At 44.3% G+C, this 55,926-nt stretch overlaps 1 protein-coding gene across 1 annotated transcript; it reads right to left on the reverse strand.

Annotated features, from left to right (window-relative positions):
• Nucleotides 1-18,881: 18,881 nt before the first annotated feature.
• CAPN8 (calpain 8) lies at nucleotides 18,882-49,496 on the reverse strand. Its single transcript, XM_009581421.1, has 21 exons — nucleotides 49,260-49,496; nucleotides 46,442-46,511; nucleotides 38,466-38,584; nucleotides 37,115-37,248; nucleotides 36,638-36,806; nucleotides 35,671-35,754; nucleotides 34,773-34,858; nucleotides 33,222-33,296; nucleotides 32,068-32,228; nucleotides 31,188-31,363; nucleotides 29,189-29,200; nucleotides 27,256-27,467; nucleotides 26,647-26,683; nucleotides 25,885-25,950; nucleotides 24,887-24,944; nucleotides 24,245-24,309; nucleotides 22,928-22,996; nucleotides 21,522-21,600; nucleotides 20,491-20,607; nucleotides 19,808-19,866; nucleotides 18,882-18,905 (listed from the first exon to the last, which is right to left on the reverse strand). The coding sequence occupies exons 1-21, from the start codon at nucleotides 49,494-49,496 to the stop codon at nucleotides 18,882-18,884; spliced, it is 2,109 nt and encodes a 702-aa protein (XP_009579716.1).
• Nucleotides 49,497-55,926: the final 6,430 nt, after the last annotated feature.

A 55,926-nucleotide genomic window follows, 5' to 3' on the forward strand; every position in this document is an offset into this window, starting at 1 on the left:
ACAGCAGAGGGGAAGGACCACCTCCCTCCTCCTCCTGGCAATGCCCCTTGCCTTGGGCTTCACCGCTGGGTCCTGGCCTCCAGCTAGACCCGGTGCCACTGGTCACCACCCTCTGGGCACGGCCGTGCCGCCAGTTTTCCTCCCACTGCACTGCTCATCAGCCCAGGTGGGGGTAATCCATCTCCTTGTCTGCTCAACCAGCCCTTGCTTCTTCAGCTTCTCCATGAGGCTATTCTGACAGACAGTGCAGAAAGCCTTTTTGAAGTCTAGGTGGACTCATCTCCCCTCAAGACGGTCATTTCACCATAGAAGGTTATCAGGTTGGGCAAGCAGGGTTTCCCTTGCTGAATCCGTGCTGACTCCTAGTTTGAATCACCTTTGTGTCCTTCATGTTTCCAGGATATGCTGTGGCATTCCCAACACCTCCATGAACATAGGATCCGCTTTTCTTATCAAATATAATAATAAGTTCAGAGTACCTGGTCATACCTAAAACTGTTATGGAAATGCTTGTGTGCTTGGCCTTAATTTTGGGTTGGGTTTTTTTCATGCCTGTCCAAGAATGTGAACAGTACAGCAAACATTTAACAAGATGTGCGGGCTCTGTCCTCATTAGTCTAAACAAGAGAGGAGAAGCAGCAGATGCATGCAGAGCAGGCATTGCTGAACGACATGAAGTTAATTTGAGCTTGGATGAAGGGAGCCTTTGACTGGCAGCCAGCCCTACATACTAAAGGGCGCTGATGTGAACCAGCACATGCGAGCCCCCAGACACATTGCATTGCATATTGCTGCAGTGCCCTTCATTGGAATCTGATTTTGAAACACCCCAAAAAGCCAAAGGCAACTGGAACAGTAATTTTAGATCAGCCTGTCGTTGTAGCCATTTTAAACCTGAATTCACCTTGTGTTTGAGAGCATATTCCCTTAAACTATGTTCACAGCGCTCACTATGATAATGTTCATCCAGGGCATTTTTTCCTTGCCGGCTTGCTGTACTTTCACCCACATTTTATAGAAAGGGAATAGAGATACAGGAGGAGAGTTGCTAAAGGTCAGAATAGGCTGGCGTGGTGGAAATGGCAAAAGCACAGAAACAATGTGGAAAAGGTGGGTCTGGTCTAAACAGAAGGGACTTGAATGACAGTGATATTGCAAGTATTTACGCCAAGTCTGAATAGAAAACACATTTACATTATCTCTTATTTTTATTCTTAATACTGGCAATGATGTGGCTTGAAAATAGAATTACTCTGACCTTAAACATTGCACCGTACTTCAGATACACTATAGTTGATATTTTCCTTAGGGATTTTTAACTTCTGATTATTATTCCTAACAGTTTTTCATCTCCTCTTTCTCCTTCTCAATTTAACTGCCATGTATTTATGACACTACCCACCTCTGAGCAGCCAGGATGTCTCCTCTGAGCAATACTCCCAAAGTAAATTTCACTGAGGTTTAGGAGCATGCCTCTTCCTTAATCTAGCCGCAGCTGCCCCTCTTTATTACAAGAAGATCCAAATACAGTCACTTTTTTCAGACAAGCTCATGAACCCTCAGAGGTTGCATGCAGCATTTTGTACAATACCATTAAAATAGACAGCCTCCTCCACCTGCTTGTTGTTTAGCTTGAGAGTAGGTTGAAGTCAGTCCCGTACATAAGGCTCTGTGACATGCCGCAGTTCTCTCCAGCATAACAGGACTTCCCAAGGAGTACCTGGGGCTAGCTAGCGCTGTTGCATATAACAGTCTGGTACACAGTGGAGAAAGAATACCCATTTTGCTGAAAAGAACCAAAAATACGGGCATCAATTGTGATGCCCTGCAAGGCGCTACATCATGCCACTGGCGACAGTCCGGAGCCAACAGTGGCGCACGTCTTACCCTCAGACCCTTTGTAAGACCACAGAGATTTGAATACAGGCTCCAGATCCAAGCTGCAAGACTGAAACTGTCTCTGCTTGCTTGGGTAGATCTGTCTCAGCTGAGGATGATATGGCAAAAATCCCATATGAAAAAAGATAAAAGTGAAAACTATGTGGCCCAGGGAGGAGAAGAATGAGAAACACCCTCCGTAATGCTACAGACGAGACCACTGTGCCTGTATGGAACGGCTGAGAAAAATCATATATTTTAAAGTAGTCCTTTGGCAAATGTATGGGTCTTGTTCTGTCCTACTGCACAGGACACAACGCATCAGCCTGGATCCTGTAGTTCCTCAACGCACTCTGTAAAAGAGCCATTTGGTGAATGTCCCAAACGTATGTTAACAGCTAGAGAGAAGTCAGAGCTGAGCTTCCAGCATCTCTCTGTTTCAGTTCTTTTCCCGATGCAGAAAGCCTGTGGGATTACATGAGCTAGAACACAAGTTAGAGCAGCTCCTAGCACCGTTTCAGTTTCCAATTTGGACTGTTCAGGCCTCCTGTGAACTCAAAAATCAATGTGTTATAAGTGTTGAGAGTTTGTTGATTTGCGTAACTTCAGGGGCTTTGGTAAAAGCATGTTATCTTGAAAATCTTTCCCCAACCTTGAAGTAAAAGTAGTCTTTATTACAGCGTAGGCTTAGGGAACCGTGCAATGCCTCTGTGGATATGTCTCTTAACTAAGGCAATACACAGGGGTGAAATAAGTGACCTTGCTTAGAGAAAGTCAGTCTTACTAAAAAGAAACCTGAAAGCAAAGACTTCCTTTTGCCAATACTTCCTTGTCATGGGACAACATGTGTCTCTCTATTATGTCTGTGTAAGACACAGAGTGTTCATACTTGGTCTAGGAAATAAGGATAGCAATTTAATTCTGATGGTAAATAACCATTTTCCCTCCTGTAAGCAGTCTTTGCTCTCATCAACTGTTATACTGCCCTGTTCACATTAATCATAACCAAATTCCTTCTGGGGAGACGCTGAAACCTATTTCCTTTGACTAGAGACTCAAGTCTATAATTCAGTCCTGTTACTATCAACCTTGAATTCAGATCAAACTTTTTGAGAACATCTAATAGCAGTTGCCAATTAAATCATTAGGCTCGGTTATCTTAAATAGATGCAAATTTTATTGGGAAACCTATAAAGTAAACAGCTGTTGAGAGAGGAGATCTCTTATATTAGAAGTGATAGAATATTGCTAATCGGGCAATGTTTCATTTTCCTAGGGTGAAAATACAACTGCTGGGAGGACACAAACCCTGAGGAACTTGGGTGTGATTCCTGCAGCTCCTTCTGAACTACTGTATCTCTTGAGCTTTGCCACTCTCTCTCTCTCTTCATAGAAAAATATCTGCAAAAGGGGCCAATGTTAGTTATCCTTGTGTTTCTCTTGGAGCCCATCAGCAAGCATGATTAATGGTCTGAAGGGAGAAAATCCTTCTTAGCATGGGCCCTGAAGGATTGCTGTAATATAGTGTCTCATACAGAGTTTGTGATGGCATCTACTTGACCCCATTTGTACTTACAGGTATAGTTTCAACACCAGCTTAAGACCAGCCATTTTTTTTCATAATAGCATAGTTCAGCACCTCACAGAGCATTTAGGAATTGTCTTTTCTTCTTGACTGCATGCAGGACACACTGCCTTAGAGAACACCGTATACTGAGGGAGAAAATCCTGTGTACTATGTCCGGTGGTGAGTGGCTCTCTATAATTCCCCCAGAGAAGGCAAGTGCTTGTCTAACTCAGGAGGCTTAGCCGTGGCAGCCCGGTTAGATCACTTGTGGGAGTATGACGTGCTGTTATGCATGTTCCTCAGCTCCCACCTAATGGCTGTGGACTCTCAGCCCAGCTTTTTGCTTTCTTGTGCTTGACTTCATGGATTTGTCTTTTTCCTTTGCAGGAACCCAGCTTCTCATTTACCTACTTTTCATTTTCCCAAATACAGGCTGACTAAAAATGTAGAGTGAAATTTGCAGCACACTTACTAATCCCAGATTCACCCTCTAAGTATCACTCTCCCCAGGTCTTACTAAACTACTCCTTCACAAGTGGTGTCCCGATCCGTTATGTAAGTCCCTGAACACGTTTTCTTTGAAGTATTGGCTAATGGTTTCAACAAAAGCAGAACTTGGTCTCATTGCTATTCTCCCCTTTAGCAAATCCTACTATTTAGGAGCGACCATTTGTTATCACTCACTGATGCACCATGACATTAAAAAGAACATTGCATAGATGTACTGGGAATGCAGTAACACTCTGTACCTCTGTTCCCTCTTCCTTTCCCTCACCCTGGACATCTGGATTGTAGTGCTTCATCCTAGAAAACAGAGATGAACAAGGCTAGAGGAGGTCACGTGCCTTTGGCTCAGAAGTCTCTGAAGGCTTGACCTTTCATGGACCAGGAGGATCTCTAAGGTGAATATTCAACTAGACTATTGAAACTAGTTCCAAAATTGAAATTTGTGCCTAGTTTGTAGCATGGCAGGCCATAATCAGTGGGGAATTTTTTGCTGCCCCAAGAGAATTACCATTACTTTGAATATCCCTGCTTCTTCTTTATTCTAAATCAAGGTTTAAAAGCCAAAACCATGGGAGATTTTTTCTTGAAGAAGATATTACAATCATGTCAATGTTTTGATTTCAAACATTTTTCCTGTAAATTAAAATTTTGAGGAAAAAAAATTGAATCAATTCATTGATATTCCCATCCTGCTTCAGCTCTACTTTGAGACTGAAAATGCAGTAGACCTGATTTGTTTCAACACAAAGGCACTTTCTGACAAAAAGAGCATTTTGAAGAAATGTTTCTCAAGCAGCTCTTACAGAGGCAGGCTGAGAGCTTTCCAAGATCTCCTTCTGCCTGCTCTGCTATCTGCCCATTACTCCATCCCTCCTCTCCGCAGCTTGTCAGTGCCATTCATATCATTGGGATATCAAAATAAAGGGGCTACTTTATTAACCGGCAGACTCTGGGCTTATCAAAATGGTCGAGGGACCTGCTTTGGAGCATAGTCACATGTAGGAGAGCGGAGTCACAAGCTCCAGGCTTGCATTTGGATTGCGGTCCTTTACACCTTGAGATAAACTGGCATAGCTGAGGTGACTGTAACAACAACCTCAATAGGAGGTGTGCGCAGCGGCAGGATGGCATCATGCAGTGCTGAATGAGAAGGGAAAAATTCTCTGGCTTTCCCTGCCCAGTGAGTCTTGTTCATCGGGATTTCAGGAGGTCAGAGGTGGGCAGATAGTAGGTGACACAGAGAGACACTCAGCATCAGCTGGTGTGCAAGCACACACAGCTTTATCTGTAAAATTAATATATTCAGTAATCGAAGATAAGCGAGGAGTCAACCACAGCTGGTCTTATTAGGATGCAATATAATTAATTTAAAATTACTTCTTTAGTGAAATCGTGATGTTCAGTGTTGTGTTATCTCTCCAGATGACAGGGTTATTAGCTTCAGGCTGCCTGAGGGTATGAAGTAGGAATGAACTGTAGTTAAATAGTAGGCATGTACATGCCACACGTAACACCGTAACACCCGCTCCCTGTTTTCTCCCCATCATGCCCCCTGGCCATACCTCCTTGTTCATTTACTTGTTTGACCTCTGGCATGGATTAAAAACCTACTGACAACCAAAGGTCAGTACAGTCACTTACCACTGGTTGTGAACAATATTAATCAGAATTTAATTTCAGCTGCTGCAACACAGTGTGAAATACAAGCACTTTCTTCAAACACCTCCTGATTTTCTCTCCCAGCCTCCCAGATTTCATTAAAATTACCCAATTGAACTTCATCTTGCGGTGTTCAGGTCACATACACAAAATGTTTATCAAATAAGCAAAAAAAAAGCCCCAAACCAACCCAAAATAAAAAGAGACTAAGAAATGAATATAATAAGGACATGAAATGTCAGCCTTGGGGTACTGCAAAGGCATAGAGAGGGATTCAAATCAGCAATAAAAAAGATTCTATTTATTCTTCAAAATGTAAACATTTTTCATAGTGACATTCAGTGCTTATAAAAACCAATACCACAATCCTAAGAGTTAGCCTAACGATACTCCTTGGTACTCCCTCACCCTGCATTTCTGGATTTCCAGTGGCCCGTCCGTCTCCATGGCCCATGGTACCTTGCCCCATAGGATGACAGGTCCTTCCAAGAAGGACCTTGTCTGACATGTCTCTCAGACTCTGGCTCCCTGCCCCGGGGTGCAGAGCTGGAGGACCCAGCCGGGGGACCCGCGTTGCCCGCACTGCAGGTGAGAGGACGCGCACGCTCAGTCCTTGCTTCCTAACCCCCAGCCACGCTCACCACAGCCTGTGCCTGGGCACAGGTTTGCATCAAAGCAGTTGATGCAAGTTGGGACTGAGCTCAAGCTTGGCATCGGTCCCTTGTTGACAGTTTGATTCTGCCTTGAAACGTCTCTGTAAGACAGTTCCACCGGGCAGGCACGGGTGCAAGTCACTGGCAGCGCAGCTGTATTAAATACAAAGTTAGGGGCACCCCTTTCTACCTATACAGCCACCTGGAAAGCAGGGGCAACGCTTTATTCTAATTGACTTTTTAGGTATCATTGATCCCCCTGTCATTTTACATTTTTTTTCCTAAAGAGAAAAAGATATGCATCTCTGTAACATTCAAATTTGGTTATCATACATTTTATGTCATTATTTTAAATGGTACCTACCAATTTTAGTATGTTTCAATGGAGTTCTTTTTTAAAACAAATTCACAACATTCTTTACATGTGCTCAGAAATTAGCTCTAATTTAAAGTTCAGTGTCAACAAAATCAATACCTAGTAGCTTTTGCAATCTGTCCATGTCTCCTTAGAGACAGAAAATACTGCGTTCAGGATAGAAATGGACATAATAAATTCCACATGTAAAAAAGAAATGGAGATAATTAGAATTTCAACAACCACCATGAGACCATTTCAGCAAGGATAGATCAGACTAAGTCACTCAGAAGTCTCGCTGGGAGAGGAGATACTTGCAACACCTCTCCGTCATTCATACATCTTTGGCTCATTCTGGCCATGTTTCTTAAACAGGTTTCTCAGCAGAGGATCTTTAAAAATGGGGTGGACATTCCTGTAAGGGTCTTTCATCTTGATTCTCCTCTGATACAGTTTGTTCTGAACTCCAAGGCAGCCCGTACCTCTCCAGTGCCACCATGCACCAGCCAGCCAAGAGCACCCAGCAGCATGTTACGGCAGAGCCAGAGGGGAGCTGAAGTTTTCCTCTGCTTGTGAGCAACTGAGCTGGAAAGAAACCTTCCAGAAAAGCTCTGCTTAAAAATGTCCAGGCCCTGACAAAAGGACCTGGCACATTATCATTTCAATAGACCTGCCATGCTGGATCTCTGCAGTTAAACAGTTACAGCCTTGAAATTGCTTTTGAAAACAAGTGATACTAACTCCTTCATCTGAGTATGAACTGGTGATATACCCTTGACTCTTCCCCACGTAGTGAGTCATGATCCTCGAAGTTCAACTCATGTCCAAAACAGAAATGAATCACGCTTATTATTTTTAGAGCTAGCCACGGGCACTGGCATATGTGAGTATATTCAACAAGGATGTTTTGAGGATTAAAGCACCCTCCTACTCTGAACTGGAAAGAATGAACTGTTTTATTAGCTGATCTGACCTTTGCTTGTATTAGAGTCAAACTTGTGACTTCAGTGATAACTCATGTTTTATTGCCTTTTATTCCTGTTACTCCTATAAACCCTCGTAAGTGTGGTCCAGATTTTATTTCCTTTCTATATTCACCAGCAGAATCGTGTACTGAGTTCCCAAACATCTATACTTTGCAAATTCACTTAAAGCAAAGATGCCACTCAGGGTCCAGGCTGAAAAAAATATCAGGGCCTATTTTGTTTGGTGGAACCCGTATTCATCATGATGGTCTGGGACGTCTGCCCAGGTTGATGGGTGTCACTGAGAAAGTTAACAACTCTTTTGCTCGGAAACTGAGCATATACTCTTGTATGGATATCATGGGTGACAGAAGACATAGGGCTCTGCCAGCCTGCATGCAGAGGAACTTTTCATTTTTAAAAGAGGACTTGCACAGTTGGCATGGTGTTGCATTTCCAGTATAGCAGACTGTCACACATAGAGAGAGATCCCAACGTGATGATTGAATCACGGTGCTAGTGCAGAAATGCAGGCTGAGCAGTAGTTTATGTCTAGTTCATGTAGATGGGAGAGCTAACATGTTGAAGAAAGGACAGCAAATATGGGAAATGGAGACCCCAAGAGAGACGAAATGGCTTTTTCAAAATCACGCAAGTCATTTGCGACACAATTGAGAGTCCAACCCAAATCTCCCAAGTCCCAGTCTAATAGCAATCACATAACCATCCTTTGCTTTCACAACCCGCCGTCCTCCATTTGTGCTCTTAAAAAGCACGATGGTGGGAAAGCCACCTGCAGCGCAGTCTGCAGTGCGTTGCAGAGGGCAAGCGGTAAGACTGATCCTGAGGCTCAGTCAGCCCTCGCTACTGTTTTGTACTGGTTCTAATCAGGCTGTGCTGAAAGGCAATTTTTGGATTTCATTGTTTGTGCAGTGCTCATGGATGCGGCACCTGGTATACGTCTTATCCAATTTGAAAGCAGATCTGTCTCCCAGATCTTGGTCACTGGAATGGATGACAGGGAAAAATTCAGGCTGAAGCCATGTGTTGCTGTGATTGTGTTAAAAGGGCTAGATGAAAAGAAAGCATTACAGCTTGTATATCGTCATCACTAAGAAGCATGTTTGCAGACAGAATGTACCCAGAAGGTACCCAGATGTTTCCCCTTTGGGGGCTGATCTCTATCAGGACCGCTATTTAAAATTCTAGTGGGTTTTTATTCAATCTCACAAGTAATTTTCTACTGTTAGAAAACAGGAATTATAAGGGATGTTTTCAGGTGATCTGGGGGCTATAGTCACCATTATCATCATATCTGGAAATCAGAGCCATGGGTTGTCCCCATGCTGTGCTTCCTGAGGGAGCCCTAGGGACCCAGAGAGGTTTTTCACAATTGGCAGAGGCCATGACTATGTGAAGTATTTTTAATACATGTCTTAGTGCCCTCAAGCCCACGCATCGTAAGTTATTTTTATAGAAAAAGACAATTACACTTTTATATGTTATCCTCTGCTTTAGACTAATTGTTACTGGTCAAACATATTTCAGCCAATTCAATAATTGGCCAGAACTGTGCTTTGCAAATACCTTTCACTGTCTGCATTGCCTTTTAAGTCCATAAGTAAAGAATAAACATATAACTTACCACTCAGCTGCATTTATGTAGGATGCAGTAAAAGCAGCAAAGGAAGGAGGAGGAAAAGTGAAATCTTTCTGAGAGGGCCCAAGTTCCTTCTCCTCTGTGACATGTCAACTCCTCTCTGCTCAGCAAAGCAGAAGCTGACATTAGGCTCCCGGCCACGCAGAGGGGTGAAGTACAAAGTGCCGGTGGTAACTGCACAGCAAAGGAGTACAAGTCTATTTGATATAACGTGAAGCAAACACTGGTCTCCTGGAAGTGATCTGTGGTCCATACAGTGGACCATCCTGTCTCAAAGTGCCCAAGATTGAGTGTTTCAGAGTAGCCACACAGATGGAGGGATATTTTAAACTTCACAGCAGGTTTGCTCTCAATCTCTAATATTAGAGGTCAGCTCAAAGCCTGAAATCATGAGGTCTCATAATTTTCCAAAAGATGTTTTAGCAATAATTATTAAAACATTGATCACCCTTTTTATCCATACAGATGTCTGATCCCTTTTCTCATCTTGCCAAACACTGTAGACCAACAACATCCATAAGCTCTGCATTTTAGTTAACATTTTGTAAAATATATTTCCTTTGATCAGGTTTAAATGTATTACTTCAATATTATGTTGAACATCTCCTCCTCCTGGAGTGAAGCAGTTGTTTTTTGGGAGAGCTCCTGATAAACCCGTTGGCTAAGAAGTCAGGTTTTACGCAATTTGAAAACAAAGGAGGAAAAGAGATACAAAATCCACCAAGCATTATTATGAAATTTTTGCTTAGTTTCAGCAAAATATGGGGATAGGGCAAAAAGGATCCAGACTCCAGCTACTTCCCAGTAGTGGTGGAAAACCAGAGGCACCAACGTGTTAAAGCGCACTGGTGCCATTCAAAAATGTGGAATACACTTCAGGTATTTAACCTCAGTCACATGCATAGCCGAGTGAAACAAAAAGTGCACTACTGCCTGGCAGGTGTATTTGGCAGCACTGGGATGTGCGTTCCTTCAAAATCAGACTCCTCACACCAGAATTTTGGTTTGCCTGTCTTTTTACTGCTTGATTGTAATTACTCTGGCATGGTTTTATTACATACCTATCTATACCGTTGCGTATGCCAGTTACAATGATGGGATAAATGGAGGTATCTGGGGTATGGGTTCCTCATTTCTGTCAGCGTCATGTGAAAATGGCTAATTTGGGGGCTGATTGTGCTCCCTCTTTCAGGAGCGTGCCATCTGTTGGTAAGGACTCCCAGATTAGATGGCACTCAAGAACATGTAGTCTAGCTCCTGGGTATTGTAGGACCAATAAAACTGTGGATGTGCACTGCAAATGGCTTCCTCTGGCTGTTGTTTATAGGAGCTCTTAACAAAACCCTTACATCAAGCAGTAAGTGTTTCCACAGTAATCCCACTGATTTCAATGGCACTACTCAAGTAGTAACTCAGTGTGAATAAGGGTATCCATCTGGTCCTTGGAGATGTAGTTGCATCAGTTGAAGGATCTGTCAAGCATTCCCCAAGCAGTCTGTGCTCGTAGACATACGGGCTAGCACAAAATTAGGCCGGGGAGTATGCTGATAAAGCGACAGCCGGAAGAATATGAGCAATAGATAAAGACCCTGTTACAACCCAAGAGTGGTTCCCCAGTGTAATTAGGAAGTGCACTGTTATGCAATTAAGAAAATTAATTAGAAGTAAACGTTTAGGGAGTGCAGGTTGAAGACGTGTTGCAGCACAGTCTTGTCTAGCTCTGTGGTACTTTTAAGATCTGCTGGTGGTATCATTGGTTTTACAGTGTCTCTGAATGAGCTGTATTCCCATATTTCTCTATTGACCGTTCCAGTGGCATGGAGCATAATTTACTACATACATCAGAATACTTCAACCTACCAAAAGCAATATCAAAACATGCTGTTCACTTTTTGCTCAATGCAGTGAACCTCTTTGGTCCAGCCAGGTTCATTCATCTTCTAGCTAAGTTCTGATTTAACTGTCTCCATCTATCCATGCAATGATCTTGAATTTAGCGATGGAAACATTTCCTTACCAAGTATCCTCAAGCCAAGTATCACTATGTTGCCAGCTACTTTTAAATGCGATAAAAGAGACCTGGCCAACAGTATTTTACTTACCTTTTTTTCCAGGAATCCCAAACCAGAAGTGTTCATTCAGAATAAAACAAAGTTGAAACAAAAAAAAATCATACTCCTGGTTTTTGAGGAAACTTCATTTGTTCTATGTGTAGGAATTCAGAGAAGCAATATCCTGATTTGACAAATACCGTGATTTTTCAAGACATGCTCACGTGTATGCTGTTCCCAAAATGCACCTTGTCTTAAAAAAACCGAACATCCCTATTGACAATAGAACATCACCATTACATAGCTCCATTACATCACAGAATGGTGATAAGACATCAAGTACTGAAGAGAGATATCCTTTAAACTAGAATAATATTGGCAGTCCTATGGGTGGAGCTGCTCAAGGATTCCTATGAGGACAGGCAAAATTAAGTCTGTCGGTGCCAGGGTCACTGGGACCCCCTGGGATGCAGGAGTCATAGACCTTTGCCAATGAGTCATCTGTGCTGAGCTCCCAGCCATGAGCAGCACTTCTTCTGGGGGTTAGACCCCAGGCTACGCTGCTCCATGGAGGAGATCTACCCCTCAGAGTGCTCAGTCTCACCCAGGCTTTCTGTATTCCTGGCATATAAATATTTGAATTTACTTTGTATAGCGGCATAACTTCCAGAGGAAGAATGGAGAGGCACCTCCCCTCCGATATCACCCCTGGTCCAGCTGGTAGAGCCTCTCCTGGGGACAGGAGATGCTGACTTGCATCATCTAAAGAGAAGGGGGGCTTGAAGCAAAGCTTCTCACATCCATCCTAGTTAAGTCCGTAGAGCCTCTCCTGGGGACAGGAGATGCTGACTTGCATCATCTAAAGAGAAGAAGCTTCTCACATCCATCCTAGTTAAGTCCTTAAACCACTACACCACCATGTATGGGAGGAGAGTGAAAGTGGCAAGGAAACAACGCCTCCATAGACGTATTTCAGATGAAAGCAGTGCTATCACTGTGTTTCCAAAAGAACTGGATCCTCCTGAGATGCTTTAGGCATCCTCAGAGATGACCCTTGGTCTGAGTCTTTCAGAGGACTCTTTCCTAGAGAAACATCTAGTACTTGGAACCTGGTTAGCCTTGAGTCTGAGCTAGATGCTAAAACCTGAAAACTGTCAAAACTTAAATATTTCTGCACATTTAGAGAAACACAGCTTTCATGGACCTCAGCAGCTCCAGTACAAAATCTGCAGCACCTCTGAGTGGAGGTATCTTCACAGGCAGGCAGCAACCGAACACAGGCAAGTCTGAGCAATGCAGCTTTGGTGTTGGGGTCTAAATGCAGGTGGGGAGCACTTTAAGTGGATGCCCCAAGGATACCCTGGAAGTCACTAGCGAAGAGAACTTAACCTCCTACTCCTGCACTTAACCTTTCTACTAACTTGACAGAACACACAGGAAATCCCTGGTGTGACCCACATAATTTTTAAAGTCATGATTTTTTTTTGTTACTCATGTTACTGGTATCATCATACAATGCAAGGCATGAACTGTGAAATTCATTTTCTTTTCTCTCTCCATAAAGCTTGTTCATTGTTTGTGCTCTAGTCAGCTTGGACACTAAAATTTGGTTAGATAATTTCTCGTTCAAGCTTTCGTGCACCAGACCAGCATGTCTGAAATTCAAACATTATCAGCATGTGTAAAAGCGCACATACAAAAAATCCCAACCCAAAACTGAGACGAGTTCAAATTAAATTAACGTGTAGAAGGCTGGCACTCTCTGCTAGAATCAACTTCGTTATTATTAAGTTCACAACTGCTGCTTCAGATAGCTCCTTCTCTCAGGATTTTGACTAAAGTTGCTTTGCAAATCAGAGGTCAGGTTGGTACTTCATAATTTTCTCATTTTTCCTTTAATCTCCTTTCTTCTGTTTAATTAATTCCATGCTGATTCCTTTTGAAACTGAAAATATTTCCCTAGTTTTCTGTATTCACGGTTACCATCTCCCAGGTGAGGCTTCCCTAACAGAAGATGCCACCCAAGGCAGAGGGGAGCATCCTCCGTGTGACACAACCTGCACGCCAGAACAGCCCCCGGGGATGCCGCTGCCCTCCAGCACAGAGACCCGGTGGGATTCCCCGCTGCCTGCCGCAACGCCGGCCGCCACCAGTAATCAATCCCGTGTTTGACGAGCACCACATTTCCTGAGCTCCAACTCCCTGCAAATTAATGAGCAAATATGATGAGCTTTTAAAACACAGCAAAACACAATTTGCCATAAACTGTGTCGGTCACAAAGCCCCTTTAAACTCTCAAGAGATCATACCTGCTTTGGCATGTGTGCTGGGTAAATTTACACAGCAGTCTAAGTGTATGATTACAGCTTGGGAAAATGTACAGTTTTACAAATACATACAGTTTTAAGCTAGCTAGCTTAGTGACTGTGCCAGATATCTTACTGATATCAATTACCAAATAAATCTCTTTAAATAAAAGGAAAGATTTTCTTTTCCAGTCAGGCCTACATGGATGACATTAAAGATGGATGACATTAAAGTCCAAGTATCCAGAAAGCTGTACCCATGAACCGGCCTAGGAGTGCTGGCTAATTAGGCAGTTAAGGTGTGCAGACAAAATAAGGCACAGAAATTTAAAATCTCTGGAAATCCCAAATCCTGTGCTATCTGTAGCTAAGCTGTGGCAAAAGGATTCAATTTGTTATTAAAGAGAGCACTGATGATTTTATAATTAAAGCAATGTCACACTGGTCTGCTCTCTTTTTCCTTTAAAAGCTTCAGCAGACAAAGAAGTAGCCTGACTTCTTTCAGAGGTGTGAAAGGCAATGAGAGCTATGGATACCTAGTAATAAATCAGTTTCTTTGCTTTTGTGTCGAAATACAGGCCCTCAATGGCGCGGAGGATGGTTGCTTATTTTCTTTTCATAGTCTGTGATGCCACTGCCAGGGCAGCGACATTCATGCTGGGAAGTTCAGTAGTGTCCCCATGGAGCTACAGGGTTGTAAAGAGTAAAGGTACAGAGAAAACACCCACTTACATTGAAATGTGTTTAATGTATTCACGTGTTTACGAATTAATGAAGACACATCTTCGGAAAGATTTGTGGTGCTTTCTATATGGATAACCTAGCAGTTTTCTTGGGGACCCTGTGCCCCACGTACCCGTGTTACGTGAGCTGCTTCAAAGTGGTATGTGGCCTCAGCAGAGCACCTGGGTGATGTTCCCCTTGCCAGTGATTGTAGCTATTCCTGATGCTCCACCTCAGCAACTGATGGTGATGTACCAGGTCTGGAGCACCTGTATAGACCCTGTTATCTGGGTATGGCTTGTGTCTTGGCTGGCAGCGAGTGAACAACTGAAGAGGATAATGGAAATTCCCCTTGAAAACCAGCTTCAGTGTTTTTTTACATATAACATAGGAACGCTGAAGTGTTTTACCATATCAGCTGACAAGAAGCATACAGCAGAGAGAAAAATGTGACCGTCCGTGCAGTTAGGAAAGTAAGAGGGAGAATATCAAAAAGATGTGGGAATTTAGGGAAGCCTGAACTGCTTTAAGACATTGGAAGAAATCCCTCACTGTTATCTTCTGTATAGGAGCTAGATCAAACTAGTCCATTTAAACTAGCCTAGGCAAACCTAATTTTGTGAGGGATCATACTGAGGAGCAGACCAGCTAGCTTGAACTTAAAGAAAGCATCACTGGTTTGGGTTGGTTTTTTTAATGAATAAGAGGTGGCTTAGAAGAAATACATTAATCACCCCTTGAGCCAACAATGTAGTTTTTACACATTTAGAGGTTAGCGAATAGACAAAACCAGCAATGTTTTACAGGGTTTTCCAAATATGAGGAGAGCATTTGTTTTTCTGTCAGCCCTGTGTATTATGAAGAGAGTGCATGTGCCTTTTTCCCTGAAAGCAGCAAGATTCAAAGAAGAAACCTTTTTCTCCAGTTCCTGACATTGTTCAGCTCCTGCATGGATGAAAAGCTGATTCATTCAGCTTCTTCCTGGCTGCTGTCCCAGCATTTGTTCAGGTGCTTCTTTAGTCCATCTCCCAGGTCCGTTTCTACTGATCATTTTCTGCCTCACGCTCTTTCTCTTCCAACACAACCCTCCCCAAGAACCCCAAGCCCTCCCACCCACACAGGCAGGTGATGCTGTGCTGATGGGGGTCTGCACTTCAGGTGAGAGCTGCATCAGAGATTTCAAAGATGGAGGAAGGGGTTAATGAGCGGCCAACAGTAACAAGTGAAGTAATTTGCTCTATTAAAGAAAGAGAGGATTTTATGCTGTACGTGCCAGTTATACAGAGAGAGACAGACACCATGGCAACAAGCTTGTCAGGCAGTAGCAGGGCACTCCTTTAAGATTAACTATCGCTGGGGACATCATTAGTGGTGGAGAAACTTCAGAAGCCTTGGAATTTGGGTTCCTTTCGCACCCAGAATCTCACTTGCTTTTATGGACTTTATTTGAATCTCCAGCCTATAAGCTTAGGTTGGGATAACAACAATAGCAGGCTGGGATTTCAGATGCATCCCGAATAAGACAGAAAGGAAAAATGTGCTTACAGTATCTCAGCACTTCCAGGCCTGCCAGGTTGTCTGAACTGTATGGAAATGAAGAACTAAAACATACCATTGAGTCAGGTCCAGCCGGATTGTCTGAAGTAAAGAATGAAAAGGATTTTGAAAAGGACTGCTCCTTCTGTGCTTACTCGTAAGCCACAGATCTGATCATTAGCCTGCAGTGATGCAAAAGGAGACATCTCTCTGTAAATCTCCCATTCTGGGAGGATGAGCAGGTGACAGATAACTGCATGTACGAGGTTGATTCTTTTTATCCTCCTAGCTCGTAGGCAGAATCCCAAATCCCCGTGATTGTCTTGTACCTCATGCAGACACTTACTCTGGTGCAAAGCTGGTGTCAGATGCTGATGTGGTCAGACTCATACCCACGGGATGTTCCTCTATAGGCAACCACAAGACAATTAGTGCACAAGGAGGTTGGAACTCTGAACATGGTCTAATGTGAATCACGTTTTACAAGAACAATGTACAGAGTTCAAATTTTCAGTTCATGAGGCTGCAGTGCAAATGAAAACATTTCTCTGGGAAAGTGGAGAGAGAAAGGAAAGATCTGAAGAGCCATTGCAGAGTCTCCATGGGGGGGTCTCTTTTGCTCCAACTTATTTATAAAGGGCTAAGAATGCCATGCAGCATAGTTTTCATAGTGACAGGGAACGTATCACAAATTCATGAACCTTTGTGACTTACCTGCTTTATAATTCCCCGTGACTGAGCTACTCAAATCTAACAGGAGCCAGCAGTGCTTCACAGCTCCGAAAATGAAGCACGGCTAGCGTGCAGGGTATGAGAGTGCAGGGAGTCCAGATGACCAAGCCCTGGCTCAGCCCACCATACCCCACTGCTTCCACAGGAGCTGCTGCAGGCATTTTAGTCAACAGGCATTTTAGCCTCATCAGGACTAACTGGGAGAACTGATGAGTGCAGACATTTGTTCAGCTTGCAGCACAAGGAAGGAAAATAAGGTGGACATTAATCATCTTTTTGCATGTGCGTCAAGTAAAAAGGAGAGGTGCATTCAATCCCATGAAAAGGCTTATTTTTGAGCAGTTGTTCTCTGAGACCTGATAGCCAAGTGCTGTGCTCAAAGAACAAATGAAAGAGGAGGTGGCTCCTCCGGAGCTGCCTGCTTCCCAAAGATAAAGGAAGATGGAGTGCAGCACTCTGCCCATCCCGTACGGGAGGGTGAGAGTCACCGAGATAACTGTGAGAATTATTGTGGTGGGGGCATCTTCCTTGATGTAAAGGGAGAAGAACTGGGAGCATGCAATGGATTTCTGTGTATGTTTGAGTTTTCCCAGTCCTGTTGAGAGAGGCCTCTCTGTGATCATAATTGGAATGAACTCATGAATAGCGCATGTGAGCAGAAAGCAAATCCGAAGCTGTAAGCAGTTAGCTAACCCTGCTGCATGGTTAGTAAGGAGACGTGTTGCATACTCAAGATATACAGCAGGGAATGATATGTTCATCTTACTGAACAGGCAAAGCATTCAACTAGAAAATTTTCAAAGTTTTGGAGACCTCAGCTTGCCTCGGGTCGCTCTGTCTTCCAGGCAGGTGGAGGTACGTAGACATCTATTGTTGGTGAGCAGGCACGTATCTACTGTGAGAAACTGGTGGCAAGCTAAGACAGCTGCGTGCACGTCATGACCAGTGATAGGCGCCCAGGGACAGCAGGGGAAAGCCTACAGTTCCTCCGCTGGCTGTTTTTATTCTGCAACCTGAACTGAAAAGCATTTACTTCTCTTTTACTAAAAGCAACTTTAAGTTACTAAAGTACTTTAAGTTTACTAAAAGTCTCTTTAACTAAAAGTATTTCTTTCTCTTTTACTGGGACCTCTAAATGAGAGCAGCGAATACCATCTATCAGAAAGACAGAGCCACGCACTGATACAGGTCATACATCCCTTTCAGTCAGACAGCGGTAGCCAGCACTAAGAAGAAATGCTGGGAAATGTCAGGCGGAGGCTTGGGGCTGTCACGAGGCATTCTGTGTTTTGGAGGCAGGAACCGAACAACAGCTTTCTTTCTGCTTAAAGAAGGAGCTTAGGAACAAGCAGGCGTAGAGAAAGGTCCCTCTCAAACACAGCACTGAAGAGAGAGGGGGATGGAGCCTTGGCCCCACGTCTGCCTTGGGGACACAGATCTCCTGCACTCCTTCCACTCCTGGGGTGAGGTGTCAAAGACATATCATCTCATCAGATCTTTACTGCAAGTTACAGAAATATTTTATGATTGCTAAAAAAGACTGCTAGATTATCTTGCCTGCATTGCTGTGCTATTATTCTTTATAATACTGTGAAATTAAATGCAGGGAGATTTATTTTAAAGGGCAAAGGTTTTACAAGATCTTGGGAAAGCATAGCACTGTCAGCTAGTTACTATTAGCTTCAGTTTCTTCTTTAAATCATGATCCACATGAGCACATCCCTCACACGCTCAAGCTCCTGCACCCCCTACACGTGCATTTTGTGTTCCTCCTCTCATCCTTGCCTTCATGAGCTTCTGGGCTCCGATCACTCACGTCCTAAAACTCCAAACTCCACCTCCAGAGCAGCAACACAAATTTTGCCCAGGCTCTGAGCATGGGTTTCTCTCTGTGAAACATATGCTGGACGTCGCAGGCAATGGAGGTCCCTTCCAGGATTTTGAACACTGCTGAACTTTGATGCACAGTCAGAAGTCAAACCAAAGCCACTTGGGCCCATCTGTGGTAAGTCAAAATTTGTGACATTTCAGTGTAACACACAGAAATACTCCGTGGGCAGGAAAAGTAAAGGAGGTTAGGTTTGGGTTTGTTTGTTTTATTTGTTTGTTTATCTTTTTTGGTTCAAGAGTGTATTTATTTTCTAACTGACAAGAAATCACTTTCTTTTTAGCGGGCTTAAAATAACTTGCCAGTAATAAAAACAAGTTTCCATAACAAGGAGAAGCCGTACGAATGGTTCCGTGTTCAGAAGAGCCTCAGAGGTCTCTGCTGAATTCGTCGACCGCAATTCAAACCAGTGTGCAGCACAGCCACTGAGGGAGAAACAGAACGAGGAGTCAGACCATCTGGAAGGCCCACAGGATGCCACCAGGGCACTCTACCACAGCTCTGGGAGAACAAACTGGGAAAGGCTGGAGCTGCGTTTTAATCTGTTGTACGTGTAGGATCCATCTGCTCTGGAACTTTGGGGAAATTTATTGCCAGGATCAGCCTCAGATGTTGCAAGTGGGGTCTCTTCTGAAGGAAGACCGGTTCTCCAGGGCAAGCTGTGTGACCTTTGAAAAATTCTAGGGTCGGAGTATGCAATGTACAATTTCAGCTAGATTTAACTAACTGTGACTGAGGGTCACAGGGCTTCCTAGCCATCCTCCTCCCTTTGAGCCAGTCTTCAGCTGAGAGGACTAATTGGATGGACCTCTTGGGGCCCCTTCCAGCTGTTTCCTGAGATATATTTGTATTCTGAAAAGGGAAGACTCAAGCTGATTGCTTTTATTACAGCTTCAACAGGAGACATTTGCATTAAAAACAATGCGGGGGGGGGGGAAAAGACCTGGCATCTTAAAAGGTCTCCTCTAATTCTGGCAGGTTGATCAGTACATTCTCTGCCAGACAAGAACAGTTGCCTGCTGTGTGTTTTCTAATGAATTGACCACTGCCCTCTGAAAGTAGGCAGTGAAACACACTGTGTAAGCATCTTCTCAAGCAGCCTGAGGGGTTTTGAACATATCTTTACTTTTTTGCTCACATAAGGTAAATGTTCATTCTACTAATTTGGACAAGCTTTCCAAACTGAAGAACTTTTTCACATAAATAAACTTTCCCTCTGAATCACTATTGAGTTTACCACTTACAATAATGATTTTAAATAAATGTATTTTAGTGCCGTCCATTGCTGTAGCTTAACCAGATGTTATTTCAATCTGACCAGCCTCACCTCAGCCAGAGAGAGCTGGATGACTCCACTCTTGTCTTTGTCCAGGAGATTAAACACTTCTGAAAAGTGGAAGAGGGGAAAAAAAATATTGGATATAAACCACAGGGTTTGGCATGTAGAGAATCAGTCTGACAAAATGTAGAAGTCTGGCTTTTTGCCATGATCTACTGGAAATCTAGGCTGGTTCTGTAAGAGAAAATTACAGCTGTTCTTCTTTCCTCTTACAAGTCATTTCTAAGCCACTTCATGGGGCGGAATAGTCAGATCTACAGCAGCAAACTGAGAGTTGGCAGCAGGACAACTATAAAATCTGATGGAGTAGCATCTGGTATGATCCAGGGACAAACCTGTAAATCACGTCTGAGTAAGGACTGTAAATCATAAATGGTACCATTTATAGGAGACGGGACAACTTGGGGGCCAGGGCACTGACCTTAAAGTGTAGATGACTGTAAAGCAGAAGAGCATGGTAGGTTATGAAAACATGTCCCCCACGCTCCACGGTCATTCAGACAGAAAGGCTTTTGCTATTTCTCTGCTGCTTTCTCCAACAAGACACAATTTTGCTGGCACCCTCACATTTCCATGCAATTTGCTACATTCACAGTTAAAAGACACCAAATACTTAACGAAACCCCACAGTTTTCCGGAACTCCCCTTGGCTGATGGACAGGGGCACTTACTGAACAGGGTCTCCAAGCGGACCATACAGGCCACAAAGCCATCAAAATCAATGGTCAGCTTGCTGCAGGCGTAGCGGATGACAATGCTGTGCTGCATCTGATTGTTGAGCGTGAAACCTGAAGAGATGGGAAGCACACGAATCACTGACACAGCAGGTTAATATGCTGTCTTTGATGTGACTTACCCATGGACTGCCGCAGCTGCTGGCAGACCTGGGTGAAGAATTGAGGACTCTTCCTCCCAGAAGGTCTGTTGGACTCCATCACCCACCTCCTCTGTTGTGGGTCCTTTCCAAAGCCCATTGTGCTCGGTGAAGAGAGGCATAAAGTTCTCTCAGCATTCTGTCAGACTGCATATTTCACATTGTTTCACAGCATAACCAGTCCTATGTTCCCCAGATAAACCCCTAATTAGCGAGTCTTGGTGCTGCAGCTGAATAGCAGTGATTGCAGTAGAGCCAATTGCTCACATAACACATTGGGCCCTATTCAGGCCCATATTAGTGCTATTTCTGTCTCTGGATCATTCACATAGACTCCACCGAGCACAAGACAGATCAAAAAAACAGTGCTCCTCTAGATGCCTTTAAGCTGGCAAGCACTGCTCCAAAAGCAAATAGCACACATCAGAGAGGATATCGTTGGGCATGCCTTACCTTCTCTGGTGTAGAGAAAGGTGGTGGGAGGAAATGAAAGAAAAAGAGAATTTGGACATAGCTCTGAAAGAGGACAGTTAGATTAGGAAATAATGAGGCCAAAAATAGAGCAAGTCATAATCAGATGGATAAGCAATGGTCACAGCATGGACAAAAATATCAGTGGTTCACAATGCAGAACAGAGGATGGGTTTTCGTGTATATAACAGCAAAAGGACATAGCAGTATGTGACTGTCAGGAAGGGAGAATGGCACTGGCAATGCTGTGATCTAGGAGACTGGAGAGAAGCAAAGCCATTAAAGGCTCCACTGTTCTTCCGATGTTTGGTGGGGGGACTGCAGTGACCCGACGGTGTCCCCGAGCAGCATACTCACCTGCCTCTCTGAGGGCATTTCGCATCTCATGGGAGTCGATGGTACCGGAGTAGTCACTGTCCGCTTTCTTATAGATCTCCTGCAGCAGAGGAATGAGGGAATGCAGAAATGGCTTTTCAATGTGTCCCCGTGCAGCAACGTGATGGTGCAAGCACGGGCAGGCAGGCTTTGGCTTTCATGGCTGGGTAACAACAGTAGCGAAGACCTGGTAACACGAGGCTCGCCGGGAGGTAGTAGCCAGAATGAAATAACCAGGGATCCTCTAGGGTTTAACCTTGGTTTGCTAGTCCACTCTGCAGCCCGTGCCCTGCCATCCTCCCTGCTCCTGTAGCCTGATTAAAGCCAGGACATTCGTGCCTACCTCCGCTGCGCCCACACCATCACTCTGCTGTGCAGACACAGCCTCGGGTTTCTGGTGGCTGGGACAGGGGCTGCCCCTACCAGCCCAAGCTCCTGCTCTTTGAAATGTTAATGAGCAAGGGAAATGCTTCAAGTAGCTACTGGCAAGCAAGGCAGACTGGGAAACACATTCCCATGGGCTGGCAGCCTGCCTGCCTGCATGTTACTTGGTGATAGACGGGTCATTGAGGAAAATATCCTATCATTTGGCAAACACTGCAATAGACCAAGTCCATTTTGCTTAATATTTCAGATGAGATGACAGATGCTTCCTACTGCCAGCAGGTTTATTATGCAGAATTAGAAGCCACCCAGACCTATAGTTGAGACTGGAATTGGCTCTCAGGGCTTGCTCTGCCAACACCAGCCTCAGGACAGAGCCGGTGCCTCCGGCTGAAGGAGAGCTGAACGTGTCCTCATGAACCTCCAGGACAGATGCTCTGTGCTGACCAGCATCAAGCATGGTAGCAGCAGACTTGCCCGAAAGGGATACGGTCAAACAAAGCAGGTCCAAATTTGACCTTCCTTTAGACTGCTTGATTCTGGGTGCACTTCTCGGGATATTAAATCCTCTGCCAGAAAAATAATTCAGCATTTCTACAAGATTTAAAAAATACAAAGCCAGGTTTTTCTAGATCCTAAAAAGATGTGTTTCTTGTGTTTGCTGATGCTCAGCTGGCAATGTAACATATCACATCAGCAGAGACATGTTCATATGAGCTTTAATACAGCAGGCAGCAGAGAGCTGTCTTTGCCAGCAATGAAAGAGGGTTAATCTGGCTTTCCATAAGGTGTTGGAAATTATGGAGCATGGTAGGGCCAAGGTGAAAGAGGATCTGCTTGTGTCCTTTTAAATCAGAGGTGTTTCCGAGCCCTGGAACAAACTCCAGCCATGAGAAGGAAGGCTTCCAAGTATATCTGCCTATGGTGGCTTAACTCTATCTCAGTTCTGGATCTGTACTTCAGAGCTGAGAGGGAAGGGGAGACAGTCAGAAGTATTATGTTACCAAATACTTTTGAATCTTCATCCAAAGTGTCTTGAATTCTACAAGTCCCAAGGTGCCGGTCCCGTTGGTCTGGGGATGTTAAGGCATGGTTCAAAAATCAGGATTCCTCTATCCTTAGCAAAACTGGAGAGCAACCAGTTCTGATAAAAACAAATCACTCATCATAGTGTCATCTTAATGCCGTATTCATTCTCGCTTGTAATACATCTCCATCTCACACAGACGTGCCCACAGCTTTACATTTGCTTAGCCAAAGGCACGCCAAGAATTTCTAGGCTATCTGCACTCTCAAGGAATGATATATGGGATTGCTAAATATATAAGCACAATTAGATCCACTCGCATTTTGTACAGTTAACAGTATACTAAAGCCCTTAGGGAAACAAAGGACTGGCCTCGCAGCGGACAAATGTTAGAAAGCAGAGATGGGAATGGCGAGTGAACAGAGAGTCAATAGTAGGCTACACACTCTTCCCCCGCGTCCTTCAGGGCGTTGAACATCCCGTCCCATGGAAAATTATGCAGAAACAAGGAATTGGCCCCCATGATGCTGTACTTATTGAGTTACCCTGTTGGATTTGGGAGGCTGTGGCATGTAGGGCAAAGGCATCACTTCTCCTAACAGCCGGTGATCCACAAGATCCACAGATAATCCCTGCTGACCTCAACATGACCACGTCATGAGACCAACATTAGTGTAATCCTGGCAGCATGGCTCTTGACCATCCCAGCGCACTGGCTACCTTCCCAGCACGTCAAAGGAGTACTGGGCAGATGCGCTGACCTCTCCTTTTCCCTTGGCTATGCAAAGCTTATTAGGTCCCTCGTGTCCTACAAGCTATGCAGAAGGATATGCTATATCTCTATAGCATATATACTATGTACAGCATGTACTCATAGCCTTTCCCCTCTGAACAGACTCTCCAGCCTGTCTCTGCTGCTTTGTGCTCTGTGGTCTGTAAGCAGTACCTAACTTAGAGATGGAAGTTGAGGTTGTGCTTAAAACATGCCTTCTGCCAAGCACGCTGTGTATGCATCCGAAACTGCACAGCTGCATCCAGGCAGAAGGTCCCTGCTTCTCCTCCCTGCTATTTTTAGGGAAAAGTTTAAGCAATGAGAGATGCAGAGCAGGTAAGAGAAGAGCCGATGACTAAATAGTTCAGGTTTCTCCCACCCTGATAGAGCTGCTTTGCTGAATATTATGCCTCCAGCCATGTGCCTGGACAATGGAAGCGTAAACTTAGCCTATCTTGTCAGGAATTTTTGCAAAGGAGATCCAGAAACTTTAAAGGTGATGAAATGATGTTCAAAGGATACATCTAAAAGGCTGATCATCTCCCTGCAAGTATTAATGTTGAATCCATCACTTTTAATATCCTTTCCTGTAAAAAAAGGAAGTAAAAATCCAAGTCAGAAATACTTTTAGACAGATATTTTTCTGCAGACAACCTTGGAGCTGTCAGCCACCTTAAAATCTTGTTAGGAAAGTAAATGCTCTGCCATTTCTTCCACTATTTCCCTTCAGCTGATTAACATGGGGTTTTTGGCACTGGGGCAGCGGATGCTGGTGGTCTTGGGGGTGGTAAGCCTCTATCTGTCCACAGAAGTTATGCAGCAGCAGAATAATATCTTCCCGTGGTCCTCCCAAGAAGGTACAGGGAATATAATGCCTCTGTGGGACATCGGCTGGCAGCCCTTGGAAGGGGAGCAGCAGGTGGTACTTTTCCCCCCCATATTAGAGGTTCAACAAGCCAGGAGAAACTAAGCTAGGGGTGGAAAAAACCTCAGTTTTTCATCACCCTTAGCTGGTGGAGCTGGGTTTTGCTGGCACGGATCCCATCTGTGTGCTGCTGGACCCAAGCACAGATATTCACTCTGACCAAAGAGCAACTTCATGTCTCACAATTTCAGCACGTGCCCCTCAGCTCCATTCAATGGGAACCACGTAACGCTACTTACTCTTTGCCAAAACCCGGTTTAGGATAGTTTGGAGTTCAATGGCAGTCACTTCACAGTCCTGGACAGAAAACATATTTTAGGTGGTGACACAAAAACTATTTGAAACAAACTATATTCATTTGCTGTCAGACATCCGCGGACTATTTTCCTTCCAACCCTTATCTAAGGCATGTAAACCTTTAATTTTTTTCTAACACTTTACATTACTATCAGACATCACATGGAGGAGATCCTCAGAAACCATTAATATATCCTAGCCTTTCAAATGGGAAGTAAGAAGTTTGTTAGGTGCCATGATGACATGTGACAGTAAACGATAACTTTTTAACAGGTTTGACTGATTGGGTGTCTGCCTTCTTTCTCAGCTGAAGAGGTTCAGGACAGCATTTGAGATTTTCCAGGCTTATGGAAACTACAACCAAACAATACTAAAATTGTCTTCTCAAAACTCAGAAAGGTCTTTCTAACTAACATGGTGTTTTCCCCCTTCAGTGCCAGTGGCCACCTACCTGTTCATTAAGAGGAAATCTGATGTGACAGCCACAGGCTAGCGCAGCAGGGCTTAGTAGATACTGAGGTTTGTCAAATACAATAAATAGAAAGTTCAGGCAACAGTTTTTCCAATTCCCAGGGCTTCTAAACAAAAAGGAAGGAATCGGCCAACTAGGCAATTGTCAGAATTATACGCTAACTCCACAGGTAATTTATTTCACCATGGGATAATATTTTCACAGTCCTTGCTCCCATCACGCCTATTTTCAACGTTATTCCATGCCCTGCATCACCAAGGGAACAAATCACATTTTGCACCAATAAGAAGAACAATGCAGTAAAACTGTTCTATTGTAAAATAAATTGAAGAGAAACTGTGAGTTCATAAAAGGGGAGAACTGCTTGTTTTTTTGAAGACTAGACAGTAAAAGGAACTGGCAAGTCAAATGTTTGCATAATCATAACAGAGAGGTCCCAGTCTTTTTCTTTCGCTTTAATCCACTTACCTCTCCAGAGAGCTTTTGAAACAGAGTCTTGAACTCATCATCTATATCTTTGTTATCAACATGAGGCTAGAGGAGAGAGATGACCAAGAGTGTGGTTTACAAGGTGATTCTAGACAGCGAGCTGTGGATATCGTAAAGCAGCTTTACAGGGGACTGTTTGCAGCAACAGAAAATGAGCACTTGCTCTGCAGCAATGGCAAAACAGAGGCACCACTTAAATCATGACCAGCCAGGGGCTGGCTTCATTTGGGAGTAAATACTTTCTAAGACTGATGAAAGTGTTTTCTTCTGCCACCGAAATAGTTTTATAAAATAGCTGCAGTGAAAATGCTGCTGCATCTGGCCATAGCATTTCAGCAGTTCCTTGGAAGTCTGCTTTTGCAATTTCTCTTGGGCTTCAGGAAGACTATTTGTTTCTATGAAAAGGATCATTCCGTGCCCTCCCCACCTTCTCCCACCTGTACTAGATGGAAGGATAATTTAATGTGTTCCAGCCCAGTCTACAAGGGTGCAGTTTCTGTTCCACATGGGCCCAGGTACATGAAAATGCACGTGAAACTAAGCCAGGGAGATACATAAAGAACGCCCATAACCAAAAAATATTTTTCCTGAGCAAAAACACATACTATGATCCCAGCTCAGGGGAAAAATAAAAATCTCACCCCTGTTTTGCCCCCACATTATGAAAGAAAAGTCTGTTAAAAAAAAAACAACCCAAAACCAAAAAAACAACTAACCAATCTGCCCAGTTAAGACATTTACCTCATATGGTTTTGCAGCCACCACATCACCAATCATCCTAAGGAAAAACAGAAAAAAAAAAAAACAACAAGAAATGACAAGTCTATCATTTGCCCTCAAAATAATTAGCAAAACAAGCTGTTTTAATATAAGGTGTTACCAAATGCATAGAACAAGCCCCCAGGTTTCCTGCTTCCTACACCTCTGTCTGTCCCGCCTCTTCGAAGATATTTTCCTTGGGAAATCCAGCCTTGTTGTTCTTGTCTTGTATCCAGACTCCTGTTTTTTCATTCAATGGCTGCTATTGATACAACCCTTTTTAAAACCATCTCCTCATCATAATACTCCCAAAGCCTGCGCTCTTTAATTGTGGGAACTTCTACTTCACAAATCCGAGGGATGTAATTACCACCTGAGTGCTTGCTGGAGGCCATCTGGAGAGCCATGACTCTCTACCATGGGGGAGTGTGTGTCACATGTGGTAGACTACATAAGAAAATAGGTCCTAGAAATGGGCCTATATTGCTGGTTAAAGGAAAAGATAGAGCACGGGATCTGGGTGCAACACCTGACTTTTCCCTTTATGCGCCTCACCAGCAGAAGAGGAGGCGTTACAGAGGAGATACGCACTGCGTTTTAGCCTGTTTCTCAGAAAAAACTCTCAGGCAGAACTCTCCATTTTTGTAAGGCTCGAAAGTGGACGGCACGATGAGGTACTCTCCCCGGGGCAACTTCATGCGGCTGGAGACTTCACGCAGGTTGACATAAGGATCAGACCGGGCTGCCGGTTGGTTCCTTGCGAAGAAAGCACGGTTCATGTGAATATCTGTGTTATTTTCCAGCTGTGGGAAATGTGTTTTTGTTAGAAACCATTTGACAATTCACTGGTAATCCAGCCGCCCTACTTCAATTTCAGTGCTTTAAAGCCATCTCACTTTTTTCCTTAGCATAAAATAATAAATCCGCGAGTGATGGCGTAAAAGCTAACCACCAGGGTTCTGTCATGGGAAACAGTCAGGCAGATAATTAGAAGGGGAAAGTATCTTCCTTTATAAAGATTATACTTTCACATGCCTCTTTACAGTCTGCAATGTAAAATAAATAAAAATATCACAATGTGTGCTCATATCTGGTCAAACTAGTACCTGCTGTACTTAAGTTGTCCATGTATTGAGCCTTTCACAGGCTGCTCGTGAACAAGTTTAAATTTCGGAATGTTTTTGAGCAATTTATGGTACGGGATAGATCTCCTAATTACATAGGACTTGTAGTCTCTGATTTATTTAAACAGACAGAAAATAATAGTAAACAGAACACAGTAGTAGTCACAAGGGTGAGACTTTTGGGGCTATATTAGATGATTTACCCAATTTCTATTAGTAATACTAAGGGTATTCCTTTGGATTATGTGGAAAATAGTACTTAACTTTTCTTTAATATGAATATACTATTAAACAAGTGAAACATTGCATAGCTCACAAAACAAAACACCAATGTAACAAGAAACAGTAGTGTAAGAATAACATCTCTGTTTTAAACCTCCTATTCATGACTTTTGCTGCACAGAGATGTCTTTAAAAATGTATGATTCATTGATCCACAAAAAGTGCTGTGTGGTTGACACAGGGTGGGGAACATTGCATACGGATAAGGTTTCTGGCTGTCTAAGATCAGAGCATACAAAGATGTTATCAAACATTTTATAATCATTCCGTTTTTCTATTGTAAACTGTAGAAAAGTACGGGGTTTTTTCCTCTTTTGTTCTGAAGATAAGATTGGATTTGGTATTTATTCAACCACCCCATCCTTTCTGCCCACTCGATCTTAAGTTAAGTGGGACTGCAAAGATTAAGAAGCCAGATCCATATCTTTTTCAATATATAAAGTTCATTTTCCCTTTGCATCTGCAAGGCTGTTAAAAGAACACAGTTAATTGCTACATGACCACACATTCATTTACTGAGAGAGAAGAAAAGGACTGAAAAGCCAAGGAAAAATTGGCAGTGCAGGCTGCTGGACCTCAGTAATGAGTATAGGCTATTCCTTCTGCCAGACACCCCTGGGGTCTCTTTCTTCAGGAATGAAAGGTCTCTTTAACTCAGTATTGACATCTGGGAGGATTAGGAAAGGTTGAGCGGGGTTTGTTCATTACCAGGAACCCCAGCTCAGAACTATAAAAGGAATGGATCCACAGAGTTCGGCATTTCTTCAAAACAACATTAGCTACATTTTCTCAATTTTAGAGTGCAGAGTCCCTGTTCTGCCCTCACCTGTACTAAACAGACAAATTCTGACCTCTGTTACACAAACTTAGTGGAAGCCAAATTTCAACAAGTATAGATGAAGTCAAGATTGGGACTCAGATGTCTGTAATAAAGCCTTATGCCCCAGTCCCTTGGAAATGGTTAATCAGAACTTGAGATATTGGTCCCGTGATCCAAAACCAAAGCTCTCCAGAAGAGCTGTCATTAGTGAGGAAGATGTCTTCCTGGTAGCTAAATTCTCCAGTGCAACAGCAAGTGCCCATCTGGAGGCTAGAAGTCTTCAGCAGACACTACATACCTCCTGAGGAATCTGAAAGGAAGAGAAAGAGCCAATGTTAAAGGGCTGCTACATGCCCACATCTATCTTTGAAAAAAAAAAAAAAAATCAGATAAAGCCTCCTTCAGACACTTCTTTTTAATTTTCATTTACAACCATATATTGTAGTATCAGTTATACATGAAGTTCTAGCTTGTGCTAGAGCTGTTCCAAAGGAAAAACAGGATCTTCATCCAGAGGAATCTATACAACATTTAATTGCTTTTCTCCTGATATGGTGTTGTGAATTATACTATTGGTTGGAAATATTTGGGTAAGCCTTTAAATGTTCAGTCTGGAAAGTCAACAAGTTAGCCCCACTTCGCTGACCAAAAACAAACTGAGAATTTATTACAGCAGACCTAAAATTTACTAGTCTACTGTTACTGGAATATGATGAAAATATAAGGCTACTGTCACTAGCAGTCAGGCTGAGGATGATGAGACTGTTGTAAGGTAATTATAACAAGTAACAAAATTCAAGATTTGGCCCTTCCTAAATGAACTAAATTGCTATGTTAATTTGTACCTCCAAATATAAGGTAGCTTTTCCAAAAGCCATTAGTTGTCTTGAGAGCACAGATTCCAGTGAGAGTCAAAGAGTGTCCTCACAAGTCCCAGAAGAGCTTTTGAAAATATTGCCCATACAATGATTCTGGGACCTGAGATGGCCCCTTGAGACCTCAGGTCTTGTTCCTTATAACCAGCATACTAGAAGGCCAGGAGCTCGGTGATGGGCACACTTACAGTTATTGTCAGTAGGCAGTCTGAGCTACATGACTTACAAAACCTCTGCAGGGCAGGTAGACTTAGGCATACAACTTTTCACCTTCTCCTGCATAGACATCTGCTTTAGGCCACCATCCACCCTGTCCTAACTGGACCTCCTCAGCCACAGCATCATCTGCAAGGGTGTAAACCTACAACAGTGCGTGACCCAAGTAACTTGGATCATAGCTGAGTGTCTACCTGAGGTAACTTAGCAGCCATGTCTTTCAAAAGAAAGTCTTCATCTTGTTAAGAGTCACCAAGTCTACCCCACTATGGAAAAGATCACAGAGGAGGCAGATGGGATGAAATAGATGCAAAGCACAAAACCTCTGTTAACTTTATGAGCAGACAGACATCCTTAATGTGCAAATTCAGGATGCCAATAGGCCAGGGTGCTTGGCACCACACAGATGGCAACTCAGAAACGTGCTTGGTGAGAACCATTTGTGTATGCAGACACTTAGGCACGAGGGAAAACCTGTCCTAGTTTTGAACCATCCTGCACAAGATATATTAGCAAGAGTCAGCCATTCCCATCTGCTCCCACCTGTGCTGGTTAATGATCTTCATCCAGTGGAATCTATACAACATTTAACTGCTTTTCTCCAGGTATGATATTGGGAATGATAATACTGGTTGGAATTTTTTACATTTGCTTCTCTCCCCTCACATCACAGAAATTAGAGGTGACACAGTAGATTTTTTCCCTTGCGAAACAATACTGGGAGAATAAAAAAAAAAAAAAAAAAACCCACCCCACCAAAATTACTGAACCAGAACAATAGCATGGTAGACAATGAATCAAAACAATTTTCAAATGCAAGGGAAAAATAATAAAAAAAAAGAAAGTGACTACTGAGCACTAACGATAGGCTATAATCAGAAACACTTATCTGGAATTGCCAGGCACCCTGAGCCTGCCCCGTTCAGATTTTGTAAGAGAAGGCTCTCAATGAGACTGGTGCTAAATTATTGCCTCTAGTTTTACACTGCTCTCCTGTTAAAGTGGGACAAAAACTGAGCCTAAATTTATCTGAATCTTCCCATATTATGTGGATCAGGAAGAAATGAGAGAAGGATTTGAATCATCTTGCAAAATCCAGTTATTATTGAAATGTAGTGCTGAATGTCAAGATGTAGCACATCATTGCTAATTTTTTGCAGTGTAACAGAACAGGGAATAAAGCCTTTAATCAGGAACAAACTTTACCTGATAGAGCGAATAACCAATACTAAGCAGAGCTTCTCCCATTTTCTTCTGTCTCCTGCGGTTCTTCTGCATCAAGCCCACCAGTATAGTACAGCACGGCTCATTCAAACTCCCTTCATGGTCATCATCTGGTTCATCCAGCCGGATTTTAAACTGGGGATTGGTCCAATATGTCGCTAAGAATTCCCAAGGCGAGACAAAAAGGAGGAGATTTTGCTGTCATTGTAGCCAAGATGGCTGTCACTAGAATTACAGAGAATATCTCTTTGGAAGGACTTTTGCCTGGAGTTTTTCCAGTCCTTTGCATTATATTATATGTTTTTATGTTTTCACAGCTATGCTGAATATCAGTTGGAGCCATGGCAAATCAAAGCACCAAGGTATTTCCTGGGGAGTAATGACCAACAGGGAGGAGCCGATATCGTTAATTCCAGCCAGTCATTTATCTCCAGGAAACGTCCTTGGCCGAGGCTCTTGCTGTTGCAAGGGGACCAAATGCCAGACAGCCTCTCCAGAGGTCTAACCTGAAAATGCATGGGAAACAACACTGCCACTGAACTGTGACACTTTCCTGGCCTACCCAACCCTCCGGAGAATTACTCCAGTCAGTAGCAAAAGCCGTGTAAGCAGGAAAAGCAGACAGAGAAAAAAAAGGAGTACAGCCATGAATTAACTGCTTAGTGGGTTGGTAATCCCCGACGAGGAAATAAGTGTGAATTAGATCTTGGTTTAGGCTGCCAAGCTTTTGCTTACTATCTAAAACCTGCAGAAAGAGCTGCACCTCCAAGCCCTTCCCACCAAAGCCCCCTTCGGTTCACAAGCATTTATTTTGACTGTTGTGTTGGTATTTCACCAACCGCCCCCTTGGCGAGGTCTCCACCTTGGTAGTTCTGGCAGCCCCCAGCAGTCGAACCCCGTCTCCACTGTCCATTAAACAGGGTAAGGTCCCATTTATTGACCTCGTTGCTTGTCAGGGTGTCGGGAGTCAAGTTGCAGATCTCAAGGCGGGTGAACTGCCTTTGAAAATCCGAAAACGCCATCCTAGTGCACAAAAAGACCAGGGTTAGTCCATCAGCCTGCAACAGTCAAGGCGAGTGCAAATGGATGTCTCTCCCAACAGGGCAGCAAATGTCGGTGCTACAGAGCTGCCCAAAGCCCCGTTTAATTGAACTCTGAAGCTTGGCACTGGCTTTTGGAAAACAAAATTTCCCACTCCCTAAATGAGCTGTATCTCCTGGAGGCAGTTGTTCTCAATGGCTGTGACACATTATGGGCCATTTTCTGTCCTCCCCAGCCGTGGGCAATCTCTCATGGATCATACTTTATAAGTAAATTCACTAAAATTGGTGGAACAAAATGTGCAAGGAGATGCCATTTAATGGGAGCAGGAGTTGGCCCTTACGAAAGAGTCACTCTGTAGAAAAACAGCCTCACTTTGTGTATTGCTTTAATTCTATCGTTAATGTTGGTTTTACCATTCCTAGTATGTTTGCATGAGTGACAGACCTTGATCACTTCATGCCGCAAGCAGAGGTCTGTTCTCATTTCTCAGTGCCTTATGGCCTATATAGCTGATTACACTGAAAGGCGGTGGACGTTTATCTTTCCAGTCTAGGACAGAGTGACATGGATTCGGTACTGATCCACATATAATCAGCTACCTGGGATGGGCTTTCCATTAGGTCTGGGTAAACAGACTCTTCCCAAGCTGGTAATCTAAACTTTTTCATTAGTGTGTAGCATTTAGGCAAAAAAACAAACCTCAAAACATAGAGCAGCTGAGGTTCATTCTTGCCACCTCATTAATTTTATTACCATCTGGTCTCTATATTTTGGATAAGCACCGAGTTATGCAAGCTCTAATAAAAGATAATGCTTGAATGGGAAGGGAGATAAACAAGAGGCTAACAACACACACATGTCATTAACCCTCTTGGTGCTGGCAGTTCCTCTCCATCCAACTGAAAAGACTGCTTAAAAAGCAGACGTGCACAGAAAATGTCCAAAAGATTAAGCTAACAGAATGATTCTCACCAAAACTCTCCATCATCTGCTTGCTTATCCAGCACCTGTTTTTGTTTGGGATCAACATAATTCCATTCAGGAGCACTGCAGACAAAGCACAAAAGCAAGCTGTTCAGTTGTTGTGTTTTGTTCTACAAGATCAGAGAGTTAGGCTCTGTCTTCAGTTACAGCTGATAAAGGAGTATGTATTTCTTCAACAACTAGACCTTCTGCCCCTCCCAATGGCGGTACACGCTGCAACCTGACTATACAGGGCTGGAATCAGATTGAAACCGTATTTGCAACAAATAAGCCTTAAATTGAATCACCTCTGCCAGGTGCCAGAATGTGCAAATATTGCAGACTGGCTGGATGAGGTAACACGCAGCCTGAAAGGCGGGCAGAGCTTCGCCATGAGGCGCTTAGGGACATGGTTTAGTGGGTATGGTAGCGTTGGGTTGACGGTTGGACTCGATGATCTTAGAGGTCTTTTCCAACCTTAATGATTCTATGATTCTATGATTGTAAGATCTGTTGGGATGCTGGATAGTCTCCCTAGGGAAATGATATAAGCTCCACTGCTGGGGTCACCAAAGAACAAGAAAGCAAAAAAGGGGGATTAGAAAATGTACTGCAGAAAACAGCATTGCTCCTTTCCCATTCTGATGTTACTGTGCAGCAAGCTGGATTCTGCTGGGACCCGCTCCCACGTGATGGTGCAGTTCTGCACCTGCCCCAGCAGGCTTCTCCCACGGTAAAACAGGTGCAAGAAAATCAGGGTATGGCATGTGTGCGTGCCTGAAGTGGCTTATCTTGGGGCTGAGCAAAGCAGCCCTGATAAAGGTAAGAATAATTCTAATGTTTATCTCTGTTTTCTATCGTTAAGTGTTATACGACATCAGCACCAGTATTGCAGTCAGTCAGGACAGGAAACTGAAATCTCAAGGTATTGCATGAAAAAACATCATGGCCCAAATTAAAGTAAAATTTATGCTGTTCTAAATATAAAAATAAAAGAGGTATTTTCACTGCCATCCTCATGAGATTCCAAGGTAGTTGAAGCCCAGACAGCTTCTGATAGATTTTCAAACTTCTGGGTTCTTAGCTTAGTCAACATCCTCATTTTTTCAAGATTCTCTAGTAAAAACCAGATACTGGCCTGATTTAGAGCACAGCAATCTTAGAGTTGAAGCAGGCACAATGGTTTAGCCCTGCTGTATTTCCCAGGAATGGGATTGGTTTGCATATCCTGCTAAGGTCCTGGCACCTTCAGTAGGATCAATCTGAGAAAAGTCGTCTTGTAAAATAACGTGGATATGGCTTGCATTGGGCTGCTCACAATTAAAATGTGGGCTGTTCTCTCTTATTAGAAAGCTCTGCCTGAGGCAGGGAAGAATGTCCGCTGGGCAGAGCAGATCAATATCTAACCTGGCTAATAAATTAATAGTGTTTTATTCCAACTGATTTAGTATCTCTCCTAAATGTGCTTTGCGATTGGATTAACTGCATAGTCCCAATTTAATTTTTAAAAGATACCAAAATACACTGAAGAGGGAGAAGCAGGCGCATATAAAAACCTACTTATCACTCCAAGCTCCAGTCCATTCCACTTCACCCCAGGGATTTCTAAGCCTCATCAGTTTCTCTGGCTGTCCTCGGTAATATACCTAAAAGATCCACAACAAACAGAGCCTGAGCACTTCCATTATTCCAATCATCACAGGGCAATTGTTTTTCAGACAGGACAAAACACAATTTATACTTGAGTGATGCAGTCTATTACAACTTGCAATAGTTAAAAGACACCTACATACCTTCCACCCTTACTTTACATTATCCTGCGCCATCAAGTGAGCCATTAGCTGCAGCACTCACCATTTCATATAAAGACAGCAACATGCAAGGGAGAACATCAGCTACAAAACGGGAGAATATCTACATCCTCAAAAGCAGGAGATGTCACACAACGCAGCAAGGCTGGTAAGAGGTTATTTGGCATGGAGACCTCTGTAAGGATTCCAGTTTCAGAGGAGCAGGAGTATCTAGGGCTCACTGTGAAGGTAAGACTAGTGGAGGAGTTCATGAAAGAGGCTTCTTCTCCTTTCCCATTAGTGCTGACTGGCAAAGTGCACGCTCCCACCTTATGCAGTAGGAACACGTGGGCAAACGGCTGCCTCTTCTCCTGTTTCTCCTTTCCATACCCTCCATTTCAGTAACAGCTTGGCCCACCTTTACATTTTGTATTCCAGTCTGTTGGTACAACACAAGTTGCAGACTGCATGGTATACTCTATATAACTACCACTACAGAGCTTTCAAACTGGCCAAGTACTACAGATACTTTCTTCTTCTGCAAGAGGGTGCATAAGGTAGCAACATTTTTATTTGGTCAGTCACAGAAAGACATCAAAAAGTTGAAGGTACTGCAGTATTGCAACCCCAAGTTGTTTTGTATGATGGCCCTGGAGAGGCTGGCTTACCTCTTCTGCTCCAGTGACAGAGTAAGCATGTCCCTTTACCAGCTTGAGACTTGTGATTGCTTCTATATCAGCTGCAGTAGTTATCTGGGACAATTAAAGGATACACATTTAGGACTATATCTTGTGTACAAACACAGCTTTCATGAGCAAATTAATATGGGGGAAGATATCCGAAGTGGTATGCACAATGAATATCAACGTTCCTGATGCAAAGTGTATTAAATAGGGGTGAGATCCACAGCAAAAGTTCACCTCCACAGTTTCATGCCCCTAAATATGCAGTCCTAGCACAGCAGAGATTCAAGAATGTATAATGAAATCTAAATCTAAATCCAATTCCCAGCTCAGGTAACATATCCAGTCACTTGCAAAGACGTGTGAGTTCGGCTCTAGCCTGCCTCAGTCAAGATCCAGCGTATAAAAATTTCAACTCTAGTGATCCTATATGCCAGGATTTCAAACAAGATAATGAAACGGGATGTGAAAGGTGTGGAGTTTCCAAAACATGTACAAATATCATCTGTAACTTGAAAGAATTTGCATTACAGGTGTCAATAATCTTTGGGATTGAAAACCAAAGCAGAATCAGACTACAGGCTACCACAAAGTATCTCAAAGAGTTTGTCTCTGGCAGTTGTGTGTCTGGAGCTGAAATTACACAGAATTTGAATGAGAAAAGATACTCAGAGAATGAAAACAGAGTTCAGGAAGACCCGTCCCCAGTTCATGGCTCAAAGTATTATCACAGGCTGTCTTGTAAAAAGGGAGGCATGACAAGAGTTGGCTATTTGGACCCACATCCAAAATTTTTTATAACTAAAATCAATAAAAGTCTCCCATTAATTGTAGTATGCTTTTAATTCAGACCTTCCTACCTATGTCTAACATTGGTCCGAGCTTTTGTTACAATATGGACCAGATCCCTGAGAAGAGGAGCTAGGAGAGTAAAGCGGCTGCAGTCTCTTACATCGATGGAACAGCCAAGCAACGACCCAGCTCTCAGAGCCTTCTGGATGATTTGGTACAGGTCTGAAGGAGCCCTCCGCAGCTCATAGGACTCGGAGATGCCTCCAGTAAAATCCTCAAAGCCCTCCATAGTGGACCCTCCTGTGAGAGCTTCATAAGAGCCATTCAACCTGTGGGGGAGATGACAAGAGCTACATAAGGGGCCATCTCCATTTGTAAGCATTGGCACTGCAGAAAGAAGGGTTCATAATTTAGTATCCCTCAGTCCGTGTGATCATCAGTGTGACCTGGGGCACCAGAAGTAAAGCCCCTTGAAACAGATGGTTGGCAATACCCTTTATGGACCTAGAGGAAACTGGAAATAATGGGTGGAATGGAGGCTGCATTTGAGTGAAAGGCATTGTGTTTAACACCACAACCGCCTGGGCAGTCAACTTCTGCAAACCCAGGAGCGCTGCCTCCTGCTTAGCCACCGTACTTGGCGTAGGCCTTCTCCAGCAGCGCGCTCCAGAACTCATTGCCTTCCGCCGAGTGCGTGAAGAGCAGCTTCCCATTCTTGGTGGGCAGCCTGTCATCCACCACGACGTCCACCCACTCTCCGTACTGCCAGAACTGGTGAAAAGAAGAAAGGAAAAGATGATGAGGGCTGGTGCACACATAATAGCTTCACACTACCATCTTCCTACCCCTTCACTTGTCATCAGTTCCCCCTGGACAAGTCACTGTAAGGTTTCACTCCCATGTTGGACTCCTCTCCCTTGTAACAGAGGCAAACTCTTCCCAGCCCTGTGAAGCACTCAGCAGGCTTCTTAACGCTGTATTAAATTTTGCTGAAGGTAATATTAACAGCAACTTGTTGCACATAACATCTGGAACACTGTCTGTGCTCCATGCAGAGCTTACGTGGTGGAGAGTCCAGAAAGCTAGTGTGTAGACAGGGTACTCTAAAGTCTCTTTTCTTGTCTACTCTTTTAAGGTGCAATCCACTGAAAAAAAAAACCCAATGCCCCTGTAAAAATGCTGCAAGGAGAGGTCACCCAAAGGGGAAGCACTCAATAGTGCTAATCCCTTCTGAAAATACTGGGAAATGTGTGAAACACCGCTAATGCTAATTTTTTACCTGAACACTAGAAACATTTACTCCAGAATTTGACGCAGTCCTGAAAGAAGATAATTCACACACCCTCTGCTGAGATGAGCTGGTGGAAGGAATAGGTATGTGCTCTATAACATCTGTCCTCACCAAAACACCTCCTTTAGCTTTGCAGAGTGAATCCATACTGCTCACACCCGAGCCTAACCTCTAGCCAAAGCAGGCTGGCTCAGTTCCAACACACTGGGTCTGCAGGCAAGGAAATCCAGACAAAGGTGCGGGAAGGGAAGGGAAGGGAAGGGAAGGGAAGGGAAGGCAAGGCAAGGCAAGGCAAGGCAAGGCAAGGCAAGGCAAGGCAAGGGAAGGGAAGGCAAGGCAAGGCAAGGCAAGGCAAGGCAAGGCAAGGCAAGGCAGAGAAACTGCATCAGCCTGAATTCACTCTTGACAGTCGGCAGCGACAGAGCTTGGCTTGACTCACGTGGTGTGATGGTTTGGCTCAGTTTACAAAACCTCTGTAACTCACCAGAGCCCTATCAGCTGTAAGACAGCAGAACCTAGCCAGTAATCAGGTGTCACTTAATGTTATTTAACTCTGTTCTTCTTTTCTTCCCCCCTCCCCCCTTACACTGTAATTCTTGAATATTTAGCCTGTGCCAAACACAAAAAAAAAAAGCTGCTTTTAGCTAAGTACTAGCATTTTCCTCTTTTATTCTCAATACTCTGATCATATAGGTACCTGGAAATGAAAGATTCCAGCATAGTCCTTCTGGAAACTCTGAGCCTTGGGAACAACGCGGTACAAAACATCTGGATTCAAAGTGAGAGATGCAATGGCAGCTAGGAGCCAGCAATCACCTAAAACCACATACATTACAAGGCAGAAAAGTTAATTAATAAATAAGGGTTTGCCAAGCTGATTCTTACACCATTATGTCACGGTCCCATCTGGACTAAAATGCCAGCATTAAGTGCTTTGCAAGGTCCTGCCAGACTCAGTATTGGTTCAGCAATCCGTTCTTGTTCTGTTGTGTTATTTACCACTTCTGCTCATTTTCCACTCACCCAGACTGCATAGGTATCCTGGGGCCTCTGAGGCTGATCGTGGTGGTAATTTCAATGGTCTAGTTTGGACTTTGCTATTTTTATTTTTTAATGAAGCTGTGAAAGCAGGCTGCTTTATCTAAACTTGTTAATGCCCTCAGGAGACCAAGAACATAACCAGAGAGAGAAGGCATTTGAGGTATGTGGGTTGCAAAGCCTGGCTGGGTGGTACAGAGTTAATGACCTGTGGTACTTTAACTAGACCCAAGCCAGCACGCCTGGGAAAGGCAAGGGCCTAGAAGGCGTCCAGAAGAGGGCAAAAGCTCTGGGCTGATAGAAGGGTGGTGGGAGAAGATTCAATGTATAGCAGGAACATTCAGGTGGCTATTTCTTCTTAGCCCTTTCTTTGAAGGTCTGAACTTGAACCAGCACTTAGGGCTATTGCTATGGATTTGCCCATGAGTCTAACGGAAACTGAAATCTCCTGGGAACTTTGCAAGGAGGTGAGTCCTTTCTCTGGCCCACTCCTTATCCTGGAAAGGATGGGCATGCCCAGCCCATGCTGGAGGCCGAGTGTCTCACAGCTCGAGCTATTTGCTGAGTTAGTTGCTTGTTGTGGATTGGAGGTTGTGTGTGTGGAAGCCTCTATCACACCAAAGCTGGTGCGCCTGGGAAACTCATTGATTCATGCGTTTCTTACAGTATTTGCATACTGCAAATAGTAGGAAGAATTTTTGTGGTTCTGTGTTATTTCTGAGGTGTGCAGAAAGTCTAGGAAAGCAAAGCTGCTCTGAAGGTACTAACATTCTCCTGGTTCCCTGTGGATTATCTGTGCCAAGACATAGTTTCTTTGTGCAGGTGCATATTCTGAAGAAGGGATTGGCGTAACAGCTCTTGCTTCAGTGGAAATAAGCTAACAGAGAAACCAAGGAAAGAGTTTAATCTGTAGCATGATTTAATATCTTAGAGCAACAGCTAACTCTTTATATTGACTTGGGCTTTATGATTTAGTGTCACGATGAACATAATTGTAAAGGTAAGATACGGGGACTTGCCTGGTGCTGTGTGCCCCTGCTGCCTGTACCCCACTGGGAGGTACCCAGGTGCCTCCTATCAACTGAGCAAGAAACAGCTGATCCCAGTTAGGCAAGCAGTGACCTGAGAAACACCTATAAAGAAGTGCCTCTGGTGTAATGACCTGTAACCACCTGAGCTGGCTGATCTGATATGAGTGCAAAGCCGTGATCCACCCAGTGTGCCAGCCCAGGCATTTCCAATGAGGAGAGAAAACTTAGTATTAGTATGTGAGGTGTCACTTGAACTTTCCTTAAGGATTGCACTTTGTCATCCTGGCTGCCGCATTCAGGAAAGAGCATTCGAGCTGGAAGGGGGTAGAAAATGGCTGGATTACCTGCTTCTCCCCATCCACCTGCATTTCTTATGAGAAGAGGTTAAAAATAGCTTGTCCTGCTCATCCTACCACAAGTGAAGTTTGAAGCGGAAGTGTGAGGCAGGTTAAATGCTACTTTGCAGAACAATTGTTTGAGCCAAGAGCTCTTACTTGAAAGGTAATATTTCCCTTGCAGAAGAGAAGATAAATTAAAATAAAAGGGTTGCGAGATGTTTAAACTGGAAATAGGAAAAAGTTGCTGCTGTGCATATAGAAGAGCGAGTACAAAAGCCTCAGCCTCTAGAACAAATATGAGCAAAAACCTTCTAAAGCTCATCTTGAACCCAGCTCTTTTACAAATTATTTTGCATTCTGTGGAAGAGGACTCAACTCACCGGCCTGGAAGGTTCCTTCCAGCCTTAGGTACCTATGTATAAAATAAGCAAAATTGGGAGAGCACAAGGCAGGGAAAAAAAGGCCTTAAGAACCTCCTCTTACAAGAAAATGTAGATGCACGAAAAAATGAGACTGCAAACACTCAGACCTGCTTTGTATCTATTTCTTTGAGACTTTCCTTGGTACAGGTGTATGCCTTATGCTGTTATAACTTCTGCTTTTGCTTGGAGAGGTAGAAATAATGGTGATAAACCTGGGGAATGGCTCTTCAGAGGAGGAAGATGAAAAAGCCTTATGAAGTTAGAACTGAAGCCCTCATTTTTTCAACTATCCCAGATTTTCTTGCTGCCCTGGCTGTTCCTGGCATGCTGCGAAGCACAGAAGACTATTTCTGAAAAGATGGCAGGGTGGGGGTCCTGGTGACCCTGGTGTGTCCCTCCACCCCTGGTGAGACCAGAGGTCTGTAGCAGTGATGAGTTGCTGCTCTCCCAACGTGCAACACCTGGAAGGGTTTCCCCTTCCTGGTCCAGGACAGGATTTACAGCCAGTGAAGGGAAACTACTCTGGGCTTTGCTGAGCATGGTGTATGTCTGATGCACAATTAGGCAGAAGAAACAGTGAAATGAGAGGAGTTGCCTTAAATACGTTATTTACTTCCCTGACTCAGAACTAAACAATTTCAGAATCTCATCCCCATAAGATGCCAAATGCAGCGTGAAATCCTTTATAGCTATCTTACGGTATGAATTAACTTCTTAGCATCTGTGAGAGTGAGTGGCATTGGCACTAGCACTTCTGCCTCCCCGCAAACGTGCCATGCAATCTAACCTTCCAGGGAAGCATTAGGGGCAAGTCTCCTCAAAGCTCGCGTGGAAAGAATTGTACTGGAAGAACTGCAGGCCTTAAAAATAGCTATGCCTGCCTTGAGCAATGCAGAGTCCTGTCTCTAAACCTTACTTGGGGGCCTAATATCTTTGGCTAAGCTTGTGGCTAAACAAATGTTAACCATGCCCTCTGAAAGGAACCAGCTGGGAATTGGCTGCTGTGCAGTAGCCTGATAAAAAGGATGGTTTGCATGGGGTGCCTAGATGCAGATGGTTTGGGGCCATATTTTATATAAAAGTGATGCATTACATTCAGATTCCTGTAATATTGGCTTTAAGACAAATGAAAGAGGATGCAGGAATCTGTCCACACCAAGGAGCTTCCAGGATGGAGCCTAAACTGCGCAGGTTATCTTCTTGTACACCACAGTGGGATCCCGGTCTATTAATAAGGTTTCTCAGACCTACTGGATAATATATTACTAGTTCTACAAAAGTACAAGTTGACAGTACATGTTCCTTTTTTCAAAGTTCAACACCGTTTTGTCGGCACCAGATTTCAGAGTTTTGTCTGTGGTTGTGCCCACAGTATAGTGCAGCAGCACAAGCTCCCTAGAAAGGCAGCTTATGTAGGAGCACTAAAACTTGTCCTGATTCAGCTGCAGGTTATGAGTCACCTTTCAAACTGTGAGGAAAGTATTTGATTCCCTTCCTAAAAAGTGAATTTTTGGAGGGGGAGGAAATGAGGCCAATTGGCCAATGAATTAAATATTTAATTAGACTGTGTTTCCAATACAGTTATAGTCAGAAAAAATGACAATATCAAAAAGCATTTCTGCTCACTGTATGCGTTTTTGAAGTTGTAGTCTTTTGGCTTATAAAAAGAAATTAAAAAAAAAAAAAGTCTTCTCAGCATTAGCCCTGCAAGGCTAAATCACCTACGGGCACATACACTGCTTTCTGCTCAGTCTCATATTTCATGAACAAAAGTTTCAGACAAGTGCCAATTACAGTGTTTACTGCTGCTGCTGAATGTGCTAAAAAGAGGCCAGCTTGATTCCCGGATCTGAAGTAATTTGTAATGTTGGTAAAGTCCAATTCTTTCTTTTCTTTTTTTTTCTTTTTTTTTTTTTTTAATTTGAAATAAGCAATTCTGACCTTCAGTTTGTGGTGGAAAGGGCAAGCATGAAGCCTAGCTGTGCCTACATATATATATATATACACACACACACACACGATCTTGGAGAATTACTTTGCCTATTGGTGTACTTGAAATAAAATCACTCGCTGCTCACAGATGTACTGAGGTGGCTCGTGTCCTCAGTGCTACGCAGGCACCTCCTGGTTTTCAGAGATAATCGAATTGCTGCAGAGAATACCGAATCCTTGGTGACCTGGGAGCTGAGCGACTCCTCTATATTGATGATGTTTACCCAAGCGCGCTGCACTCACAGAGGCCATAAAATAAATGAGAAATTTGATTAGTTTCTGTTGCCACAGAGCAGTGCTCAGCTTCTGTTTAGCTACCATCAAAGTGCCTAGACGCAGAGCATCTAAACTCTTCATTGATCTAGTGATGGTGAGTTTAAGCCAAAAGTCCAAGTGTCTGGTTCCAAGATCTAACGGACAGTACAGAGGCGTTTCTGTCCTGACTCTACTCTGGCTTGTTGCTGTTTCAGCAATGTCTGGTGTTCAGAAGGGATCCAAATACAATGCCGTGGCTCTTGCTTCCCGGTTTGTCAAGCGGATTTGACTCTCAGTTTTAGTCCCTGCTGGAAGCCTTTCTTCAGAGCTTGTAGTACCTGGGGCATCCTACCAGACATCAAGGAAGCACTGACACGCTAGCTTTATAATTTCTGGCAGTGCAGGCTGTTCCTGCTTTGGGATTTCTAAAGAAGGCTTCCTAAAGTTTTTTGTGGAAATGAATTAAGCTCTGCAGCTGTGCAGAAAGGCAAAGGAGCACCCAGCAAAGGAACAGGCTTTCTTCTCTTTGAGGTCTCAATGTATTTCTTGAGATCTAGGGGATCTATCTCTTAGAACAAGGATCTCAAATACCCCTGGGCCCATGGGACTGAACACCAGCAGGGCCGTATATTAATGTCTATGGCAAAATAAGTGAACAAACCCAGTACTATTAAGCACTCTCCTGCCTACAGGAGCTCCAAAGGCTCCCTCAACACTTAATCAGATCTATCTCAGAGCTGTCAGGCTTTGGTTTGTCCTCCAACCTACGCTTAACCTTCTCAAATCTGCCCGTAAGACAAAATGCATACAAAAACTGTGTGGGGTGGGCTCCTCAGATGGTGTGAACTGGTGCATCTGCGTTGGCTTCAGGGGACTTCTCCAGCTGACAGACCAGGCCAAGGGACCTGCAGTGCCTGGAGTACCCTCTGAGCCTTCACAACAAAAGGCGCCCCATGAATATAAATGGTGCAGATCTGGAAAGCTAATATTAAACTGAGAGGGTTTGAGTATGTTTTATATTCTTTAAATTAAATTTCTGCCACTTGCTTCTTAAAACCTTCTGCAAACAATTCTGGGGTTAACTTATTCAGATAGCTGCAAGAAAACTTCATAAGTCACCTTTAGTAACTAAGGCTATGTGACTGCATTTCAAGTTGTTACTAGGCTATCACAAAGATATGGTTCAAAGAATGTTTAAAATATTTCAAGTCTTTCAAGTTCCCACCAAACTTCCCAAGCTGATATTCATCTAGCTTACACTGTTGTCAAAGAAATAAGTTTAATGGCGTGAGACTAACTCTGGGTTTTCTTGTTCCTTTTGTTCATATAACCCCAGACCTGTAGCGTTATTTTTAAAAGAAAAGAAACATGTCTGAGAAGATTATTAAAAATAGGCTCTATTTCCCTAAAGGACTTGTTAACAGGTCACATACATGGCTTATGTAAATATGTAATCAGGGTCTGTTTCAATAGAACTGTTTTTACATGAGGGCTTTAGTAACAAGGGCTTTGATATTTAAGGTATTGGATCAAATACCAAAAAAGCATAGTATACCTCAGAGATGTAAACCAAATACCTGAACGCTAAAAGGGAAGTCCCATGCCTATATTCTGAAGTTTATTTTCGTGAAGGGTCAGTGTGTGTAGAAGCGATTGTAAGGAGCCTTGCAGAAACAAATTGGATTATCTTCGATTATTTTTTCTTTGAGAGAGAGAGAGAAAAGGAAGTTCCTTTTCTCAGAATCAGATACTGGGGCTTTTCTTCTACATTTAGGAGTCACTTTCAGGACCAGCACTTGGGGTACTGCCCACCAAAGGCTGGCTTGGGAAAGCTCAGAGGCAGGCACCGTCCCCAGATTCACAGGAGGCTTTTGGGTCCAGTTCTGTTGTTTGATGGATTTTGGCACTACTCTCTAATGAAAGCCCATTTAGCACAAAGGACTGGGACTCCACAGAGACTTTTAGGAGGTGGCAGAAATAAAAAGGGGCTCAGGGTATTTGCATTCAGTTTCTAGGCTTAACACAAATAATGCATTGACCTCTTCTAGTTTAAGAGCAGGTAATACTCTTCAGTCCTTTAGCTTGCAATCTGTCAAGGAAAATGAGGTTTTACTTCAGGCATATGATAGATTTTTTTTTTTTATGCTATTATAGAAGCTTCCCAAATTGGAGGTGACAAGAAATGTCGCTTTTATTACTTATCTGAACCATTTTCCTAAAATACAGTAAGTAATTTCCCCATACTCTGTTCCAGCATCCACTGAATAAATATCCTGGAGCAAGTATATGATTGGGTGTCTTATTTTTAGCATTTGGAGCACAGGCCCACACACCAGGGAATTTTTTAGCAATAGCTTTAATGGTGCTGTGTTTACAGGACCAGCATTGGTATTATTTCTTGCCAATGACTTGCAGAAATTGTTTGAGTCTTATTTGCACAATGGATGGGCTAGAAGACCAGTAAGGTCAGGAGCACTGCGGTAAGCAGCGCAGGAGGGAGAAAGGCTGATTTCTCTGTGTCTAATCTATCAAATTCTCATTACAGGAGTTTCAGCCTTCTCGCCTCTATATGTAGTCAGGAGAGGTTGCTGCTGCTGTCTTCTGGAGCTGGATCTTATCAGCAAGGCAGGCAGGCTGCTGCTGCAGCTCTTCGAAGGGGGAATAAAGCCCCCTTACAGCTCCCCTCTGGCCGCTTGCATGGGAGCTCTGATTAGACAGCAAGCACTGGAGAAAAACAGGTAAGAAAGTTTTGCTATGATGGATCTCCAGGAGAGGACGAGTGCTGTCTGAGAGACATCTCATCAGCGTCAGCCCCTAATTTGGGGAGCTGAGCAACACTGCCTTTTTCAGCTGCGTTTGCACAGGGTGCCCGGTCACTCCCGCCTCTGCTCGCAGCTCTACACCAAACGCCGTTCAAGCAGAAGGAGCAATCAGCATGAAGGGCTTGGAACAATTTGCTTGTTGTGGATGGTATTACAAAGTTTACGTGCTCCGTTCATTTTTTTACGATGTGGTCCTCGTTTCTAACACATGCCTGCAAGCAGATGGGCCATCCTGCTTGGCGTGAAATGGCACGTCATAGCCCCAGCCCCTGTACTAAACCAGTTCCTGCTCTGCCCCTCGGTTCTTGTGTACTTGTTTTGCATGAAACTGTGGCTAGAACTTGCTCTGCCTCCCGAATACAAATCTAGGCTACTGGGTGAAAATTCCGTGGTGCCCCTTGCCCCCTGAGTCTTTGGAGCTGCTCTTGCTGGGATGGGCATGAAGCCCGCTCTCTTGCTTCAAGGCAAGTGCTCTCATGATTATGTTGGTGTCCAGCTCTTCCTCAAGAGGTGAAAAGCAAACCAGTCTTCTGCTCCACAAAGGGATAATTGGCTTTCTACCTCCAAGAGACAGTTTGGTGTCTCCCAGGTTTGATAATGCTCTTACAAGCCTATATACACCCCGTCCCAGGCAGCAATGCTGGTGCATGAGTCCCCTTCTTGGGTATCTGCCTCTCTCCATGCTATGTCTGTCAGATAGCCAATAAAACAGTCTGTGTATGAGGAATTTTTTTTTTTCTTCTTCCAACACAAAATTCAGAAGCGCTGTACGTACCCAGGTCTCCTTGGCAGACATCTGTTCGAGTAGCTCCTCCAACTATAAACTGAGGGTTGGTGCATAACTCCTGAAAAGACACATTTTCAAAGTATGCATCACCCTTTCTGGTCTGAAAAGTTCCCGTTTCTTGTTCATTGTTTCAATGTGAAGGTTCAAAAAACATTAAACACTTTCAACATTTCTTAAAAAATATATCCTTTGCCCTTTATCTGATTAATGTGGTGTCAGAACAACGTTGCCTTATTAAATTGAAAACTGCACGTATTTTTTGGAGGAAAATCCTGAAGCCCTTTGCTACTTGAGACTGTCAGTGATACTGGTGAGCATTTTTGCTACTGTGGGGACAGAGGTGAAAATTCAACCTTGGCATTTACATCTTATTTTGTCTTGCTGTGGTTTTGGCTCAAGCAGTGCAAATGAGTTTGTGACCGTCGCTGCTGGGCCTGACACTGGAGCTGAGTTGAGCTTCCACTGCCACCGGCATGGAGGATGTTCCCCCACCTTGACCTCGCTTCCTGGGAGGCCAACCACGCAAACGCTTTTATTAGCGACCCCTCCTTTCTTCCTGGCCCTTTGGGGCCAGCCAAGTAGGTTATGGCAATGACTGTTCCTCCTAACCCACCTCTGAGCCCTCCAACAATTCATGCCCTATATTAGGAAGTTAATATTATCTGCCTAGGGACAAAAGCCTTCCCTTTCTCCCGAGCATTTTCCATAAGCTTCTGGATGGCAGCGAGGGGCGGTTTATAGGAAGCCTAACTCGGTGACCAGTGTTGAGGAAGCCTTAGGCTCTCCTAGAGAGCGGCGGTTGTCAGCTCTGAGCATCCCCGTGCCATGGGACAAGCCAGGACTTCTTGTGTGTGCTGAAGAGCCAGTTTGTGAATCTCCTCTCGCAATAGGTGTGATCTCAGCTATATCCTTTTTGTTTCTCTGGTTATCCAGCTGGTCGGTCTCAGTGGATAGGAGTCAGGAGTTACCTACCACACAGAAAAGGTTTTGTGTTGGTTTTCCTCTCCTCCCTCCAAATCGGTGCACCTGGTGGCAGTCAGCTGCATGTGACTTATTACTCACCTAGACACCTGTCCTTTCTGAGCCACTGCCAAGTGCCACATACACCTTTCTCCCAACTGCATTTCCACCTTCTCTCTTTCTATAAACCCACCGTTGAAATCAGAAGGTAAGTCTTTGATAGCAGAGTGTCTAACACTCACTGTCTGCAAACCAGCAGTCACAAACCAGGGGGAGATGACCTTAGCAGCGGATATTTATTTTGCAGGGTGCATTTCTCCAGCAGATCTCTTCCAGATTGCCCACTGGGTCCTGCTGCCTGTTTCAGATGCAGGCAGGTAAGTGAACCGCGATCCCATCAGCCTGCAATTGTGGGCAGTTTGTAGATGGAAACTTGTCGGCTGGTTGAAAAAGTCCAAGCAATGAGCAGAGCTGTGATCTCCTGTTGGAGTCATCCGCAACCTGCAGAAGTAGGTCAGATCCAGGTTCCTCCACAGGAGAGCAAAGCAGAGGGTTTGTCCCCAGCACGTGTGCTTGTGCCACCTTGCAGCAGGGTTGGACGCTGCCCCATGCATAGGGATAAGCCAGTGGGTCCAGTTACTTGAAAGCTAAGTGTCCATAAACTGCTTGTTTCTTTGCTGAGTGCCGGGAGGGCAGAGGGGTCCCATGTGGGCACATCTCTGGCAGGCAGGGCTGGGACATTTAACCTGCTGATTTCAGCCCTCGGTCATTCCTGACCACACTACGCTTGTGGCTGTGCCTCTGCCTGCACCAGGCACAACGTTGCCCTTGCATGAGGAACCAAAGTATAATTTAGTGAGTTTTCTAAGGCTGCTGGTCTCCCAGAGTAGGCAAAGCCAAGAGATACATCCACGGTACTTGCTGCTGAAACATTCCGGTGCCAGAGTGAAGTGCTGATGGACAAATGAGGTTGCCAGGTTAAAAACTTAGTGTTATTAAGCCTGCAAGTTTCCGTTTCTCACTTTTCAGGTGGGGGAAAAAAAAAAAATCTAAGCCTTGAAATTTTCCCTTCTTCTCTTGTTCTCCTTTCCCCCATCAGAGGAACGTAAGTTGTTTTTTTCCTTCCTTCCCCTTTTTTCAATTGTTCTTGACATTGCAAGGAGGGGCAAAATGACAAAGGAGGCGCAAAGGAGGGACAGAAAAAAATGACAGAAAAATGAAAGTGCAGAAAAATCTCTGAAGCCCTGATTTTGTGGTTTTAAAAAAGTTCAGCATCTAATCTTTCCTGATGAAAATGACCATTTTTAAATGAAAGGCCACTTATAGGATATATGTATTTCAGTAATAACAGTTCCAGTCAATTGTTCTTTAACTGTTCTAGGTGGCTTGAAGTGAGGCAGAGGATTTTAATTAAGTATTAGCCTGATTTCCTGAGGTGCACAGTGGCAGGACCATGTTGTGGGTACCGTTACAATTGATGGTCGGTATCTCCCGGGGTGCCTTGCACTCTGTCTGGATACATGTGGCGCGTTTACATCCGTCTCTGGATTGTACCCTGGCCTTGTAGCTCCGTGGAGCTGGGATGGACAGAGAGGAAGCAGGTTCCCATGAAGCAGTTATAGGATTCCTTACTTTATAAAGGGCTTAGATGTGGATTTTTTTTTTTCCCCACCCCCTTTTCAACCTTGCTTCTGCTAACCATGGAGGTAAAGCAAGATAGAAGAAAAAAACCAAAACATACAGGAATAGCAGATATTCAGGTTCACCACTGATTTAGCATGGATGTTCAGGTGTGCTTTGATTAGATCTGAACCCAGTAAAACAGGCAGTTATGAAGCATTCTTACCGTGGGGCGCTTCCAGATTATCCCCTGGGTTTTGAAGGAGTACGGTCCCAGGTCCCGGTAGCCTAGCGCGGAAGGACAGGCTGGGAACTCCTCATCCTTGAACAGGGTGCCAGCCTGCAGGCACTGCTGCTTCAGGGCTTCGTAGTCCTGCTTCAAATACTTGATGGCGTTCCTGTTGGATCCGAGCCCATCCGCAGCCGCTCTTTCTTGGCACAGCCTCGCCGCGACCCTGGACATGCCTGCCCGGCAGCCTGCCCACCTGGCGTGCGGCACGGCTCTGTCCTGGCCTCCTGGCCCAGAGGAGGTGAATATCGGCAGGTAGCAGGCTCGGGTGGAGCCAGGGGCTGCCCTACGCGCTCCAACAGCCCTGGAGGGAGGAGGCACCAGAAGCGCAAATATGTACCCGAGACGTACCTGAGAGACGTGGGCAGGGAGCTGGCAGGGGCCGCAGCCGGCGCTGCTGGGCCTGTGGGCACTGCCTTGTACTACTCCCCCGTTATTTGCTTAAAAGCTTATGAATTCCCTGCCCCTTTTTAAAATACACTTTTAACAAGGAGCAAGGGAAAACAGTGGTTTTGCAGACACCGCCTATTTACACACGGAAAGTGATTGTGTGCGTTCAGTGTGCTGAAAGTCAGGCTTGAGGACCAGCACTTTAAACATCCAGATGAAGATGGTTTAAGACTCCTTTCCTTCCTTCCGAGATCGGGCCCTATACTGTTGGAGGGTAAAGCAGCCACAAAACCTAGTGCTGGATATCTACTGCTACAGCTTACGTGGCTGTGGAGGTGTCAGTGAGTTTTAAAGCCAGGAAAATGTTGAAAAGTTGAACCCGCTTCTGGCATAAGTAATCTTTTTCAAAAAAAGTTGTCTTTGGTACTCTCAAAGCAGTGTGACTTTTATGAATTAATTAATAAGCAATAAAAGGTGTGAACTTGACAGAGCTAGAAATGGCCCCTCGGCCATACGACCTGCAGAGGGCAAGGATACAATCCAGGAGCATGACCCAGGCCAAAAGTGGAAAATTATATCACCAAATAGGAGGCAAGCTGGTAACCCTTGCTCCCCATCTCCAGTGTGACCTTGGGCAAAAGTCACTGTACCTTCCCCATCTATAAAAACGGGGTCTTATCTCAGCTGGTGAGAAGTTAGCCATCATATTTACAGTCTTTTGGTGGTGCTTCCTGCATATAAAATGTTTACAAGCAAAAAAAAAAAAAAAAATCATGCCTTGGGTGCAGAAGGCTTTTTAGATCTTAAAAAATAGTCGTTCCTGCTCTTGTAGTAGAAAAACTCGAAGTTTCTACCCATTTTGTACTGACACAGGGGTGCGCACCTCCCTGGCAAGGTGGCTGCAAATGTCTGTAGATTCAAGAACTGAAGCAGGAACAATTTTCCGCGGAGCACAGCTGCTCTCTGCTGTCTTCCTATTTAATGCCCAGGTTTCCCCAGCAAAGCCCACTGCGTGTCCAGCTGAGAGCTAGGTAAACGGTAATGTTGTTTGCCAGAGACCATGTCGGATGACTGCCCCTTGGGAAGTTTAGACAGGAGGTGTGGGGAAGGGAAGAGAGGATTTTTAAGGACCGAAAACGTTGAGATAAGGAGTCCAAACAGAGGCTAGCCGGGTTGCTTGTCTGCAAATATTTGAAGAGCATGAATGCAAAAGAGGAAACGAAATGACTTGGTCGGTTCCATGTGGGCACAGGTAGAGAAGGCTGGGCTGAGGGAATTACCATACTGGTTACCTAAAAATTAAATTAATACTGTTAAAATTGAGTAAAGGAGAAGGACGGCCAGAATTTCATCTCTGTTACCTTTCAGTACTTCTGGATGTGTCTGTGTACTAAATCAGAATAGAATGTGTAATAATGAAGGGTTGAGGGGAGTGTTTTTTCTTTCCAGGATGGGTTTTTTTTCCTGACAAATAGACCCATTCAGAGGTACCCACTTTTTCTGCTCGTGAGGCAGAATATGGGTTTCTTTCCCTCCCCGCACCAGCCTCTTACATTGAAATTTCCTCTGCTCCTGGGGCCCAGAGGCACGTTCCCATTTTGCTGCGCTTGCTATAAGCTGCAAGCTTTGGCAACGTTGCTCATGGAGAAGCACGGTGCTCCAGCATTTGGGAAATGCCATTTTGATCAGGAATCTTGTGTTTCCCATGTACTTTTTTGGACATACACTTGATATGCTGTGTGCTCTGTAACTCCAGTTGCCATTGGACACGAGTGTGCACGGAAGGGGTGAACTGCTGTGCATCACCAGCATGTTAAGGTGTGATACGGAGGAAATACAATCAGATTTTAACCTTTCTAAATTTCATTAAAATGTGCCATGGAGGTTTTTCTGTCCTGTAGCTCACATTTGGGAAGAGGCTAAGGACAACCGTTTTCTCTGACGGAGGCTTGGACCAGGTAACCACCCAGTGTGTCCACCACAAACCTCTGCTGCTAGTGACCTGTAGCACAGCACTTCAAATCCATTTCCAAGCTTGATTAGCAGCAGAATTATTTATTTTGTGTAGAAAGTGATACACAAGCACCATCTAGAGGATATAAAGAAGAGGAAAAGATGATGATTGTATAGCTGACTACAGCCACAACTGACAGTAATACTATGGGGGGAAAAATTTTCAGGTTCTCCATGATTCTCAAAAATGCCGAAGTGGCATTAACCCCTAGGGAAACAGTAACAAAACAAAACAACAAAAAAAAAAAAATTGAAATTATTCTGATTTCCTTTCCTTCTGGGATTTGCATATTTTTGTCTGGCTCTTCCTGTTTTCCTTCCCCTCTTCCCCTTTCTTGTTGATAGCAAGAGGGTGAGAGAAATGGGGAAGAACAGAATAAACCAGGAAAATGTACCATCTTAGTTTCGAAGAAGAATCTGCAAATTCCATTAAATCAAAACTGTTCTGTATCTGTGGAAATCTTTAGGAGAAAATAACTGCCAATTACCTAACAGTTCTAGACGCATTTTTGCTGTAGTGCATTAGAAGGAAATGAAATGGCTCCCCTCTACTGCAGCACTTTGCTAATGAGAATTAAAGCTGCTTAGTTGTATTGTAGACCCTACAGTGTGAAAAAGGATTAGCTTGATTTAGAGAGCTTGCTTGCTCCTGTTCTAGATGTATGGGTTCTTACCCACCCTATTACTGTGAAAATGAAGTGACTATTAATAGGCAGACTAGTGCGAGCTGTGAAAGGTCCTAAATGTTTGTCTAGAAGATTATTCTTTTAGAGGATGAAATATTTCACTAAATGTTTGGGGTGGGGGAGTATTGCTACAATCTGCAGCCTAGTGGGGTCCCTATAGGGAAACACATCTGAAATTAGCAGTGATCCTGCTCATTTGTTTTATAAAAGCCAGAAAAAATTGTTGGTGCCTGAGGAGGAGGAAGATGATGTGCTGCAGCAGTAACAGCTGCACCCCAGGTGTGAAGGCCCACGACACAACCAGGCTGATCCAGGGGAGGTGTCTCAGCACCATAAGGAGCTGGGAAGGGCGGCTGCATTTTGCAGAATGACCCAGGTCTTTCTGCCACCTCTCACTGCGTTGGCCGGGGCTGCAGCCAGTCTTGCGCTGATGAGGAAAGCTCAGTCCCTCTCCAGATCCCAGCTCCAGAAGGGAAAGCAATTCCCTTCCTTGTGAAACATCACCACTGCTGCTGCAAGCCTCCTCCTCTGGGAAGCCACCCTCATCCTGGTGAGGACAGGGCAGCTCCTGGGGAGGAGAGCAGGAGCCCAGCGGGTGCGTGCCCTGTTTCCTTCTTCCTGGGTGGTTGGCCAGTTGCTCCCCATTGTTGCCCCAATACCTGTGTATAGTGGGGGGCAGATGAGCAAGAGGGAGGAGGGATGCTGTGAGGCAGAGCAGCACTGAGCTGCTCACAACTGCTGAGTGTGGGCATAGGGAAGGAGAAGCCCATCCTACCTGGGACTCCGGGTTACAAGTGGCAGCTGGATGCTCCTTATCAGCAACCAGCATGAGCTGCTGCAGCAGCAGCTGAAACCACTTTACTTGCAAAATGTAAGTTAGAGACTTTTTTGAACAGCTGCAGGTGTGCAGACAGCTTAAGAAAAAGTCAAATTTCCTATTCTTTCTGAAGTTGCCTAGTTTTAGGGGGACGCTAGTGAGTAACTATTCTTGGGGCTGCTATTTTACCTAGGAGCATTACACTGGTCTCACAGTCAAGTGGAAATCACCCCTTTCTTTAAAGAAAACGGGCACATTGTGTGAGTATGTACAAGATCAAGGGACTGGCTCGTGTAGTGCTCAAAATAACTTCCTTTCCTCTAACTGTGGACTCACATCCACATCTGCTGCTGGGCTGGAAGCGGCTGACTTGTCGACTTACCTGGCTGCAGAGAACTTTGTGGGTAGGCTGTTCAGATGGCTGCTGGTACGGCCAACTTCCCATATAATAAGTGATATCCTGTATTACACCAACATATCCTTGTCTATCATCAACCCACCTGGGACAGTACAGCTCCTATATGTTTGGGACTAGTGTAACAAGCCATGGTGGCAAAAATACCTCTTCTCTGCATTGCCCCAGGTACCTCTCCCACTGCCTACTTGAATTCTTGCTGGCTCAATTTCCTTCTGGCTTTGCTCCCTTCTCTCCCTCTCCTGTTCTATTTGGCTCTGTCTCAACCCCCGTCCCACTGCAGAGACTCTGAGAAAACTCTGGTAACTCTGACGGCGCAGTGCGGCCATATAACATGCTGGTACACACTCCACCTTCTTCATCATTGCCCAAGCGGAGGCTGTCGGCACGCTGCCAGCAGACCCTAGCGTGGTCTGTGAATATCATCTATGGGACGCAGGGGAGACGACTAAGAAAAGCAAAGCGATTGTATGACAGACTTCAACCCAGCTTAAACTTCTCCATCTACTGGAAAGTGGCTAGAGAAGTTCACAAACCAAAACTGGTTTTGTGGGCCAGTGGAAACCACTGCTTTAAACTGACACTGGTTTCCTTTTACCGTGACTCTTGAAAAATCAGAGAAGTCTGGTCTGTGGCAGCTGTACAGATTTGAACCACTGTGTGGAGCCAAACAAACGCCTTTTGAGCAGCTCTGCAGCTCCTGGATCTGCCACGTTAGGATGCAACGCGGCTCGTTGTTAGTTAAACTCTGAGGTGGTGAGGAGCTGTTGTCACTTAGTCTCCTGGTTGAGTAGATGGCCTTCTTGCCTGCGAGATAATTCAGCAGCGCTTAATGAATCGAAACAGTCAAGCAAAACCATCCTCTGTTGTCATACTGTGTCCTGCTAGAGCTTCAGCACAGCCGTGCTGGAGACCTTGGCTAATGGCATACTGGTAATTGAGTGCACGCAGCATGTACCAGCTCTGTGCAGAGAGCACTTACAGCATGTAACATTACTTGATCTGCTTCCAGTTTCTCCATGTGTGGCTGATTTCCCACGTGCCTCAATATTCAGCTAAAAATACCATTAAGAGCCCCTCTGACCTGCAAGGAAGAACTGACACCTTCAAAGCAGTGCAAAGTCGGTCTGTGCCTGGCCACGTTCGGACAACCTCAGAGGCAGCATTAGGACTGCTCCTTTCAATGGCCATGATCTGCGCAGATGTTACTGGCTGGTGTGGCTCATACCACTCTCCTGTCTAACTTCAAAAAGATTTTGGGGGCCTCCTGTGCTGTATTGTGAATTGAATGGGCAATGCTTACCTTGTTTTCCTGTTCAATAGCAATGATTTCCCACGTGACTGTGTAAGTAGGACCTGTGCTGGATATAAGCAGAGGAATCATAAGCGATTGAAGTCCAAAGCCACCAAGCAAATGGACAGCGTCTCCCAGGACGTCGAGGCACCATATATCAGCAATGAAGAAAAACTTCTGATTTATAATTTTCAAGGAAAACTTCCTACCACATCTCAGCAAATGGTACAGCTGGGTATTTTATGGTTCTTTAGACATTTTTCAAGCAATAATGTTCATTTTAATCGGATAGGATGGCTCCAAAAAAGTGTTTAGTGCATGCAGGGCTTGGGATGTGACCCACAAAAGGAGGTGCCTCTCCTTCCGAGGCAGCTGGGCAGCCAGCGCAGCGGTGGGTGCAGCACTGAGGGCTATCAGCCTCTGCGCTGCCGCCCGGGGAATGCTGCCTGGCGCCCAGCACGTCCTGAGTCAGACCTAAAATATGAAACAAATGGTTTGAATTCTCCCTTGGAGGGTTGCCGTACTATGCGGGTGCCAGCAGCAGCGTTTCAGCCATCCTTGGCAGCAACACGCAGCCAAAACGGAGACACTCCTTTTCCCCCACCGCACAGCGGAGGTGTGCATTTGGGGGGAACTCGCTGCGTGCGGTTTGGGCTGCGCAGGGGGGGTGTGCATGGATTCATGCCAGCGCTGACAGCAACACATGCTTTGGTTACCACCAGCAAATGAAGCTGTAAATGATTTCTGTTGTGTGCAGTGTTCAAAATTGTAACAGGATAACAATACAGGGTACATATGTACCATATTATTTTTTCAGCCGTATTAGTTTTTTCCCTTCCTTTGACTTTTTTCTAAGCTTCCAGATTTGAACATGGATAATTCTAGCTTTTACGCAGGAAATGTTGATTTTTTTAACTGATGAATACGTGTGGCAATACGGGAGCCAGGGCTGGCACAGCTGCGAGGCCGATGAGGTGCCGGCTGCGAGG

The sequence above is a fragment of the Fulmarus glacialis genome, unplaced genomic scaffold, assembly GCF_000690835.1.
Source record: "Fulmarus glacialis isolate BGI_N327 unplaced genomic scaffold, ASM69083v1 scaffold630, whole genome shotgun sequence".
Lineage (NCBI taxonomy): Eukaryota > Metazoa > Chordata > Aves > Procellariiformes > Procellariidae > Fulmarus > Fulmarus glacialis.

Bases quoted from the DNA above. Each gene is read 5' to 3' on its own strand.
- CAPN8 (XM_009581421.1), bottom strand. From the start codon at position 49,496: ATGTCCAGGGTCGCGGCGAGGCTGTGCCAAGAAAGAGCGGCTGCGGAT. The intron at 38,585-46,441 runs GTACGTACAGCG...ATGTGGTTTTAG, and splicing joins TGTCTGCCAAGGAGACCTGG to GTGATTGCTGGCTCCTAGCT. The intron at 26,684-27,255 runs GTGCGTATCTCC...GTTTTTCCTTAG, and splicing joins GAGAAACAGGCTAAAACGCA to GATGATTGGTGATGTGGTGG.